Raw genomic sequence first — 72,089 nt, forward strand, 5'->3', positions numbered from 1 at the left:
TCTCAGACCAGAAATTCACTTTTAATTGTATATGTTACAAAAAGGCATGTTTTGGTACACTAGAATGCCCAAATGTGATAGCATCCTTATTCATAATAGCCAAAAGCTGTGAGCAATCCAATATTTATCAGCAATAGAATGGAAAAGTAAATTAAGGTGTATTTATACAGGGGATTACTCACCAGTAATTAAAATGAAGGAACTACAGTTATCTCTAGCAACATGGACAAATCTTAAAAACATAACATTGAATGGAAGAAGTCACACAAAAGAAATATATACTATATTATTACATTCAAATAAAGTTCAAAACAAGTAAAACTAAATTATGTAATTTAATGATACATTTTCACATAATAATACTATAATGAAAAGCAAGGAAAATATTACTGTAAATGTCCAAACAATAGTATCTCAGAGTGGGAGAAAAGGTGTTAAAATTGGGTAGAGCTGTTGGCAAAATTCCATTTTGTGAATTACATGGATGTTTGCTTTATTGTAATCCATTAAGTTGTGCATTTATGTTTTTTATGTCTTTATTTGCATTTGTGTATTTTACAATAAAAGGATGGGACCATAGTCATATTAGTCCATTCTCACACTGCTATAAAGAAATACCTGAGACTGGGTAATTTATAAAGAAAAGAGGTTTAATTGGCTCACAGGTGTGAGGAGAGGTCCTGGAGAGGCCTCAGGAAACTTACTATCATGGTGAAGGCAAAGGGGAAGCAGGCTCATTCTACATGGCAGGAGCAGGAGAAAGAGAAAGAAGAGGAAGGTGCTAAACACTTTTTGTTGTTGTTGTTGTTAATCTTTGACTTTTTATTGTACACTTAACTTCACAGAAAATAATTTTAACTGAAATACTACCCTAGAATCTCTTCTGATCTTGTCTGATATATAAACATATTTTATTATTTATTTACATATTTATTTAGAGACAGGATCTTGCTCTGTTGCCCAGGCTGGAGTGCAGTGGCAATCACAGCTCACGGCAGCCTTAAATACCTGGGCTGAAGTGATCCTCATCTCAGCCTCCCGAGTAGCTGGAACTACAGGTGAGTGCCATCATGCCCAGCTTATTTCTTTTTTTTTTTTGTTTTTAATTTTTTTTTTATTATACTTTAAGTTCTAGGGTACATGTGCATAACATGTAGGTTTGTTACATATGTATACTTGTGCCATGTTGGTGTGCTGCACCCATCAACTCATCAGCACCCATCAATTCATCATTTATATCAGGTATAACTCCCAATGCAATCCCTCCCCCCTCCCCCCTCCCCATGATAGGCCCCGATGTGTGATGTTCCCCTTCCCGAGTACGAGTGATGTCATTGTTCAGTTCCCACCTATGAGTGAGAACATGCGGTGTTTGGTTTTCTGTTCTTGTGATAGTTTGCTAAGAATGATGGTTTCCAGCTGCATCCATGTCCCTACAAAGGACGCAAACTCATCCTTTTTTATGGCTGCATAGTATTCCATGGTGTATATGTGCCACATTTTCTTCATGCCAGTCTGTCACAGATGGACATTTGGGTTGATTCCAAGTCTTTGCTATTGTGAATAGTGCCTGCAATAAACATACGTGTGCATGTGTCTTTATAGCAGCATGATTTGTAATCCTTTGGGTATATACCCAGTAGTGGGATGGCTGGGTCATATGGTACATGTAGTTCTAGATCCTTGAGGAATCGCCATACTGTTTTCCATAATGGTTGAACTAGTTTACAATCCCACCAACAGTGTAAAAGTGTTCCTATTTCTCCACATCCTCTCCAACACCTGTTGTTTCCTGACTTTTTAATGATTGCCACTCTAACTGGTGTGAGATGGTATCTCATTGTGGTTTTGATTTGCATTTCTCTGATGGTGAGTGATGATGAGCATTTTTTCATGTGTCTGCTGGCTGTATGAATGTCTTCTTTTGAGAAATGTCTGTTCATATCCTTTGCCCACTTTTTGATGGGGTTGTTTGTTTTTATCTTGTATATTTGTTTGAGTTCTAACAACCAGATCTCATAAGAACTCACTCACTGTCACCAGGACAGCAAGGGGGAAATCTGCCCACGTGACCCAATTGCCCCCCACCAGACCCCTTCTCCAAAACTGGGGATTATAATTTGACATGAGATTTGGGCAGGGACACAAAACCAAACGACATCAACAGTAAAATTCATTCCTATTTAAGTCCAGAGTGTTACTGAAATATGAACTAGACTTACTAATTTATTAATCAGCATATTAGTCCATACTCACTGCTCAGGGAGGAAATGACCTTATTGAGGAAAAAATATATAGTTTGTTTTGGTTGAAGAAGAGTCAACCTTTTTCCTTAGCAGGATGCATAAAATACTAGTTTTCCATTTATGGTGGGGTCAAGCTGGTCAAAAAAGTTTTTTCCCCATGAATAGTGGTCCCTTTTGCACTGAAACTAAGGCTGTAAAATATAGCTTTGTTTAATACAAAGCTAACCTGACTAGTCATTTTAATACCTGATATTCCTTGTATTATTACCATATTCTACTTAAATATATAATTCTATCAGACATAGGACAGTTGTAACATTCTTATTTTATTATCCATTCAGTATATAGAATAAATTATAACTATCTTATTCATGTATGAATTACTTGGTTGAAAATCTTGTAAGGCTTTTCACTTTTTTGTAGTATTGAAGAACAAACACACTAATTTATTGATAAATATCAATTGACCAGCAACTCTGTTATAGTTCATGATGCTGGGAACTAGGAGTATTAATATTAAAATGATGTGCTTTCTGTTCTTAACTTGATTAAAATATTTGTTTCTTATGAGTTAGACTTTTGAAATTTAGCATTTTAGGTGTAGTTCACTCAACTGTTTCAACTTAATTAAAAGGGGCATAATTTTTAGTTCATTTAAATTTAATTTTTTGCTATTCACCTGGATTATATATTTCATACTCAATTACAGATGTCTTAAGTGATTAGGTTTCTTTTTTTACATTAGTAAATGCAACATTATTCTAGTCAAATTCTAGTCATTTACTAGAATACCATTATTAGAAAAGAAGTTCATGGATTTGAGAGTATTTAGGAAAGTTGGCTGGAAGAAGGAGAGAAGGAGATGGTACATCCAGTTTTGGACCTGTGGCCTTTCAATGGCTGTGTGAAAGGGCACGGTTTCAAAGCCGGATGCATCATCTTCTCCAAGAGTAGAAATTGAGTAATTATTTAAACATATAGGACTGACTAAAACTCATCAAAAAGACATTAGTTGAGGATTTATTCCTTGGATCACATTTTCCCACATGTAAATGATAAATGACGGTATAGGTGTGTAAATTATGATTAAAGATATAAATGATATTCATCAGGAAGAATGTATTGAAAGATAAGCATTAAAGACCTAAGTGATATCCCTGAAGACACAAATATTTAGGGAAATGGCAGTGGGCAAGAAGTCTGCCAAGCAAATGAGAGAGAGTGGTGTAATTACACCAAGGAAACCATGTTTAAAAAGGAGAGGTTAGTTAGCAATATCAAGTCCTACAAGTAAAGTAAAGTGAGAATACCTATGAGAGACTTGGAAACAAGGCATTCTTTGATGACCTTAACAAAAACAGTTTCAGAGAACTCCTGGCAGTGTTTTCCAGTTTGCAATGGGTTGAAGAATGCATTGAAAATGAAGGAAGCATAGAACAATGACTCTAGGCCACTTTTTCAAGATGTTTGCTGATGCTAGAGGTAGATAGGGCAGTAGCAAAAGAGTGACTTGAGGAAAGGGGTGTTGTTTTGCTTTTGTGATTGGAAGGGCCTAAGTATATGTAGAAACTATTCTTGAGAAAGAGCTAGTAAATATGTAAGAATCTAAAAAAAAAAAAAAAAAAAAAGGGAAGAAAGGTAAAAAAGGAAGGAGAATTCAAAGCACAGATAAAAGGATTGACCTCATGTTGAAGGAATAATATTTCTGCACTTGTGATTGGATGCAGTGGACACTATCTCCATTTGTTTGTAGTGCTTTGATGATAATTTCCATTCTCTTTGTGAAGAGATAATAAGCTGAGAGTCAGAAGGTAACTGGCATAGAGAGAAATGGTCATGAAAATCATTTCTTTGAATAATGGAAAAGAGAGCTAGAGAAATAAGAATGAATTGATCCAATCTTGAAGTTTTTGCAGGAATGTGTGATTTAAAAGTAAAATTAGGCAAGGAATTTGAGTCAAGAGGAGTGGCTGAAGGGGTGGGCCAGGGAGTCTAAACCAGTCATGAATTAAATAGTTTATGGTTGATAGAAACAAATAAATTGGAGGATTAAGGAATTAAAGGTTTTGGTCAGTTTGGAGAATGAGGATAACAATAAAACCTGGACAGTTAAGAAGTTGTTGCCATGGAGTGGAATTTACAATTTTAGAGGTGGATCGTCTCTAGGTGATTAACAGGCTTCAAGTTTGTAAATGACAACTGATCATCAGAATGCAAAGTTAGCAGATCTCCCAGACTGGCCTGTACATTCCTCAACCCACTATATTGGTTTTACACCTTTGTCTCTAAGTATTTGTTGATCCCATTTATCTTCACTTACAATTCTTTATCTGTGTGATCAAAATAAATATACCCAAAGTTCATGAGTCATCAGAAAACCTATTTAATTCAAGCCTGTCTCAATACCTCAGCCCAATGGGTTTGCTTCCTACCATGATGCATAATGGTAAATGTGTTCCTCCCTCACTGGTCACATGAGTTACCATAGTATGCTGCAAAAGCTGCATTTCCCACTAGCCTTGTTGTTTGTGCCACTGTATTCTTTTTTGTGCCTGTTCCTTGTCTTGGAAGCCTGTCACATTTTCCTCCCACATCTAAGTCAACTACTTTTCTGAGCTAGGTGCTCTCTCCTCTGTTCTTATCATTCCCTATGTATACATCTATTTCAGCACTTACTGCATTATATTCACATTAAACTTTTTATATTTTATTCCTTACAAGTCTCTACACTTCTTAAAAGAGATTTTTCATTTTATTTATCTCAGTGTTAAACACTATGCCTGGTATAGAACAGATGTTCAATATGTGCTTATGGAGGTAAACTGAAGTAAAATCTTGTTTAGCCATTTAGTGGCTGTGTGGCCCAGACAAATTATACCTACTCTCCCCTCTGTCATCATCTCAAACATGGGGGAAAACATCTCACAGAGTTGTTGAGGAGTTAAGTGAGACACCTAATGAGAGGAATTACCCAGTGTAGTGTCTGGCAGGTAGAAGACTAGTGAATCTTTTCCAATTTTAAATCCAATTTGTGCCATCCTTGTATTTTTTAATTGATATTGAATATATGTATTGCTATTTGACATTTTTGTAAGAATGATTTACCTACTCAACTAGATATTAAAGTTTCTTGAGACTAGGGATTGTATATTGTATTGGGTTACATATCTCACATTACCTAGCATATATTATGAATATGGATAAGTACCCACTTAACGGATGAATATTAAACATTACCAATCAAATGAACTACATTCACAGATTCTGTTTGATGCCCTAGCTCTGAAACAAATAAGGCAAGTTAATTAAATTTTTTTTCTTTAAAGAGGAGCAGAGTTACATATAAATATATTTGTATTCAGTGACACAATTCAACCATAACCAACCACTAACTGAAAGGAGTTGAAAGCACGAATTGAAATTTCTATACCATAAACAAAATGCTTTTTTCATTCAATGACTGCAAGTTAAACTGCATAGAGTTTGGTTGGTACAGGAAAATTCTGATCTGGGCTCCTTACTACATAAGCAGACAAGAGCAGCCACATAAATTAAATGATATCTGATATGCAGATGCAGATTAAATGCTTGAATCATTAAATCTCTTTTCTCTCTGTTCACAAGAATGTTCCAGCATCATGCAGGCATAGCATTCAGCTGCACATTGTGTTGAAAATTAAAATGGACAAAAGCCTTGAAATTGATGACCTATCCCAATTAGTGTCGCTTTCTCACATAAATGTATATGATTTTCAGTAAAAAGTATATTCTCAATTTATTTCGTGATTTCTTGATGATGATAGCAAAGTCTATTTCCTAAACTGTATGGTAGAAAGATTTATAAACATCTTCTTATACAGAAATTGAAGCAAGAAAGGATCTTCACAGAATAACTGAATAGTGGGTACATAGAAATATACCTGCTCCTCAGATCTAGCCATTCAGAAAGAAGGCAGGCACAACCCTCACTCATCAAGTCCATTCCTTAATTCTGGCAATTTAATATGGTACTGATCAGAAAGTTTTGAATAATATGCATGTCACAACCCCAGAGTGGAGAGCTGATTTGACTTGTCTATTTGTTTGTACATATTTTGAATTTTTTAAAATGACACAATACAACTTGAAAAGGAAACATTTGATTGCAGGAGTTCATATGTACTCTTTATATGTTTTCATAAACCTTCTTCATCTATATTTTCGGCAATTTTTCTTGGACGTCTAACAAATACTGAAATCAGTTTGCCTCTCCACTTACCCTTTCATAATGTTCGTGACACAATCCTGTGTAATTTGACACCTTGGAACTTTAAACAGACTCAGAATCTTTTGGACCTTCTAGCCATCATCAATTCACATAGTGTGCAGTAAATCCAGCTCAAAATAAACAACACAGATGGAATCGAAGCTTATAGTACAATGTCAGCAGTATCCACAGATTGACAGAGCTAGTTAGGCTGCCAGATGCACAGAATGTTGTTCTATCTACTTGTTCTTTATAACTGGACTTGATGGAGTACATCAGTGTCAAACTCCTTGCTGGTTTCCACACGCACACGCACAGAAACGCACCCGCATAAACACGCACATTCCTGCGCTCTATATCAACGGCACCATCTGCTCTCAGCTTTACATGTGGTAGCTAACTAACTATCCTACTGTGCCTGGTCTCACCGACTGCTTTCCCTGGAAACAAATGACAACAGTTTTTATCTTGTGCCCTCCTTGGCATTATAAAATAAGGCTCTTAACATTTCCATACGCATATATTTTACATGCATTTTAAAAAAATTCTGCTCTCCATTTTATTTACTGATTCCCTAGAGAATGGCAATATCTCTTTTTATATCTTCCCCAAATTGAGATTTTCCTATGGAACTTCTATACCATGATTGTTTCTTCTAAGGTTTACATCAAAGCAATATATATAAAAGCAATGGGCCCTGGGATCATTTTCCTCTCTATATACTATTTTGTGGGGTGCTACATACTACTTGCAAAATGGGGGTGTGAAAAATGTGAGGATGCAATAGATGCAAAAGCATTCATTCCTTTTCACTATTCTTCTGTATATTCTATTGGCAATAATGACCATTCTGGAACTGTTGAGATGGAGGTTGGCGGGGGGTAGAAGGGGGCTGTATAAACATGAAATACTTTTATATGCAAGTGTCTTGCCTGTAGGAGGAAGCCCGTGTGTTATTCTTTTCCCAAATGTAGAATTTTTGCCTTGACCTCTTTGCCATCTCATGTGAGATCTAAATGTTTAGTAAGATACAAAGGGGATAATAACTTTTTTAACCGACACAAATTAAATTGTAATGTCTTTTCAAAGCAATACATTCACTTGAACTAGGAGTGTGAAATGTCATAAGGAGGATAGATGGAATGAAATTATTGAAAGATGACCCAGGTATGGGCTGTACCAAATATCCCTTCCTAACCCTTTTCAATGTCTAGCACCTGTCTTTATGACAATCTCTCCAGAAGATCTACAGAAATTATACTTACCTTCTGGTAACTAGGTAACGTAATCTCCTGGAGGCTAGCTAATTGCAGCCCACGATAACCTCACATACAGTAACTGTTAAATTTTTCATTTCTTTCAAATTATTATGGATCAGTGGAGAGGGTATTGATTTGATTTATTAACAGATTCCCAGTCTGTTCCAAGGTTAATGATTACATGTATCTCAATTACATCCTTAACAGGTTATACTGTATGATTTGTTTTAACTGCTTTGTACATTGTGTATCTTTCTCAGCTGAAAGGCTTCTTAACACTTCACGATTTAACAAATCTTTCTGCTCCTCTTCCTAAGACAATGAACCTGCTCTGATGGAACACATAAAAGTAGGACAAAAATGAACTGCAAAAGCATTCTGCAGAATCTTCCAAGAACCATAGCAAACAGTTTATTTTAGTGAGGTAAATACTTGGCAATTCATTCATATTTGAAATATTAATAAGCATGGAGCAGAGGGTTGATCCTTCCTCTTGGTATTTTATACCACCTTCCTTATGTAGGAGGCACTTTATTTTTTAGCTTTGATCTTCTGAATATACACATAATGAAATTCTTCTTAGAAAAGCAGGAGCAAAATATATATTTTTAAGTCACTGTAATTCTTCCAGCAGAAACCAGATACATCTTAACTGCTCTGTAGAACCAAAAACTATGAAATAATTAAAAAATATAATAACTATGTGATACTGTTTAGAATGATAGCAAGTCAAACTCAAATGATTTATAGGTACGCTTTTCATATCTATAATGGATAGCCAGGCAGGAGGAGAGAGAGAGATCCATTGCTGGGATTCTCTAGCAAAGGCCCCATCTACCAATTCGAAGATGACATATTGATTTTGACAAGAAAGAAGACAATTATGTATTCTAGTACCTCTATTTTCTTTTTTCCTTTTACTACTGCCGCCAAGCCTACTTGCCTCTGTACATTTAGGCAAATAATTTTTTTACTGTATCCTGAACTAGAATTGTTGAATCTAGGGACTGTCTAAACATGCTTTCTTTGATGAAAAAGCTTTGCTTCTTGCTCATAGAACTATAGATTCCATAGCAGAAAATACATTTTAAAGAATGTTATTGCTTTTACTATCCACTTGTATTTTGAACAAGCAAAACACCAGACTCCCCTCCTTCTGGAACCCCCAAGATTCTGACAGAGTTTGGGGACTCAGAAGCCAAATGGGAATCATCAGGAGGAGAGACTTCAGTTATACAATCCATTAAATAAAACAATAGAGCCTGCAGCTGAGCTATTAAAAAGAGTAGAGCAATTTTTATTTCAATGGCTACATTTTATTTCCTCTTCTGAGTGACTGTTAACAAAGGGCCGCTGAAAGGACTGGATAAAAAGCAGGCGTCAGATGCAGGATCCATGAGTTAAACAACATTATTAGATACAATTTCATAAAATCTAGTTGCTTTTTTGCTACTAGAAATCATGTCCTTTTGTCAACTTGTGGTCACATCAGCACTTCTGCTGATATAATTTGCTCCAGCTGCAGAGCATAGCTGGCCTGCAAATCAAGAACCAGAATGAGGACAGGCAGGAATAACTCAATGGCTTGGATAATGTGCAAATCACTACACTTCTTGCTATTAGTCTACTTTTTTTTTTCAGAATATTTGGAAGAGGAAAGATTTATCTTTAGCAAAACAGCCAATCAGCCACCCTCTTAAGAACTGGTTTGTCTGGTTATCTTCTGAAGCCTAACCCTCCCTGAAGTAATGCTTTATAATCATGACATTATGTATTTTTTTAAAAACTTCTATTGCCCACCATAGAGTAGCAATTTGAACACCTAATGTTAAATAGCTACTGCTTTTATTCACTGCTCCCCTAAAAAAAAGTCCCTTAGATTTAAAAATATTCCTGAGCATTCCTGTTTATTATTCTTGCATTTCAAGTGCTTCTATGTGGCCTGGAATGTACAGGTTTACAAAATAATACATATCACTCTGTCAACAAACTGCTATATAGCCTCAATTCTGGATGCAATATAGTTCCAATCAAATATGAAATATAATACTGCCTATTGATTTAGGCATAAGTTAAAATGGTAGATGCTTAACTAGTCATTCAGCATTGAGCTTCACCCTGATTAGAAACTCTATTGATTTACATTGAAATCAATTAGAACTGGATCACAATCATTTAAAATTCAGCCATAATTGAATACTCAACAATCACTTCATGTACAGAGAAAAGAGTTTCTAAATAAAAGCAAAGCTCAAGTACTCTTGCATATCTGAGAAAATCATTATATATGGTGAGCAAATAAGAGGGAACAAACAATAGCATATACAGCTGGAACAGCTGAATCAATGCTCCTATAACAAGAACAGCTTATCAAGTGTGCAAAAGCAGCACTAGCCTGTTGTTCACCAGTGCAAGTGAGCTGATACTCTCTTTTCACGGCATGGCAACCTTCCAGGGCCAGGTGCTATCATAACTGCAAACTCATTATGTAACCTGTTATCTTCTAAAATTCATTGCTGCAGTTAAGTACCTAAACCCAAAGCTAGGGTTGGAATATTTCCCTTTTTTTTTTCTTTGTAAACTGACCTGGAAAATTTTGTGACTACAAAACATGTTTTTAGATACCATTGTTTTAGAAAAGACAAAGCAGAAGAATGTGCCACGTACTTGTGGCACCAACTTTGTTTTATTTTTCACAGAATTGCACAGTGAGATGGAGATTAGTCCCATACCTCTTTCCATTTCTCTTTTGTTTACATGCTGCAGAGGTGAATTTGCCAAAACCCAGAATTCTGTTTACTCCCCAGATCAGAATGGGAGTTATAACACTTTATGAAATGTATGTGGGTAATTTTCACCAATCCGAAAAGCTTTAGAAGTTTGCTCCTGCTAGATGTAGACTAGTGAATCTCATGGGCTTTAGCCTAAAGAAACAAATTTTAACTTCTGAATGGCATGAGAGCTGAGCTTTCACGTGTTTTATATATATAATATACACAGTTTTATTATTGTTCACTTGTGGGTGGGTGGAAAAATTGTGGTTTATTTAAAATAGAATCAAAGTTTATGTGATATTGACTAACAAATCTACAATGTTTAATTGTTACATCAAGCAACTCTCTTTGTTCAAATAAACGAGAAACAAATTGAATGACTTGCAAGAGGTTTTTACCTCTCTGAGAAAGAAATATATCATGTTGCAAAAGAAATGGGTTTGAAAGATGAATGTTAGCATCTCTGATCACACTCTTCTAATTCTACCCTTACCTGGCCTACTTACAAATAAGGCTAGGAAAAGGTAGGTGAAAGGAGTGAGGCTTAAAATTGGTGAAGTCACTCTTGAATATGAACCAGTTATTTTATGTGTCTATGTTCATATCTTAGAGTAAGCCATTCTCTTATCATCATTAAGTCAGAAATGGTTGCAGCAGTGAGCAAAATGTGTGAGATACTTTTAAAATGACAGTACACATAGACAAGCTTTAAGGCTACCAAATTGCTATTTCTTTGTCGAACCTTAGATGCTCCTCTGGTATCTTGAATTTGTGTCTAGACAGAAGAGTAACACAAAAAAAAAAAAAAAAAAAAAAGCAACTAAAAAAGTGCTTCTAACATTTTCTTTCATTTTTCAGAAGGTAAGGTATAATTTACTCTGTCCACATTGAAGTTCGAAATAAACTGTTCTTTATAGAACTTCTCAACTCATAGATTGCTTGTGGGTAGTAGTCAAAATCAAGCAGAAAAATATAGGTGGCATTGAGTCTACTGTATCAATCTAATAGTTTGCTTCACAATATGGTTTCAAGAATATTGTACTTGGAAGTTGCATTACCCCAGAAATATATAAAGAATATTTTTGAGCACTAAGTATACTGTTACTCGGGTCTGTTTCATGAAGTGTTAATATAGCATGGGGAAGATAAAGTATTTCCATCCCATCAGATTCAAAGAATCATTGTTCAAATATAAATATCCAACAATTTCTCAGCTTGTATGCTATTTTGCCAGTTGCTTTTGCTGTCAGTTGTCTTTTCTTGTAAAAGATAAAGCTTTCTACAATAGCAAAAGTTATCTGCATAAAGTTTAATCTTACTGCATTTTCTTCCCTGTCCTGTGTGCTACATACTAATACACATGTCTATGGAACACAAGATGACGATGAGAGAGAAAAGTTTACATTGGGATATTCTCTAATATTTTGAGTTATTTAAGAGTTAACCTTAATAGATCACAAGACTGTTGAGACAAATTCAATTGCAGAAGGAAATCTGAAAGGACATAAAAAAAGGAAGAAGAGGAGAAGAAGAAGAAGAAGAAGAAGAAGAAGAAGAAGAAGAAGAAGAAGAAGAAGAAGAAGAAGAAGAAGAAGAAGAAGGAGGAGGAGGAGGAGGAGGAGGAGGAGGAGGAGGAGGAGGAGGAGGAGGAGGAGGAGGAGGAGGAAGAAGGAGGAGGAGAGTGGAGGAGGAAGGAAGGAAGGAAGGAAGGAAGAAAGACAGAAAGGAAGGAAGGAAGGAAGGAAGGAAGGAAGGAAGGAAGGAAGGAAGAAAGAAAGAAAGAAAGAAAGAAAGAAGAAAGAGCAAGCAAGCAGGCAACAACAAAACCCTTGGAACAATTTCTGTTACTTTATCAAATGTTTTGTCTGTTTTAAAAGATTAGTGAGTCACTGTCTTTTTGTTTTGTTTTTATAAAGAAGTTCTGTTGACTTAAAACACTACTGCCAACATAGGCAGAAATACCACAAGTACAGTTGTATAACGACAGTACTTAAAGCAAAGAAAAACGATATTTTAGAGCTGTTCCTGCTATTGAAGTCTCCTGAGTTTTCACAAAACATTTCCAAGGACTCAGTTAGGGTCCAGAGGTTCTCCATGAGTTCTAGTCAGCCCAATGCAGCTCTACCGTGAAATGCAGGGAGGTGAAGGCTTGGCTTATACAGTGGTAAATGAAATAAATGATTGTGATTATTTGAATATCTTTCTCTTGGGTTTTTCTTAGAACAATGTGCATTTGTAAAGCTGTGGAAAATTCACACACAAAAAGAATTTATGAGTATTATGTTGTGTTTTCATTTCTTTGACCCTGAATCAAGCAATTGTGTTTAATGCTTGTGCCTTTTGTTGTTGATGATGTTTGCTTTCAAGTTTGGATGCAGACTTCATAAAATAGAGAATAACTGAATTAATACCCAACTTAGTATGTGCTCTATGAGGCAAGTATTTAAGGAAAACTCTCATTCCCCTGCTGGATTGTGAGACTGACTAAGTCACAGATTGTGTCCTGCTAAGATATGCATGTCCTGGTGAACAGCAGAGTTCCTTGCACATAGCAGAATGATTGAACATTTGCAGAGTTAAAGTGGAATCCAATTGAATTAAAATGGCAGTAACACAGCATTTATTTGACAATTCTCTAAAACAGACAGCTGATAAATGGACAATTTGTGGCATCAAATGGTACCATTTATGAATTAAGATCTTGATGCGATTAAAGAAGTATGAATTTATATCTTCATGTTAGAAGATTCTAATTTTGTTGACTTAAATGTGTAGATACCTGTATAGTTTCAACATAATTGACTTAATTCATCAGAGCTTTTCTGGAAACAACAATAATTATCATTCATTGGCTCTCAAACCTGTCAGGGTACTATATTAGATGTGTTACACTTTTTTTTACATTTTATTTATTTATTATAATTGATACATTTTTAATTGCACACGTGTTTATGGGGTACAAGTTTATAGTTCAATACGTATCTATGTTGGATAATGATCCAACAAGGGTAGTGCATCCATTAGCTCATGCATTTGTTACTTGTTTATGGTAAGAATATTCAAAAGCCTCTCTTCTAGCTATTTTGTATTATGCAATATTTTATTGTTCACTATACTCACCTTAATGTGCAATAGAACACCAAACTTTATACCTCTTATCTAATTATAGCTTTGTTTCCATTGACCAACCTCTCCCTATTCTCCCCTCATGCTGTTCTACTCTCTGTTTTCATGATAGATACTTTTTAAAAATTCCACATAGAAGTGAGATCAGGCAGTATTTACCTTCCTGTCTGTGTCTGGCTTATTTCACTTGACATGATACCTTTCATGTCCATCCATGTTGTCCTAAATGACAGGATTTCATTCTGTTTGTTTGTTTGTTTGTTTGTTTTTGGCTAAATAGTATTCTATGGTATACATATACTACATTTTCTTTGCCCATGTATCTGGAGAGGAACATTTAGGTTGATTCCATAATGTAGCTATTGTGAATAGTGCTGCCATAAACATGGAAGTACAGATATGTCTTCAACATACTGATTTAATTTCTTCTGGGTATATAGCCAGTAATGGGATTGCTGGATCATATGGTTGTTCTATTTTTAATTTTTTGAGGAAGCTCTATACTGTTTTTCATAACGGCTGTAGTAATTTACATTCCCACCAACAGTGCATAATACCTTCCTTTTTTCCACATCGTTGCCACCATCCCTTATTTTTTGTGTTTTTGATAACAGCCATTCTAATGGGAGTGAGCGGTTATCTCACTGTGGTTTGAATTTGCATTTTCCTAATGATTAGTGACGTTGAGCATTTATTTTATACACATGTTGGCCATTTATATATCTTCTTTTAAGAAATATCTACTAAGATATTTTGCCCATTTTGTAATCAAATTGGTTTAATTTTTTTGCTGTTGAGTTGCTTAAGTTCTTTATATATTCTGGATATCAACCGCTTGTTAGATGTATAGTTTGCAAACATTTTTTTCCATTCTCTAGGTTATCTCCTTACTATGAATAGTCCTCTTTGCTATGTAAAAGATTTTCAGTTTGATGTGATCTCAATTGTCTATTTTTACTTTGTTGCCTGTACTTCTGAGGTATTATTTCAAAAATATTTGCCCAGCTAATGTTGTGAAGCATTTCCCCTACATTTTCTTCTAGTAGTTTTATAGTTTCTTTGGGACTTTACATTTAAGTCTTTAATTCATTTTGAGTTGGCTTTTATATATGATGAGAGACTGGTGTCTAGTCTCATTTTTCTGCATGTGAATATCCAGTTTTCCTAGCACCATATATTAAATAGACTGTCTTTTCCCAATGAATGTTACTGACATCTTCGTTGAAAATCGGTTGGCCATAGGTGTGTGATTTTTTTTCTGGGCTCTCAATTCTTTTCTATTGATCTATGTGTCTGTTTTTATACAACTATCATGCTGTTTGGTTGCTATAGGTTTGTAGTATATTTTGAAGTGAAGTAGTATAATGCCTCCAGCTCTGTTCTTTTTGCTCATAATTATTTTGGCTATTCAGGTCCTCTGTGGTTCCATATGAATTTTAGAATTATTTTTTCTATTTCTGTGAAGAATGCCACTGGTATTTTGATAGGGATTGCATGAAATCTGTAGATTGCCTTGAGTAGCCTAGCCATTTTAACAATATTGATTCTTCCCATCTCCTCTTCAATTTTCTGGGATAGTTTGAGGAGAATTGGTATTACTTCTTTAAATATTTGATGGAAATCAAGAGTGAAGTCATTAGGTTCTGGAATTTTCTTTGATGAAAGACTTTTTTGTTATTGATTCCATTTCCTCACTCATTATTAGCCTGTTCAAATTTTCTAATTCTTCAGAGTTTAACCTTGGTAGGTTATATATATCCAAGAATTATTTCTTCTTTGTTATCAAGTTTGTTGGCATATAGTTTATACAATAGTCTCATGATCCTTTGTATTTCTGTGGTATCACTTATAATGATTCCTTTTTCATGTCTCATTTTATTTGAGTCTTCTCATTTTTTCCTAACCTAGCTAAAGATTTAATTTTATTTATAATTTCAAAAAAATTAGTTTGTTGTTTTAGTGATCTTTTTCATTCTTTTTAGTCTATTTCTGCTCTAAGTTTAATTATTTTCTTACTTCTACCAATTTTGGCTTTAGATTTTTCTTCTTTTTCTAGAGTTTGAGGTACATTACTAGGTTATTAGAAATATTTCTCCTTTATTGAGGTAGGTGTTTATCATTATAAAATTGTCTCTTGAAACTGCTTTTGCTGTATCTTATAGATTTTGGCATGATGTGTTTTTCATTCTCATTTTTCTTAAGGAAATTTTAAATTTTCCTTTAAATGTCTTTATTGACACATTGATTGCTTAATAGCATGTTGTTTAATGTCCATGTACTGGTAAAGTTTCTAAAGTTTTTCTTGTTGATTTCCAGTTTTATATTATTGTGGTCAGATACTTGATAAGACTTTTGTCTTCTTATATTTGCTAAGACTTGTTTTGTGACCTAACATGTAATCTATCCTGGAGAATGTTCTATGTGCATGTTAGAAGAATGTGTACTCTTTAGCTATTGGATGGAATATTCTACAAAAGTTTGTTGGGTTCAGTTTGTCTATGGCTCAGTTTAAGTCTATTGTTTTTTTGTTGATTTTTCATCTGTAAGATCTGTTCACTGTTGAAAGTAGAGTGTTGACATTCCCTAACATTACTGTATTGTAGTCTGTCTCTTCTCTTAGTCTAATAAGATTTGCTTTACATATCTGGGTGCTCTGCTGTTGGATGACTGCTCACAATGTGTGGTGGGATGAAAAATGTCCCTCCAAAAGATACCCAATGGTCAAAATCACAGGAATCCATGCATGTTACTTTATATGAAAAAAAGAAAAGAAAAGAAAAAGGATCTTTGCAGATGTGATTCAATTAAGGATCTTGAAAGGGCGAGATTAGCCTGAATTATCTAGATGGGCCCTAATTGCAATAAGCATCCTTATAAGATGGAGGCAGAAGGAAATTTTACATATAGAGAGGGAGAAAAAGAGAAATAGCAGGAGGGTGAACGAGAGAGAAAAGAAGAAAGCATTGTGAAGACAGAGGAATATGAAAGTGATAAGGTTACAAGCCAAAGAATTCCAACAGCCAATAGAAGATGTAAAAAGTGATAAATGAAATATTTCCTGGAGCTTCTGGAGGGAATACGGAGGGAGTGTGCTTGATTTTGGACAAGCAATACAGATTTCAAAATTTGGGCCTCTAAAATTACGAAAAAATAAATTGCTGTTGTTTTAAGCCACCAAGTTTGTGGCAATTTGTTACAGAATCCTTGGGAAACTAAAGCACAGTTATAGCACTTTGGTAGTAATAATGTTAGAATTTGAACATACTATATTAGGATTCTACTGCTGTGTAACAAATTACCACATATTTGACAGCTTAAAAAATACCCATTTATCATCTCATAGCTCTGTAGATCAGACATTTAGGTGAAATTGACTGGAATATTTTTTGCTTAGGGCTGCACAAGGCTGCATTTGATGTGTTAGCATGGATGAGATCTTATCTGAAGGCTCTGGGAGAAATCCACCTAGGTAGGTTTGGCCCACCTCAATAATCTCCATATCTGAAACTCAACTCATTAGTAAACTTACTTAAATCTGAGAAATTCCTTTTATCACATGACGTAACTGCCGAGGAGTAACAACAGGATGTATTAATAGATTAGGAGTGCCATCTTAGATTCTGCCAACTGTATTTGGTCTCATGACTCCAAAGTCCATGCTATATTATCTGTCATACCACACTGTCTCCCAAAGTACTTTGTCCAGAGTTCCTTAAAACAGGGGTTCCCAACTCCTGGGCCATGGACTGGTACCAGTTTGTGGACTGTTAGGAAATGGGCCATGCATCATTACCAACTAAGCTCTACCTCCTATCAGATCAGCGGTGGCATTAGATTATCCTAGAAATGTGAAACGTATTGTGAACTGCACATGCGAGGGATCTAGGTTGTGTACTCCTGATGAGAATCTAATGCCTGATGATCTGAAGTGGACCAGTTTCATCCCCAAACCAGCCCCCACTGCCCTGTCCATGAAAAAATTGTCTTCCAGAAAACTGGTCCCTAGTGCCAAAAAGGTTGGGGACTGCTGCCTTAAAGAACACCCACAACATCTCATTAATTATCATGTTTCTGTGCAGTGTTTGTCTTTGTAGCAAAATGTCTTTATACCTGTTTCTATTTAAACTAGCAGAGATAACTTGTGGCATTGTAGCACCACTTCTTGTCTTAAAATCCATCAATTATTTTGCACTTTCCTACCTAAACATCCATAAAAGCAACAGAATGACTCTCAGAGGAACAACAAAGAGAGTCATAGAAGTGGGAGATAAGGTTGTAGCAGACATTTGAACATTTTCCCAGAGACTTACAGCAACAAGATACATAATTGTCCCCAGTTGATATTCTGGCTGGATCCCTGAATTGCCTTTACCCATAAGATGTTCTCTACCTTTAGTTTGCCTTGCTTCTGATTACTCCCAGAAAGATTGCCCTGGGGTTACTGGAACCACTCTGCTCTTGTGGGAATCTACCTGGAATTGCCTAGGAGCTTATGTTTCTCTGGGGTGACCCCAGAGTCTCCCTGGGGTGGCTGGTAAAGAAACACAAAGCCAGTTTATTTGCCTTGAAACATGGCAAACTGACTTGTAGTTTACGCTCCACTGCTTTCTCTGGAAACGGGCTGAAGTCGGGATTTCACCTCCCCCCACACACTTTTTTTTTTTTTTTTTTTTTTTTTTTTGATTCTGCTCCTTACCCATTTTCTATTGCACAATCAATTTCTCCTGGGAACCTGGCCTTCATAAATCATTTACACTTGAATCTTTGGCTGAGGGTTTCCTTCTGGGATGACCTAACCTCAGACATTAAATACACTTTGGGCACTTTTCTAGAGCCAGAAGCATTAAGGGCTAACAACTCTAAAAATCTCTACTTGGTAAGATTTTTTCCAGGCTGTTTTGTGTAGATAGTAGCCAGGTCACTATCTGGCAGCCAAGTTCTATGCTGTCAAACAGATACCTCTCCTAAGAGTGAGAGTGTGTGTTGGCCAAACAGGCTGCTTGGTCTTTGTGCTTTTGGAAATATTCCTTAGAATAGCACAACTCAAAGACTTTTCTAGCACTTCTGGAGATAAACCTGTCTTTGGCCACTATGTGAAACCCATTGCCTAAAAGTGTGCATATAGTTTTTACTGGCTCCGATTAGCTATCTCTCTTATGTGTATACATGTAGTAACTGATTAATTTTAAGTACCCGTAGAAACTACATGGGTGAGTACATAAATTCAAGGCCAGATGAGTTTTAAAAGGACATTTTAAACATTATATTAGTTATTTCAAGTCTGTAGTTGATTTATGAGTGTGAATACAGAATACAAAATAATGATCCATGGATGGATCCACTAAGCCTCTTAACTGCATATTCAGGTGCACATGAATGGTGCTACAAGAAGAATCAGGATTCAAGATGGGAACTCGCATAAAATAAGGGAGTAGGAGGTTTAAAATAAGGTGCCAGGGTTGCTCAGCAGAGACTGTTGAGATACAGTCTGTCCAAGGATGAGGCAGTACTCAAAAGCTATGTATAGTGAGAATTTTAAGAAATCCACCGGACTGGGAAGTCGCCGAAGACAGAGCGATGGCAGTTTTGGAGGCCTCGCTCTGGGACCGACCCGAGGCCACAGTGCCCCCGCGGTAGACCGGACTTGGGTGACGGGCTCCGGGCTCCCGAGGGATGGAAGGGTCTAAGACGTCCAACAACAGCACCATGCAGGTGAGCTTCGTGTGCCAGCGCTGCAGCCAGCCCCTGAAACTGGACACGAGTTTCAAGATCCTGGACCGTGTCACCATCCAGGAACTCACAGCTCCATTACTTACCACAGCCCAGGCGAAACCAGGAGGAAGAGACTAACTCAGGAGAGGAGCCATTTATTGAAACTCCTCGCCAGTATGGTGTCTCTTGCAGATTCATCCCCCCAGCCAGGATAATGTCCACAGAAAGTGCCAACAGCTTCACTCTGACTGGAGAGGCAACTGATGGCAGCACCATGGAGAACCTCAGCCGAAGACTGAAGGTCACTGGAGACCTTTTTGACATCATGTCAGGCCAGACAGATGTGGATCACCCACTCTGTGAGGAATGCACAGATACTCTTTTAGACCAGCTGGACACTCAGCTCAACGCCACTGAAAATGAGTGTCAGAACTACTAACGCTGTTTGGAGATCTTAGAGCAAATGAATGAGGATGACAGTGAACAGCTACAGATGGAGCTAAAGGAGCTAGCACTAGAGGAGGAGAGGCTGATCCAGGAGCTGGAAGATGTGGAAAAGAACCGCAAGATGGTGGCAGAAAATCTCGAGAAGGCCCAGGATGAGGCTGAGAGACTGGATCAGGAGGAAACTCAGTATCAGAGAGAATACAGTGAATTTAAACGGCAACAGCTGGAGCTGGATGATAAGCTGAAGAATGTGGAAAACCAGATGCGTTATGCACAGATTCAGCTGGATAAGCTGAAGAAAACCAGTGTCTTTAATGCAACCTTCCACATCTGGCACAGTGGACAGTTTGGCACAATCAATAACCTCAGGCTGGGTCGCCTGCCCAGTGTTCCCGTAGAACGGAATGAGATTAATGCTGCTTGGGGCCGGACTGTGTTGCTGCTCCATGCTCTGGCCAATAAGATGGGTCTGAAATTTCAGAGATATCGACTTGTTCCTTACGGAAACCATTCATATCTGGAGTCTCTGACAGACAAATCTAAGGAGCTGCCGTTATACTGTTCTGGGGGGTTGCGGTTTTTCTGGGACAACAAGTTTGACCATGCAATGGTGGCTTTCCTGGACTGTGTGCAGCAGTTCAAAGAAGAGGTTGAGAAAGGCGAGACACGTTTTTGTCTTCCCTACAGGATGGATGTGGAGAAAGGCAAAATCGAAGACACAGGAGGCAGCGGCGGCTCCTATTCCATCAAAACCCAGTTTAACTCTGAGGAGCAGTGGACAAAAGCTCTCAAGTTCATGCTGACGAATCTTAAGTGGGGTCTTGCCTGGGTATCCTCACAATTTTATAACAAATGACTTTTTTCCTTAGGGGGAGGTTTGCCTTAAAGGCTTTTAATTTTGTTTTGTTTGCAAACATGTTTTAAATTAAATTCAGGTAATATTAAACAGTACATGTTTGCAATACCAAAAAAAAAAAAAAAAAAAGAAAAAAAAAGAAAAAGAAAGAAATCCGCCTTGGTGCCCTAATGTCTCTTATATTAAAAATAAAAACAAAAAAGAAAAACCTTTTACATGGCAAAATGGATTATGCAGATGAAATTAAGGTTACTAAATTAGTTGACTTTAATTTAGGTTAATTATTCTAGTGAAACTCATCTAATCACGTGATCCCTTTTTAAAAAGTTTCAGGTATCTGGTGACACTTTGCCGGGACCCACCATCAAATTGCAATTCTTGAACACAAGGAAGCTATGATGGCTGGTCTAGAGCTTTTAAGTTCACTCATTACGACAAGCTCAGTTCCATGGAATAAATTCGTTACCTGAGCAATAATATTTTATATAATCAACTGCTGTCTTGGCCAGAGTAGATTATCATTTTATATTCGCTGAATGAAGGAGCTCCATATCCAACCAAATTTCTAAGAACTATTTTATCAAAACCTCATCCCTTTGAGGCAGACTAAGCAGAAAAGAATAGAGAAAGGGGACTAAGAATTCAACGTGGATAAGCAAAAGGAAAAGGTAACTCTATTTAGTAAACATCTAAAAATACCATCTTCTAGTGTCAATTGATGAGTACATTAGCACAGAGTTTACTCTCAGGGTGCCATAGTAAAACCTTTAATGGGCACTTCTTGGGAGGAGGTAAAAAGGAACACGAGAGTACTGGTATCATTTCGTTTTCCAGAAACCTTAGGGAAGTCCTGAAATGTACCCCTTTGTGGTTTGTTTAGTGTTTACCAATTTTTGATGTTATACTCTCCAGTAAAATGCATGAATGTGCAAAAAAAAAAAAAAATAAAAATGATAAAGAGAAAATCATTTTTTTGAAACAAATGAAGTAAATCAGAGCAAAATGTTGGAATCATAACTTGTTGATTAGTGTTGAATAACTCCTTTTTGCTACATTTTCCAGCCATTTATCATTATAAGATTCACATTTTTTGTGCTATGTCATCAATTGAATACTAAACAACTCTAGGTTAAGGAAACTCTCAGTTTGAAGTTTACAGTTTGGTTTTTATTAACAGGTCAATGTAATTTGGTGGGAAGTTCTTTGGACCAAAAGTCAATAGACTTGTATGGGCCAGTCACTCAGCCTTAATAATTTTGTTCTAAGTTCTTCATATTAAAATGAGAATAGCTAGTATATTAGCTTACTTTTAAGATATCTTGATTCTACTTAAGTTTGGACTTCTATTTTAGAGGAAATACCTTGCAGTGAATCATAGACGCAAACAAACTAGAAAAACCATTTATGTTATAGCTAAAATTACATTGGTGTAATTTTATTTCCTTACCTCTTGTGCTATTTACTCATTTTGTTAATTATGCCATTAGTTTTTTCCTTTGTCCCCATTCCCTTATGTAGATTTGTTTGTTTTGTGTGACCACTTAAAATGCCTATTAATTTTTATATTCCCAAATTGTTAACTTACAAAAATGAAATTGTTGCATTTCACTTTTTCTCTCTGTGTTTGTGCTTAACCTAAAAATATACCTTTAAGATTCATGCACTTTGCAAATTGTTCATTTAGTAGGCTATTATAACAGCTGCATAGTACTCTGAAGTATGTGTGTATCCATCACATTTTTTCCATATCCACTTCCTTGTGATGTACTACCAGATGTCTCCAACTCTAAAACAAAAACAATGCTGTCATCAAAATCCTCATATATATTCCTGAAAGAATTTACTTAGGGTATAATCCCAGAATCACGCTTGCAGGCTCACATTATATTTTTATATTTAATTTGAGTAAGTACTGTCAAATTACACTCAAAAATGACTGTGCCGGTGTAAAGGACTACGTGCTCGCAAACGAGACGTTCCGGATAAGTCCTGCTCTTGTAAACAAAGCAGGGCGTTCCCCATAGGAGCCAGTTGCAAACAGCAGACCCTGGGGGCTTGTTTATGTGTAAACATCTTGAAAATCCAGAAAGTCGGGGAAAGGTCAGAAAAACAACAATGTGTCTTGTGACTTGGTAACATTCCACAAATGACTGTATAAAATAAAGCAGAGCGTGTGGTTCGGGGCGGCCGCCATGTTTGTCTTGTCTTGTGTTGTCTTGTGTGTTCATTCCTTTGTTTAGGAAACACGCGGACCCCAACATGCCGGTCTACAGACCAAGGGGTCCTGGATGCCTATATTCTTATCAACATTTGGCATTATCCAGCTTTCTAATTTTTGCCAAAGAGACATATTTACCTTCCATTTCTCTGACAATAAGATGAGTATGATTTACATAATTTTACCCTTTTGGGTTTTTTCTTTAGTAAGTTGTCTTTTTATTTCTTGTACCCACTTCTTTTGAGACATCTTTTTCATGATTTTTAGAGGTCCTTGTATAAATTTCTAGATAGTAGTTCTTTTACTCTTTTAAATAGTGCAATTATTTGGGCCTTTTGTAATACATTATTAATTTTGTTCAAGGTGTTTTTTTATTGAAGAAAACTTTATTTTGATAGATGTAATTATTATAACCAATTTTTGCCTTAAGGTATGTGGTTTTAAAGTTTTATTTAAGAAGTCTTTTCATGTTTCTACGAAAGAAAGTTGTTCCTCAATAATTCTTCTATTAACTATACAGTTTTACCTCTAATATTAACAACTTGAATCCATCTCTGTACTGTTGTTATCTACAGAATCTACATTAAATGTAAAATAGGATTTATTTTATATATGTTTGTACTGACACTTTGTGATATTTTAACTGTTGCAAGTAAAAGTCAAATTACACTTATTTTACTCGTAGAAAGTTTTTGAACAATTCTACAACAGTGTCATAACTTATCCCATGCTGTTTTGCAATTGTAACTTTTCACTTATAATCTCTTTTACTCCACACCAGCACCATTCCCATTCCCTGAGAGTCAGTCAGTCCTATGAGTATGTACCCATCCTTATATGATGCTCTAGTTATAGCCTTAACTGCCTTGTTCCTAAAATATTGCAAAAGATTCTTACCTAGCCATAAAGCTCGATTTTAAGGACGTGCTCCAGAAGAACCCCCTTCAATTCTGCTCAGCTTTCCCTTCACCTCTGTTTTCCCGCAGCCCCAGCATATGGTCTTCAAATTGCCATTAATACAGGTGAGGTCTATTAGGGTTACATTTTCCCACACCTAGCCATTCTGTTAAGTCTTTTATTTTTGGTATAAACTTTGTGTCTTACATGTACAAGGGTTAGGCTTTTGAAATTCAATTAAGTCCAAGATCTTACAATTTTAACTGTGTTTTTCTGAAACCCAAAACGTTAAATAAAGTTTAACTTTTTGTTGTTTTTTTTTTTGTTGTTGTTCTTGTTCTTTTTTTTTTTTTTTTTTTTTTTCAGGTAGCAACTATCGCTTGGTTAAAAATCACTGTCTCTGACTAAATGGTGAAGAGCTAGGTTCAAAAAGAATACCAGGAACAAAATTCAGTTTGCTGAGTACATTAAAATGTGTACTGCTAAATGCTGGTCTCAAGGAGAGGGCTGAAGGTGGGTTAATTGAGATAGAGGGCAATACGTTTCAGGCCCAGGTTAGTCACCAGGGTAAAGAACACAGGAATCCAAATAGAACTAGGAATCCTTGAAATGGAATCAAGATAAGAAGCTTCAGATAGGATAACAAGGAGGAAGGAAGCTAAATGATGAAGTATACAAGGATTCAAAAGAAGCCTGGAAAACTGCTAGCACATTTAAGTGAACCCCAGAACCTTAGAGACAGAAGAGCCATAAAGATTATGTATGCAAGGGGTCTTTAATATTATTTGATTTAGTATCCTGCCTTCAGATTGATAGTTTCCTTATCCATACTATAAGCAAAGTGACAGAGACCCAGAGAAATGCACCTTTATTCTTAGCACGTGGGTGAGTGGAGGTAAGAAATGAGGTCTCCTTTGCTCCCAGATCAATCCTCTCAAGTATCATGATTTCCCTTCTAAGTCATAGTCACCTTCCCCTCAGCAAGTCAGCTTTTGAGTCAAGTCCTGGCAGGGAAACTAAATTGCATCTTAAGACTACTAAAATTTCTAACAAAAGGGTTAATACTAATTAACCATGATTATTCTCCCCACACTTTAACTTTTCTCATCCCCTACTAAATTCTAAGTGTTGTGCCTTGCTCTAGCCAGACAGCTAACGTGCTTTCTTTTCATGAGTTTTTAAAATTTTTTCCTGAATCCTTTATACTTTCCAACTTTTCTTTCTCTTGCTATCTTCTTTTTTTTTCCTTCCCTCGTTTAATGAGCATCAGTTGCAGTTTTGTACTGCAATTTAATGAGTTACATATGAAAAATAGAGAAACAAACGATAGGTTTTTCCTTTCCCAAGGAATTTGTGTCTAATAATATTTTAATCGGAATTTATTCATAGTTTAAATTAGCACTACCAACCCTTTTCTGTAAAGAGTCAAATAACAAATATTTTAGGCTTTCTGGGCCAGACAATCTCTGTTGCAACTACTCAATTCTACCACTGTAGCACAAAAGCATGAATAGGAAACAAACAAATGGGCATGACTGTATCTCAATAAAACATATTTACAAAAACAAGTGTGAGGCTAAATTGACCAGTGGGACATGTTTGCTAACATCTAGTTTAAATAAATATTTAAACAATATAAGTAGTATTATAAGAGAGATGTAAATAAAGGGATATAAGAGCCAAGGAGTCTCACCTCCTTTCTATCAATTCATGTTCTATTGCTAAATTGATCACCTTTGCAATATTTACTTTAGATAAAATATCTTAATAGTATAATTCTCTTTCTTTCTTGATATTTTATAATGCTAATTACTTGCTACATATAATTAGTAAAACGTCCCCCTGCTAGATTATTCAATTGTGAACAATCTTGATGACATTTAATGAATATTATACTGGCCATGAATCTTTCTTGGCATAGTCTTTTTTTAAAGAAAGATTTGCTACTATATCATCATTATTCTTGAAGAATTAGCAATAATATTTTATATGGCTAATAAATATCGTGAATCTAAAAACAAATACTGTGAACAATTTATGGTATTCAGCCATCATTATAGAAGAAAATGTTGAAAGAACATAAAAATAAATTAACCAATATGCTAAGATATGAAGAGTAATGCAAAGATATACTCAAAAGGACAAATGTACTTATCGTTCTTTTCTCTATATGAGTTTAATGTATCTTTAAATTATGTTATGTAAAAAATGTATTAGGGAAAGTACTCCATAATATTAATACTAAGGTAAAAGATCAATAGCAATACTAACACAGTAGTTTTCTACCAGGATGATTCTACCCCTCACAGTACATGTCTAGAAGTGTTTTTGGTTGTCATACAACCATGTCATACATGAGGGGACTATCACCAGCATCTAATGACTGGAGGCCAGGGAAGCCACTGGACAGCTGGCGAAGCACAGGACAATCCCCCACAACAAAGAATTATTCAACTAAAAGGTCAGACTCAAGGTTAGGAAACCCAGTCAGCATTTTTGGTCATGTACTTTTCTTTTTTATAATATTAAACTTTCAATTTTGAGATAATTGTATATTCACATACAAGAAATAATACAGTGAGGTACAGTGTACCCTTTACATGGTGACCCATAATGATAATATTTTGCAAAACTATAGTACAAAACCACAACCAGGCTATTAACATTGTCACAATTAGCACATAAAACATATCACAACAAGAATCCTTCATATTGGTCTTTTATAGCCACACCTACTTCCTTCCAAATCCAAGACCATTAATTGTATGCTTCCACTTATATGAAGTGTCCAGAATATTCACCTCTATAGCTACACAAAGTAGAGTAGTTGGTTATGAGGGCTGGGAGAAGAGAGAAATGGGGAGTAATCACAAAAGGCAATGGGGGTTCTTTCCGAGATGGTGAATATATTCTAAAATTAGATTTAAGTGATGGCTACATAACTTTGTGAATACACCAAAACCATCAAACTGTGTACTTTATATGAGTGAATATTAAGATATATCAATATATCTCAATAAAGTTGTTAAAAACTAAAAAATAATCAATTATCCATATATGCGTATTTCTATTTCTAAACTATTTTGTTATTTGCTTAATGTGTACATCCCCTCACAATGACTATAGTCTTCATTGTTGTATTTTTTGGGTGTATTAAAATTAAGTAGTAATTCCTCCAACGTTATTCTTTTTCTTTAATTGCCTTAACTCTTCTGGTTCCCATGCATTTCTTATACATTTTTAAATCATTTTGTCAGTATCTACAAAGCTTCTGCAGGGGAATGATTATGCTAAATATATAAATTGTTTGAGGGGAAAACGTAGACGTTTTCTTCTTTCAAGACTTCTAATCCATGGAAATGGAATCTCTGCATTTCTTTAGGTCTTCTTTGGTCACTATCATCAGCATGTGTAGTTTTTAGCATACAAATCTTGTACATGTTTTGTTAGATTTATACCTAAGTATGTATATAAAGTTGGAAAAGAATTATTATAAATGGTAAAAATTATTTTTCCAGTTGTTCAATAGTACGTAGAAATGCAATAAATTTTCATGTGTTGACTTTGTATTTGTACCTTGAATCTCATTTACTATTTCTAGAAGGTTTTTTACAGATTTTTTAAAATTTTCCATGTCAACAATCACGTCATCCGTGAACAGGAACAGTTATTTCTTCCTCTCAATTCTGTGTATCTTTCATTTCTGTTTCTGGCTTTATTGCCTTGAGTTGAATCTTAATATAATGTTAAATAGAAGTCGTAAACACGGACATACTTTCTTGTTCCCAAACTTAGGGAGAAAGTGTTAAATCTTTCACTATTAAGTATGATGTCACCTTTAGGATTCTTGTTAATGTCACTTATTAGGTTGAGAAAGTTTCCTTCTATTTCTAGGTTGCCCAGAGTTTGGTTGGTGGGTTGGTGGGTTGGTTGGCTGGTTCTTATCATGAATGAAGTTGAATTTTGTCAAATGCATTTTTTTCATTAATTGATAAAATCATGTGGTTTTTCTTCTTTAGACTATTAAATGGTGGGTTATGGTGATTTTTGAGTGATGAATTAACCTTGTATTCTCACAATAACCCCCAATTTGGTCATGATATATATAATTTATTGACATATGTAGAGGCTGTTTGCTTCTTTGTTCACAAAACATTATGTATCTGTACTTTTTCTCCCTTTGTTCTTTCTGAATCTGGTTTTGTTATTGGGGTAATTTTCTCATCATAAAATCAGTTGGGAAATGTTTCCTTCCTTTTATTTTAGAAAAGAATTTCATAAAATTGGCATTATTTCTCTTTTAAATGTGTGCTAGATTTTGCCAGTAAAACCATCTGGGCCTAGAAAGTTCTTTTTCAGAAAAGTTTAGCCATGAATTCAATTTTTTAAAAGTAGCTATGTGAGTACTTATATCAGTTTGAGTGAATTTTGAATATACAAATCCATTCCGATAATAAGAGAAATGCTTTGCAAGCAATTGCTTCACTTAATCTAGATTAGCTAACTTATATACAGACAGCTGTTTGTATATATCCTTATTCTTTTAATAGAATAATAGAATTGTTATTATTGATACAGTAATACAGGGTCTGTAGTGATAGCCAACTTTTTATTTCTAATAGTCACAACATTTGTCGTATTGAGTTTTATTTGATCGGTTTGGTGAATCGTTTGTTACTTTTATTATTCTTTTTAAAAAATAAGCTTAGAGTGTCATTAATTCTCTCAATTTTTTTATGTTCTCAGATTTGTTCCTGCTCTTATCTTTATTATTAACCCTTCCTTATTCTTGTTTTGAGTTAACTTTTTTCTAATTTCTTTAGATGGAAATCTTGATTGTTGATTTGAGACATGTATTTTATTCTGACATAAGCACTTAATGATATAAATATGCCCCTAAGCACTGCTTTTGCTACAGAGTTCAATTTTTGATATGTAGTATTTTAATTTTTATTAGGGCTAAAATAGTTCCATATTTGCTTTGAGAGCTTATCTTTGACTCATCTCCAAGTGTTTGAAGATGTTCCTTTCCTTTTTCTTCCATTGATTTCTAATTTAACGCCATTAAAGTTAGAGAACATACTCTGCATGATTTAAATTCTTTTAATGTGTTAAAGTTTATTTTATAATACATGGTATGATATATTTTGGTGAATATTCCGCATACATGTAAAAGGATTATGTACTCTGTCAAGGTGCAGTGAATTACAGCTGTAATCCCAGTGTTTTGAGCAGGCTGGGCAATAAAACAAGACCCCATCTCTACAAATAATAATAATAATAATAATAATAATAATAATAATAAATTTTAAATTAGCTGGTCATGGTGGTGGGCACCATAGCTACTTGGAAGGCTGAGGAAAGAGGATTATTTGAGCCCAAGATTTCGAGGCTCCAGGGAGCTATAATCAGGCCACTGAACTTCAGGCTGAGTGATAAAGCAAGATTCTTTAAAAAAAATAAAAGTGTATTCTTTTGTTGTTAGAGTGTTGTATAAGTATTTATCAGATTTAACTGGTTTATGGTACTATTCAGTTACCCCAAATTCTCACTGATACTCTGTCTGATAGTTTTATTGATTACCAAAAAGAAGGAATATTGAAGTGTCCAACTGTCATAGTGAACTTACCTGTTTCTCAGTTCAGTTTTGTCAGTTTTTGCTTCCTGAATTTCGAACTCTTGTGAGTGCCTATACATTTTGAATTAGTACATCTTCTTGGAGAATTAACTGTCTTTTTTTTATTATTATGCAATGCTTATATTTATCCTTGGTAATTATATTTGTTCTGAATTTTATTATCTGTGATGTTAATATAATCACTCTATCTAGTTTTCTTTTGATTGACATCTATATGGTATGTTTTATCCGTTCTTTTTTTTTTTTTTAAGATGAAGTCTCAGGCTGGAGTGCAATGGCACAGTCTTGGCTCACTGCAACCTCCTCCACCTCCTGGATTCAAGCGATTCTCCTGCCTCAGCCTCCCAAGTAGCTGGGATTACAGGCACCCACCACCATGCCTGGCTAATTTTTGTATTTTTAGTAGAGACAGGTTTTCACCATGTCGGCCATGCTGGTCTTGAACTACTGACCTCATGATCCACCAGCTTCGGCCTACCAAAGTGCTGGGAATACAGGTGTGAGCCACCGTGCCCTGCTCTTTTCCGCTCTTTTACTTTAAATCTAAATATATCCTTATATTTGAAGTAAGTTTCTTGTGAAAAACACATCCAGAACAAACAAGATGTATTTATCTTCTATGGAGACAAGTCCAGGATCTACAGTCAGGAAGCTGGAGACCCTCAAGAGCTATTGGTGTAGTCCCAGTCCAAATTCAAAGGTCTGATAAACAGGAAAACTGATTTTTATGGACTGGACTGAGTTGCATCTCCCCAAATTCAGGTGTTCAATCCCTAACCCTCAATGTCATGATATTTGGAAATGGGGCCTTTGGAAAGTAATTAGGCTTAGATAAGGTCATGAGGATGGGCCCTTATGATGGCATTAGTATTGTTATAAGAGGAAAGATCATCGAACTTGCTTCTTTTCTCTTTTTCTCTCTCTACCATGTGAGAACACAAGAAGACAGCCTCCATCTAAAAGCCAGGAAGGGAGCTCCGACTGGGGAACAAAATCAACTGGCACCTTGATCTTGGACAATTCTGCCTCCAGAACTGTGAGAAATAAATTACTATTGTTTAAGCCACACAGTCTATGGTATTTTTGTTATAGTAGCTTGAGCTGATTAATAAACTAATGGTGTAGTTCTAGTTCAAGTCTTGATGTCTGAGGACTAGAAGAAACAATGGTGCACTTCCATTTAGAAAGCTGACAAGCTCTAGAGGTAGGAAGAGCCAGTGTTTCCGTGTTTTTTTTTACTCAGTATATATATTTGTATTTTTTGTAGACACGGGATTTCACCATGTTGGCCAAGCTGGTTCCAAACTCTTAACTTCAAGTGATCCACCTGCCTCAGCCTCCCAAAGTGCTGGGATTACAGGCATGAGCCACCACGTCCACCTATGTTATATTGACTTATATATTATACCTACAAACGTTGAGGACCTTTTCTAAAATGTTTTAATTTTTCTTTTAACTGTGAAAAGTATTTTAAAACTGAAGAGGAGAGGTATACGTAGTCTATTATTTTATTCATATATTTATCATTTCTGTTTCTTTACTTTGTTTCCAGTTGTTTTGAGCTTCTGATCAAATCCGCTTTGTGAAGAATTTATTTTCACAATTATTTTAGAGCAGGCCTTCAGATAATGAATTATCTTAGTTTCCCTCCACTTCAGATGTCTTTATTTCATCTTAATTCTTGAAGAATATTTTCACGGGATACAGAATTCTAGGGTAATAGTTCTTTTCTTTTTAGCATTTACACTTCCCCTAGCCACCGTGGATTCAGATGAGATTTTCACAATCATTCAAATCATCATTCTTCTCCAGGTAGTACAATATTTTTCTTTAGCTGATTTCAAAAACTTTTCTTTGTGCTTGTTTTTCAACTATTTGATTATGATCTGTCTGGTCCTGGATTTATTTATATTTATCCTGTTTGGCAGTTACTGAGTGCATTAAAGCTATTGATTTTTAAAAATTATTATTTGAGACGGAGCGTAACTCTGTCTCCCAGGCGGGAGTGCAGTGGTGTGATCTCTTCTGACTACAAGCTCCGCCTCCCGGGTTCACGCCTTTCTCCTGCCTCAGCCTCCCAAGTAGCTGAGACTACACGTGCCCGGCACCACGCCCAGCTAATTTTTGTATTTTCAGTAGAGACGGGGTTTCACTGTGTTAGCCAGGATGGTCTCGATCACCTGACCTTGTGATCTGCCTGCCTCAGCCTCCCAAAGTACTGGGATTACAGGCGTGAGCCGCGGCGCCTGAACTAAAGCTATTGGTTTTTATGTTTTACCAAACTTAAGATGCCTTTGGCCATTATATTTTTCAAATATTTCTTCACACCACACTCTTTTGCTTCTCCTTCTAGAACTCCAATGACATGAATGTTAAAACTTTTGGCATTGTCCCACAGGTCCATGGGATTAGGTTCATTTATTTTCCAATTAATTTTCTCTTTACTGTTTGAAATGGATAATTTCTAATTATCTATCTTCAGATTCACTTATCTTCTACTTTGTCATCTCTATTCTGCTATTGGACTTTTTCAACAATAATGAGGTTTTTCTTATTCCCATTTGTTAATTTTTAGTTGTAAAGTATGTTTTGCTATTGTTTTGATCTATGACTTTGTTGAGATTTTCTATCATCCTATTCATTTCAAAGAGTGTTTGCCTTTACTTCTTGTATCATTTTTATAATAGCTATTTTAAAGTTCTTGTCAGATAATTCTGATTTCTATGTCATCTGGCTGTTGGTACATGCTAATTATCTTCTCCCATGACATTAAGTATTTTCCTGGTTCTTCCTATGCTGAGAAATTTTGAATTCTGTTCTAGACATTTTAAATATTATGTTATGATTGTCTTAGGTCTTGGTTAAGTCCTAAGAAGAATGTTGACATTTAGTTTAGCAGGCAGTCAACTTAGTGAACTCAGTCCCCAAGTTCTGCCTAGCCTTTTGAGGGTTGTGGTTTTAGTGTCATTTCCATTTTCAAAGTCTTTGAAATGAAGTTTATATCTTTCTATGTTTGCTACACCCAGTGGCCAGTCTGAGATTTTGGTGTTGCTCTATGTGTTATTTCTGTTTCCAGAGTTCTTAGTATAATATTTAGTGTCAGATTCATGTGCACAAATTTCGGGGGTGAGACCAAGAGTTTGTTAGCAACTTAATTTGTTGTCTTCCCAAATTTCTCTCTCTCCATTGATGTCCCCAGTAATTTCTGTCCAGAAAGCTGGAGATTTCATGATCCTTCTCCACTGTGCACATTCTATTACTGCAGCTTCATCCAGGGCCAAGCAGCAGGAGGACAGAGAGATAAAAAAGAAACAGGGATTTGCCCTTCCCCCTTGAAGCTACAGCTCCTATGGCTGGAGAGGAAGGTTATCCTCCCTCAGAGCAGTAAAGCATGTCTCTTGTTGTGACACCGTTGCTAACAGGACACTCCTATCCCACAAGTCTGAACCAGAGAGTTTCTTTTGGAGCTTTCTCTATCTATCCTAATGCCCACTTCCAAGTTTCAGGATGCGTCGGGTCCAGGTCAGGGAGGGAAAAAACATGCATGGTAAACTCAACACTAGTGGTTGATTCCAAATTCTAGTATTCTCCAATTTGTCTGCTATTTACTTTTCATAGTCCTTAGACAACTACCCAGTGCATTCTCTCGAAAATTAATACCTGTATTCAATGATAGATAAGGATGAAGTATGCTTACTGTGTGTTGCTCAGAATCAAAAACCATGGTTAAGTTTTGAAACCAACCTTACGACCTGTTATATATGGAACTATGCAATACTAAAATGTGCCAAACTGGAATTTTCTTTAAGCTGTGGTAAGTTTACTCTTTGTTTTAATATAAGATCCTTAATATAAGATTCTTTACTATAAATACAAGCTATTTATAAAAACCCAGATCCAATTTAGTTATGTAGTTCAAGAAATATTTATAGAACAGCTACTTTAAGCAAGGCAATTTACTAGGCACTACAAGGTATAATGCTATTTCACCTGGAGTCAGGGGCAAAACCAGTTGTGTGGCAGTATAGAAGTCAATATATAATAGATTCCCCATCGTTAGTATGACAATTCTTTCACTTGGGAAGATACAGCCATATTTGTTATCTTACTAATTTTAGCCTTGTGTCCTTAACTCAGCAGGCAGTCATGTTTATAATACTAAGAAAAATATTATTTTGACAGATTCATAAGCAATTTCTTCAAAACTCTGTGTTAGGCCTATTTTTCATCAAATTGTTGAAAAGTGTTCATATTTTACCTCCCTGATCCATGACTCTATTTTGGTATTCAATTATACAATTCAGCTGCTTCCTTCTTAAGGAGTGGGAAGCTGAGTCATCTTTTGCCGTATCATTAAAGATTATTTTCCTGAACTATTGTGAATATTATTAATTGGTTTATTTACTAGTTTTGTGAAAAATATTAGCAAATTCAACATGTGAGCAGTCTTTATTAACCAAGACTTCAAAAACCAGACAAAATAAACAAAATCCTTAGGAAGATTTCTTGATGAAAGCAACATAGATTTTTCTTCTTATCAGAATATTTAGAACTACTTTTTGGCTTAAAGACGAAAAAGGCTATTATCAGGAATCAATAACTGGAAAATAACTGATGAATTAGAGAATGACAGTAATATTCAATATGCTGGTGTTGTTGCCAAGTCTAAGTTCTGCCCAGAGGAAGTATAACAGTATGTTAAACAAAAGTCTCTGAATGCTTTAGAAATAAAATATGGGCATCTGTAACTAAGGAGTTTGTTAAGGCAATAGATGTCTTTCACTATAAATTGAGAAGGTTAAACTTTCCCCAAACTCTGTCCCTTGGGAATGAGAAGACTTTAAAATCAAATAGATCAGAATAAAAATCTGTCTGTAATTAATTCTGGTTTTGAAATATTGGCCAAGATTCTTGGTTTCTCTAAGTCTTGGTGTATTCATCTATAAAATGGGGATAATAATAAAATTTAATTCATAGTGTTGCTATGAGGATCAAATAATATAAGAAGAAAGCTTAATGCCTGGCACATAATACCCAATAAATGGTCATTATTATTGCTAATAATGATAGAGCTCAGTATGTTTTCCACACAGAGAGATTAAATCTTTAAGAGTCATGGATATCTCTGGGGAAATATCTCTGTGAATCGTGTATGTGGCAATGTGATTTATTTCTTTATTTTAAAAATCTTTTTATCATCTTTATGGAGCAAGGTATGGTATGTATGAATTCTGAGGTTTCCAGAATTCCTTAATTAGAAGGGACACCAGTCCAGTGAAGTTGTGTTTCTGTCCATTCATCCTATTCCCTGCAATGCCTGCTAATTAAGTTTTTCTTCACTCATTTATTCAATTGACCAATAATACCCCAAATGCCACGTATCATATTAGGCACTTTAAATAAATAAATGATGAATACACAGCCCTTATCTTTGAAGGATACCCAATCTGTGGCAGGAAGATATGCACTGACAAAAAAGTTTCAGTGGTAAACTGAAGACATTTTGTATCTGCTCATGAGAACCAACTACTAACAATCCAGGAATCCTGCAAGCTGGTTGTTGAACACTGACATAACTAAAAAATTAAATTGTGTAAACTTAAAATTAAATAATTTATATTAAAAATACAAGTAATAAATATCAACATTCATCACTTGAACATTATTTTACTACAGCATTCATTGTTATTTTACTACTATCTATGCTTTTGAGTTTATTTACATTTATTATTTCTATATCCTGAAAATCCTATGTAATGTTTTCCTACTGCACATCTCATTCCACTTCTACATTTTGTTATATCATGGTGGTTGCTTGAAATCAACCATGTTAGATTACTTGCACCATGGAATTTGGCAAACATGGCAAACTAGGGCTTTTTTCCCCTCAAGCTATGTATGTTAGACAGTTACCCAGCATAATATTGAAACTAACTATAGCACACTGCTATATGTGTCATCAGAAAGTAATGACTTGCTGTAGGAATACGAATTACGTGAGCAATGAACCCCTGATTGTAGAAATCAAGAAAGGCTTCATGGAGAAGTAAATGTTTAAATTAACTTTAGAAAAAAAATTGGCACTTTAACAACTCCAAGGAACAGAAAGGATCTTAGAAAACAGTGACAGACTATATTACTGTTCTAAGGTATTCACTCCCCCTTCTTGTTTTAGATCACTTTCATTGCTTTTTGACTTACTACATATTTACTATGAACAACGCTGTTAAGTTCTTCATATATATAAATGCATTTAATTCTTACCAAAAATAAAAAGAAAAAACAACTATGAGGTAACTATTACAATATTTAATTTTAACAAATAGAAATCTTAAGCACAAGTAAGTTAACTTACCCCTGATCACACAGCTGCAAAGTGTGGTTAAGATTTCACAGCTTTACTCCTTATCACTAGGTCACCCTCCCTCATTCATACTATTAATACTCTATGAAAGGGCCAAGACATTCAAACTGTGAATAGAGCGCTCTTTTCTTTCTAAGGGCCAACATGTCCTTCTTTTTTAAAAGGACCACAGTGTTGCTTTAATCTGGGGAAATTTCTCTTTCATTTTAAGAGATGCATCACTTTTCAAATCACTGCTAGCTCTAATAAAAACCACCTACTTACAAGAACTCTTTTCGGGGGGAATATGGTGCTATTTTGATTGTTTTGTCTTATTACTTTGACTTAAAATGTTCTCTTCAAGAATGTTGGAGATTAAACATTATTAATTTGCTAAAGATCCATACTGTTAATACGATTATAATACTTGCCAGGGGAAGAATCAATTTTTTGAAAGAGAGCTACCATCTTCGTGTTCATTTCAACAAATTAGAATCTAAGGTGCTTTCTTATCAAGAGTGTGTACCATCTTGTTGAACATTTCCTTCACTTTAGTTTAGCTTTTCTTAGCATCTCCTTCACTTCTTCACCCTCCAAACGTTCTTATCCCTCACATTATCTAAATTGATACAGGGTAAAATGGTGTTTACTAAGGTGAAGCATGAACAAGAACAGAGTTTTCCAGAAATTTTTTTTCTTTTAAGAGCAAAATTATTTTTATATAGGAGTTATTTCTGTCTTTGAGAATTGCCACCTGATGATGAATGGAAGTTTGTTGAGAGTTTACATATATCCATACTAGATTTCACTCACTGAGCTTTCTTTAATATAAACAAGCATAGAATTTAGGAATTATGCTAAAGAAAAAATACCATAAATGATGGAATAACTTGTCCTGATGATTAAATTTAGTTCTAAGTATTCGGTTTAGAAAACTATTTTTAATATCTCTGTTTTCAAAATTGGTCTAGTAGAAGACACTAACCTCTTTTATTTCTTTATAAGCTCACATCTTTTTCAGTCATATTTTATGTATACATACACACACAGACACACACACACACATGAAAGTGCACTTTATTTTTTATTCAATTGTTACTTTAGCAGTGTCTGCAATTAAGAACCAGCTTACTAAATGAACTGTAATTATTGCAAATTGTGGTAAGCACCAGTAATTAAAATGTTGCAGTAGTGCTAGCCAGCTTTGCAACATGCCCTTTGAGAGAAGCATAAAATGATATTATGTCTTTAACTGGTATTTGTATTACAGATGAGAAAACCTGGAAATTCAGACCTTTAGAATCCTTTGGCTGAGACTTTAAAGCACAATGTGAAGTGGGGATTAACAGTTATCCAGTGAATTCAAACTGGGAAGATAGTCAATTTGGTTAATTCCACAGTGAAAGTGGCTTATTCTTTCAAATGTGCAATCTTTAGGGCATAAACATACATGGCTTCCCCATGGGGGAAAAATTGAACAATAAACTCTAATCTCTTCTTTGTGTTTTCAGGATGCTAATAGTGAGCCTTCTGGGTACAAAAGCAGGAGGGAACTCCTTCAGTACACACCCATCTTTTGAAGATCCTCACCCAGCTGCTATCCCCAGTGAACCCTCCAGCTGTGTAGTCATTTGGCAGGGTGCACTGTTACGCATAACTTAAAGCTATGTGTGTGTGACTCTAAAACAAGTGGTGAATACAGATTGTCCACATGAAAACCCCCAAATGATCTGCAAGTGAAAAAAAAAATGTAACCAATGATTTGATGACCATGAAAATGGCCCAAATTTCAAATTTAGCTTTGGCTGACCCTATCCATCACCAACATATTTATTTGTTTCTTTTCTGCCTTTGCTCTAGGTAATCCAAAAATGCTCTCTGGTTAACCAAAAAGTTGTGACTTAGAGAAATATATGCTAATATGGATTATCATATATTAACTAATATAAATAACATCAACAGCTATGTAAAAACAGAGCTAATGAATAAGTACTGTGTTTTATAAGATCTAAGTATAAAGTTCTACATAAGGTTCTCAGAGACTATAGAGGCCTGGGGTAAGGAAAAAGTAAAGTCAGGAAGTAAGGTGAAGAGCAGACTTTTGCCATACTATGATGCTGAAACTATTTGGGTCAACAAAAACATTCCAAGAGCAGATACCAATGGATAGGACTTCTGGTCTTGGCTAGGACAGATTATTGGATATGGGAATAATCTTCCCACCATAAACATTTGTGAATCTAAACAAAATATAAAAATCAACTGATTTGAGACATCGTACAACAGAAAATACCAAGGATTTGATTGTTTTTTAACTTTTAAGTTCAGGAGTACATGTGCAGGATGTGCAGGTTTGTAACATAGGTAAACTCATGTCATGGGGGTTGGTTGTACAGATTATTTCATCACCCAGGTATTAAGGCTAGTATCCATTAGTTATTTTTCCTGATCCTCTCCCTCCTCCCACTCCCCACCCTCTGATAGGTCCCAGTGTATGTTGTTCCCCATGTGTCCATGTGTTCTCATCATTTAGTTCCCACTTATAAGTGAAAATATGTGGTATTTGGCTTTTTTGTTCCTGTGTTAATTTGCTAAGGATGATTGCCTCCAGCTCTATCCACGTCTCTGCAAAGGACATGATTACATTATTTGTTATGGCTGCATAGTATTCCATGGTGTATATCTACCACATTTTCTTTATCCAGTCTATCATTGATGGGCATTTGAGTTGATTCCATGTCTTTGCTGTTGTGAATAGTGCTGCAATGAACATACATGTGCATGGGATTAATGGGTTGAATGGTATTTCTGTCTTTAGGTCTTTGAGGAATTGCGGCACTGTCTTCCACAATGGTTGAACTAGTTTACACTCCCACAAGCAGTGGATAAGTGTTCCTTTTTCTCCACAACCCCACCAGCATCTGTTACTTTTTGAATTTTTAATGATAGCCATAATAAAAGGGAAACACCCCTAATTAGCTTTACATTCATCCCAGAATTCAACCTGAGGATATTTTCCACATTACAGCACGGGGAACTAGAGTTCAAACAGACAGCACTGGTCTTTCCAGGCAGAAAAAAAAAAAAAAAAAAAAAAAAAAAGGCAATGGGCGTTCGGGAATACTGAAGTGGCCAAAATTTGTAAAGTACTAGAAAGCAGAGAACAACATAGAGAAGGCGCCTCAGACATTGGCAAGAAGGTCCCCTTCAGTCATTGGCCAAATAATAAGCTGTACATACACAAAGCCTGAGAAACCAGTTACTGAGGGACTGTGAGATGAATTGCAGAGGGTACTCAGTGCTAAACAGGTTGGAGTGAGACTACTTACCAAAAAACCCAATTATTCTATTGAGATACTAGAAAGGTCTTAATGGTAGGTCAAGTCTACTCCTAAAGTAAGGGATCTAGATCAGTTGTAACAAAGCCTGAAAGTAAGCCTCAACAGGATCAAGTTGAGCTGCCAACAAATTGATTGCCTGCTAGAGCAAATCTCAACATTTTGAAAGAAGACAGTATAATTTATATTGTAAACAATATAGTATCCACAATATGCAAAATTCATTAAAAATTTACTAGATACACAAAGAACAATTTTAAACTGTAACTCATAGCCAGGAGAATTTGAGTGAATAAAAACAAACTCATGCATAAACCAAATATTGGAATAAGCACACAGTGACTTTAAAATAGCTATTATAGGCTGGGTGCAGTGGCTCATGCCTGTAATTCCAACACTTTGGGAGGCCAAGGCGAGTGGATCACAAGGTCAGGGGATCGAGACCATCCTAGCTAACACGGTGAAACCCTGTCTCTACTAAAAATACAAAAAATTAACCGAGAATGGTGGTGGGCACCTGTAGTCCCAGCTACTCGGGAGGCTAAGACAGGAGAATGGTGTGAACCCGGGAGGCGGAGATTGCAGTGAACTGAGATTGCACCACTGCACTACAGCCTGGGAGACAGAGTGAGACTCTGTCTCAAAAAAAAAAATATTGTAAATATATTCAAGGACTTACAATAAAAAGATAACATGTGAAATGATGGGAAATCTCAACAGAGAAATACAAAGTAGGAAGAGAAAACAACAAGTAGAAATTTTAAAACTGAAAAATAATATAATTGTAGTAAACATCTCAAACGCATGGGCTTAACAGCAGAGTGGACATTGTATAGGATCAGCTAATCAAAACTGTCCAAAGCACACAGAGGAAACCACTGAAACAGTGAATTAGGGCACAGTGTCAAGTGGTCCAATACACATGTGATAGGATAGGAGACAGGAAATGACAAAAATAATCATGGTGAAAAAACTCTGAGCACTACTCAGCTTTGTGTGGGAGGAATTGACTAGAAAGGAACATGAAAGAACTTTGGGGAAAGACAGAAGTATTTCATACACAATTGTATATATTTGCCAAATTTCATTGAACTATATACTCTTACAGTCTGTTCTTTTTATTGATTGTAAATTATGTCTCAATAAAAAAGAGAAAAAAATCTGAGGGATAATGGCCATCAGTTAGTATCATTACCTGATCTAAGCACCAAAATACTGGCAATTACCTTGTCATTCATGAAATCTTGTATAACTTTAGCTCTCACTTTAATCAACTGTTAGTTTCATCTCCTCCCTTTCTGCTTTTTTACAGCCTCTTTCAGTGATCCTTTTCTTTATCCCACTGTTAAACATTCATGTTTCTAAGTTTTTGTCCTTTTCCATATTTTATCCCTACTTTATGTATTCTTTCAAGGTCTAGGATATGCACAATGCAGGTGTTTAGCATTTGAGAGATTGATGAATAAATGGACATACAAATGAAGAGATTGGTGAGTGGATGGATGGATGGATGGATGGATGGATGGCTAGCTAAATAATGATAGGATACGAGTCATTCAGTTGGCTCCTGGCTATCCAATCATTCAATTTATGTGTCAAGTACTCTTCTGGGTACTGAATATACAATTTTGAACAAAGCAAAAAAAAAAAAAAAATCTGTTTTCTAATGTTTACATCATAATGTTTGTAGTAAAATCTTAGTTCAACTGTTAAACTCAGACTCACACAATTTCTCAAATAAGGGCATACCTACCTTCAATTTGTACCCTCTAAGTCAATGCCAGAGTAAAATTACTAAGATTTATGTATGATTTGTTACTTCTATATCAAATCTTTTTGATATTTAATGTCCATGTGTTTATGCACACTTTTTGGCGTGTTCAACCACATCCTACCTTTACATTCTATGTCCTAGTCATATAACATTTTTGCTGTTCACCACTCTCACTGTGTGTTTTCACATAAGATGGTCATTCAGTCTAGAATGTCTTCTCTCCAACTGCCACCCTCAATGTCACCTATCACAATTCTCATTCATTTTCCAAGACTGCTTAAGAGGTCTCATTCACATTTTCTTGACCTTCCAGATAGCGTCAAGGTTTTCTTCTTAAGGGTTCTTTTCAGTCCTCCCTAGTTCTCTGTGTATAGGTTTGTGTCTGTAAGTTGGGTGTTGGTACAGGTTACCCTGCCATAAACAAAGCATGCAACGGGCATGTAAGAAAGAATGTAGTAGAAAAAGTAGGGGTATTTGGTATGATTACCAAATAAGGCACTGGGTATCTAAAAAATCAAATTCATGAGGGAGCAGAGGGTAGAGTAGAATGTAAGGAAACAGAAGTAGGATCCAGTGTTCCTAAGCAAAGATCTCCGAGGACAGTATGCAAGCCAGCTACCAGGTATAACAGGCTGGGCTCCTCATCCATACCCAGGTCCAAGGGATAGATGAAGGAGCACCCATACCTTTCAGTGTGGAGTACAAAATGCCTACAAACCAATAACTGGCTGACCAAAATTTTTACAAAGATCATTAATGACCAGGAACACCGGGAATGAGGAATACTTTTTGCCTCAAACACAGAAAACTCATGACAAATTTTGACTTCTACTGAATCCTCAGCAGGCCACAAGAATAGTGTTACCATTGAATTGGCTATGTAATATAGGCTGCTGATATGGGCTAGTTTGGGAACATAGGCTGATACCTTCTCTCAAAAGGAGTTTGTTTTATTCATTGTAGTAAGCCTGTTTCTCCATTTAGGCAATGAGGCCCTCAAAGGCCATGTTAAGTTCTACTCTACATCTACTACCATGGATGGCTTATTGTAGGCACTAAAAATTGTCTTTTAATAATAAATTAACAGTTTCCTGCAAGTAGAACAGTATTCACAAAAAGCTTTCTTTAGTCCTTACACATTCATTCTTTGTTTGGAATTATGATAAGTTTTGTTGCCATGATAACACATTGCCAATTAAAATTTTGTTGAGAAAATAAGGATGTCACATTCAAATACCAAATAAATAGGTCACCTCAAACTCAATTAATAAGCTTTATAGTGCATAGACAAATAATCTTTCTTTATTCTATTTTTTCATATCACAAATGATTATTTTAATATCATTTATAATTATTATCTAAATGTACAAAGTCAGTTTTTCACCCATGATAAGTGGAATGGACTTCCTAGACATTTCAAAGCAGTTCCCATGTCATTCAGTAGCACACAGATTCAAGGAGGTATTAACAGATTCATCACATGAAAATAAATTAGCCATCCGGATCTCTCTCAAAGATTCTCAATGCATCCTTCCTTACTAAAGGCTCCAAGAAGTCTATGTGGGGAGAGGTTGAATTTTAACTCACAGATCTCCAAACAGTTTATCACAAAACACTTTTTTTATGACAAATTATCAACCTTTGGAGCACTGCTTTCTGAGGATAACAGTTTAAGGGATTTCTTCTGAAAAGTAATAATTGTTTTCTTCTAGGAAGACATGGAAACATATATAGTGAAATTATAATAGACTTTGGAGTTAGAAGTCATAGGTTCAAATCATCCAAACTAGTTATGACTCTGTCATTCTGGAAAAGTTATTTAACTTATCTGAAGATTATAAAGACTGTCTCACAGGTATAAACTGCTCAATAAATACTGGTTTTATTTTTCTCACTTTATAACACCTCCCATATTCTGATATTGGACCAAATACCGGGCTGCGGGCCCAGCTGGGGTTAGCATCCTTTAAACAATTGGTGAGTCTAGCTCGTAGCACCTGTTCTTCTCGTGAGCCAGGTGGGGCATAGTGATATTGAGACTAGCAAAAGATAAGTGGGGAAGTGGTTATTCCACCCACACATTCTCACATGTTGCAAAATGCAGCTGGTGATTATTCTCTCAAGAGAAGTCTACTAGCATGAATGCCAATGAAAATAAGTCCTTGGGTCCTGTTTGGCACGTGCACCTTAATTACTGACCCCCTGCTCTAGGGAGGTCAACAAGAAAGAAGGTCTCTTCTTTTCTTTGAAACGGTATGAAAATGAAACAATCATAAAATCTGGCAGAAGAGTTAAGGTCAATAATTTTCAAAGAGAATACCTGGAGGGTTCATTATACTATAAGCACTATATAATCAAAAGTTTTCTTTTTCTGTATTAAGCTATTCAATGTTAGTTATAGATCAAAATGTTAAGTGTGTACTAAAACTTTTACATTTTATAGTCATGAATAGATATGTTTTCCACAAATTTTAAACAGATGAAGCTTTAACCTAAGAACCTTTTTGTTTGTTTGTTTGTTTTGTTTTGTTTTGTTTTGTTTTGTTTTGTTTTGTTTTTGAGACAGAGTCTCGCTCTGTCACCCAGGCTGGAGTGCAGTGGCGAGATCTCAGGCTCACTGTAAGCTCCACCTCCTGGCTTCACGCCATTCTCCTGCCTCAGCCTCCCGAGTAGCTGGGACTACAGGCGCCCACGAGCACGACCGGCTAATTTTTTGTATTTTCGGTAGAGACGGGATTTCACCGTGTTAGCCAGGATGGTCTCGATCTCCTGACCTCGTGATCTGCCCGCCTCAGCCTCCCAAAGTGCTGGGATTACAGGCGTGAGCCACCACGCCCGGCCCTAAGAACATTTTTTTATTAGTTTCTTCATTTTAGTTTATCCTAAGAAATGACTAACTAGTATTTCTACCAGAGCACCAACAAATATTTTGGTGAAAGGGGTATCCCTGATTAAAATAGAGCTTCATCTCTCTACGGACACACTGTTCACCCTCTCCCTATCCCACCCCCACCCCACCTACACTCCATCCCAACCCATTGTAAACTAAAAGTCAAAGCACATACCATGTAAGCTGTTTCTCCTTTAGAACAAACTTCCTTGGTCAGATTTCCTCACAAATTGCATCTATCTTTATAAGAATTACAGCAAATTGAGGAATATAGATTAAACCCCACAAAAGACTGAAAATTAAATGTTTAAAAATAAAACTACTTTTTTTTTTTTCTTGGAAATCTAGAGGAATGTCACAAGATTCAGAACTCACATATTTCTAGGGACTAATTCTGTGGTTGAACCTAATGTCAGATATATTATGGCTGGTTGGGTGACTCCAGGAGGAACGAACATCTGAGTCAGGAAGACACCCAGCAAACTCTGCAAATGAAAGGCAACACAGCAGCATCATGCATTCTTTTTCTTTCCTTTTCTTTTTCTTTCTTTCTTTCTTCTTCTTTCTTTCTTTTTTTTTTTTTTTTTTTTTTTTGTAATAAGAATGTGAAGTAGTTCCAGATGGTGTGCAAGTGGCCAGACTCAAACAAGTTGCTAAGCTTGTTGGCATGAAAGAAGCTGCTTAGTGGTGACATACAAGTACAGAATCCCCACAGTCCTGCTTCCTGGTGAAACTGGAGAGAACAAACCAACAATAGAGAAATGAGTACTGTAATTTATCTTGGAGGCCAGTTAGGTTGTTTATCCCAAACTACATTTTGATTCCAGTTACAGTTTAATTATGAGTATTTGTTCTCTAACAGAGACTAAACAAAGGGTAACTATTTTCTTTTATCTTTTTCTTTGTTATGAAAATTTCAGTTTCATGTTTGCCTATGCTGTCTCTTTAAATAGTATCTTATACTATGTGAATGCATTCAGCCCAATTTCTTCCCATTCGCATGAAGTTTCCAAAATAAACAATAAGAAAGATCAGAAGTTTTTACATATAAGAAATGCATGACTTAATAATGCCTTGTGTATTTCTGTAAGCTTTTATTGCATGTATTTAACAAGTCCCTTTGGGTATAAAGGAGACACTACCATGTATCTCTGCCATCAGACTATTGACATTAATTGTCAGAGTTGGGGAAACCCACCAAGTCAAGTTACCCACTCCAGTAGCTACTGTCAAGATGTTTTTGGTTTTGACCATGAAATGGGAAGTTATAAATATATGAAAGGCATGTGGGTGATGTTCATTCTCTTCTGTGTGCCTCATACAGCTCTTCTCCCAGGGCAGTAGCAACTGGGATTTGCCTTCTTGGTTTCAGAGCACATGTGCTCTTTACAAAAGATAATCAGTATTTGCTTTTGCAACTGTTCAAAAGTTACTTTAAGTACATAATTTTTATCAAATATATTGCCAGGAGGCTTTTTCCTTCTATCTAAAACACCCTGCACTACGCTCGCTTCTACTTTTTATGGTGGGAAATTATGTTTTCCCTCCGTAGCTGTAGATGGACTCCCTGAAACTTGTTAAACTATCCCTGGGTTCTGCCTAAATTGTATTGATGAGGAGTGTTTGTAACACTTCTATTTTTGCAGAAAAAGACACTTCCAGATTGGGTTGGAGCAGAAAACAAATCCTATATTGCTAAAATTAATAATGATACTGGGTTAATTTAAAATGTTTAAATGTATAAATCATTGTGTTTAATAATTTAGGAAACAAACTTCCACTATAAAGGTCCCAAAAGTTTTATATTTAAGTCATATTTACTACCATGAGAGTAATACATTTTAATTATTTTCATCTAACTTTTGCATTATCCATCAGTTTTTTTAAATGAACTTTCCTTTATCTACATTTTGGACCAATTCATTGTTTTTTGACCATTCTCCTAAAATATCTTGTTTTCATTTCAGTCTGTGTTTTATTTGGTCTAGCTTTTTATTTTCTCATGAAGCTTTTCTTATTTCAGTTCAGATCAACTAGGATTGCCACATGGTTTTAACAAAAGCTATCAGGGACAGACAGTTGTAAAAAAAAAAATTGAACAAAAAAGAAATTAGCACAATATTAGTTTATCAGTGATAATCTGTGTGTCCTTCTATATGTAACAGTAAACATACATTGTATTAAGTTGATTTTGTTTTACAAAAATCCATCTTGGTCTTTGAACAGTTAAAGGTATTTTAAAATTTTTACTCAATGTTCAGTTCTTACTGATCCAAATTCAAACTTTTCTGTCCATAGTCCATATGTTTTACATTATACCACAAATTATTAAGCAAGAGGGGTTGAGGACATTCACTTTTGAAAAAAATAAAATAATAAAATCAGTCTCAATTTTGTTATTTACAACCTGAAAGATGTTGAAGTCACTTAAATATCTGAGTATCAGTTTTCCAACATTAAAATAGAAATAATAATATTTACCCTATAGGTAAATTCATAAACATTTAATTTATAAATTATATATAGAAAATATGCAGATCATGATAATTTTGCTTTTTAAATATTTTTATTTCCATGCAATAATTTGATACAGAAATTGAATGAAAATATTTAATGAATTGGAATTTTTTAAACAGGATATAGTCTACTGAAAATGGTTTGTAAATGAGCAAAAGTTATTATCTTTGCAAGAAAATGAACATCAAACATAGGCACTGACTTCTCGAAAAAAATATTACTTAAAGGGACTTTTTGTTCCATGGTGACAGCTATAAGATTTTAATATAATTATTGAAAGAAGGAGTTGTCTCATAATTTCTCAACTTGAAACATTAAAGTACTAAAATTCAAAACTTTGAAAGGAAGTCATCTTTCCAGATATCTGAGGCTTCTTGTCCACATTTTGGGCTTCATAGATATTGACCATATGACACAAAGGTAATTTCTTCTACAAAGTAATGTGACACTTTATTTGAAATGTATTTCCTAAGAAATTTCAGAATAAAAATAAATCTACTTTGAGATTATAAGAAAGGTGAAAAGTAATATCGAACAACTCCTTCTCAAAGCTTATTTTTAAATAAATTACTCTGCATTTACTCAGTGTAGCCATATGTCACCAAACTATTGTGAGCTCATAAGCATTCAGCACTCTGCTGTCTGGCTTACCATTGGGTACTCACAAGGGCACCTTCACTATTGCAAGAGCAAGACTCTCACTGTTATAGTCAATAAGTAAGTTAATATAGTAGGTCAAATGCAGACCTAGAGCTGGAAAGTGCATCTCAAAACATGATTATAATACAACTTACTTAATTAGACTCTATTACTTGATGGAAATACATTCTCTAGAAAAGAGAGCTTACTCTCTGGACCATCTGGTTCAATTGTGGTATTTGGTGATTCTTAATTGCAACAACCATTTATCAAGTGCTGATCAGGAACCAGGCAAGGCATTGGAGACCTGCATTGAATAGAATACAGTTGCCTGTTCTTAAGGCTATCACTGCCTCTGATGACAGATTCATAGCAAACAATTGTAATGTGCTGTGTTATTATGGAAAATGTGCATGTTCCATGGAGACACAGTGGAGATTATCTATCCCAATCTCTCCTACAATATATTACGCAACAAAGTACAGAGGAGATGACATGGTCAGAAGGGACATATGAACAATAAAGGGACAAAGCAAAAGCTTCATAACTTTGAGGGACAAAGTTTGCTTCAATTGTAAGCTTTTGTTTAGCCAGCAACAGGGATCAATATCTAAGCAGGATTGACTTGAACATGGCAGGTAACTGACTGAGCATCTTTGGACTTGGATAAAATGGAAAGGAAAATGTCAAGTGTAAACAAGCTTGCCTTTTGTTTTCCAGAGAGTAGTTTTACTGCTCCCCTACCAATAGTTTGAAAACAGATTTTTGAAGCACCATGTCTGTTCAGCATCTCTTGGTTAATCCTTCTCTTTGAACTAAGAGTTATTATAAAGAGTTAATATGTTTCTCCTGATTCTAATTCCTTGTCCCTGTTCACTACATGTAGATTATCTCTTCTTTCTTTTTAAATGTATGAAATGAAATATATTTCACATTTATGGATAAAACTATTCCTGATGGACTTTATGTATTCTAAAACGTGTCTTAATGGGGATGCATTTGAAGTGTATTCTTACCCTACAAAGAACTGTAATGGTAGTAATTTGGCTACATACAGAACTCATTTTATGTTGCCAGATCTTTACAGCCTCAAATTGTCAACAGGAAATGAGAGTTCCTTGACCACAAAACCATTGGAATTAATAGTATTTTGAAAGTACAGTGAATATGATTTCCTAATGTCTCTTCTCAGACTTTGGCAACTGCAGTGGTGACTAGAATTCTTGATGCTTAGCCCTCAGGCCTGTAACATGTTTCTTGTTCATTATCCAGGAGCCTGAATTGGTAGTTTCTAAGTTACAATGCAAGAAACATCTGCTTACAACATTTTTTAGCAATTGGAAGGAATTTCTCACTGCCTGTAATGGTGAGGTCCATTAATGAGATAAAGTTAATTTTTGTTGTTCTTTGAATCATGAAAATTTGTTCTTGATGTTTGCTTTATATACTCAGAAACAGTTATTTTTGAATGAATACAAAATAATAAATGCAATCTATTAAATAGTATTGGCCATACACCTCAACAAATAGACCACTGTAATCATGAACAACCATTTAAGCTCATAAAAACTGTATCAGTTTGGGTCTTCTAGAAGCAGATACCAAGACAGAATAAGAAGCATAAGTAGTTCATCAGGGGAATTTTCTGTGAAAGATAAAGGGGAGAGTGAATAGGAAAGCAGGGAAGGCTTTCAGACCAGGACGCGGGTCTAACTCCTATGATGAAAGATTGGGAAGACAAAGCAGCTTAAGTAACAGGAACCACAGACTGCTGTACAACTCTAGGAGATGCTTGACCAGGCAATGGGGAGCTACAGAGCAAAAGTTGAGCATTAGTTGGGTGCTTCATTGGCCAAGGAAACCTGGATGCTAGCTTCACCACAGTGCTATGTCATTAACTGATAGAGATTCAGTTATAGTAGGGACTTTATGAATGCTGCAGTGGATCCTAAAGATGTGGCAGCTGGAGGCTTTCCAGTAAGTCCTCACAGCAGGTTCTCTATTATGGGCAATCCTGAACACTGCACAGCCAGGGCTGCCACACTGGTCTTTCACAATATTTTGCTTCTTATCATGGAAGTCACACTTGCCAGAAAAAAACAATTGGGGGGATTTCAAAAATTACAAATTTCATTACACCATTATTAATTATTGCCATATTTTCAGTAATTTTGACAAAATTCAGTTCATTGAAAGAAACGAACTTCAAAGTCTCAATAAAAGTCATAACTTTAAAGTTGATAACTTTGACCTTAAAATGTCTTGGAGACATTTAGTTTTTTCAACACTAACATGAAGTTTGCAAAGATAATTAGACACATTTTGTATGAGCAGACTTGAGGATCTCATTTTCATTGTGTTAAAAAGAATGTAAGTAAGTATCATAATCAAGATGGCCGAATAGGAACAGCTCCAGTCTCCAACTCCCAGCGCGAGCAACACAGAAGACCGGTGATTTCTGCATTTTCAACTGAGGTACTGGGGTCATCTCACTAGGGAGTGCCTGGACAATCGGTGCTGGTCAGCTGCTGCAGCCTGACCAGCGAGAGCTGAAGCAGGGAGAGGCATCGCCTCACCTGGGAAGCGCAAGGGGGAAGGGAATCCCTTTTCCTAGCCAGGGGAACTGAGACACACAACACCTGGAAAATCAGGTAACTCCCACCCCAATACCGTGCTTTAAGCAAACGGGCACACCAGAAGAATATATCCCTCACCTGGCCGGGAGGGTCCCATGCCCACGGAGCCTCCCTCATTGCTAACACAGCAGTCTGTGGCGATCTAACCACAAGGCAGCAGTGAGGCTGGGGGAGGGGCGCCTGCCATTGCTGAGGCTTAAGTAGGTAAACAAAGCTGCTGGGAAGCTCGAACTGGGTGGAGCTCACAGCAGCTCAAGGAAACCTGCCTGTCTCTATAGACTCCACCTCTGGGGGCAGGGCACAGCTAAAAAAACAACAGGGGAAGCAGCAGAGGCCTGAGCAGACGCGAACGACTTTGTCTGACAGCATTGAAGAGAGCAGTGGATCTCCCAACACGGAGGTTGAGATCTGAGAACGGACAGACTGCCTGCTCAAGTGGGTCCCTGACCCCTGAGTAGCCTAACTGGGAGACATCCCCCACTAGGGGCAGTCTGACACCCCACACCTCACAGGGTGGCGTACACCCCTGAGAGGAAGCTTCCAAAGGAAGAATCAGACAGGTACACTCACTGTTCAGCAATATTCTATCTTCTGCAAACTCTGCTGCTGATACCCAGGCAAACAGGGTCTGGAGTTGACCTCAAGCAATCTCCAACAGACCTATAGCTGAGGGTCCTGACTATCAGAAGGAAAACTATCAAACAGGAAGGACACCTATACCAAAACCCCATCAGTACGTCACCATCATCAAAGACCAGAGACAGATAAAACCACAAAGATGGGGAAAAAGCAGGGCAGAAAAGCTGGAAATTCAAAAAATAAGAGCACATCTCCCCCTGCAAAGGAGCGCAGCCCATCGCCAGCAACAGATCAAAGCTGGTCAGAGAATGACTTTGACGAGATGAGAGAAGAAGGCTTCAGTCCATCAAACTTCTCAGAGCTAAAGGAGGAATTACGTACCCAGCGCAAAGAAACTAAAAGTCTTGAAAAAAGAGTGGAAGAATTGATAGCTAGACTAATTAATGCAGAGAAGGTCATAAACGAAATGACAGAGATGAAAACCATGACATGAGAAATACGTGACAAATGCACAAGCTTCAGTAACCGACTCGATCAACTGGAAGAAAGAGTATCAGTGATTGAGGATCAAATGAATGAAATGAAGCGAGAAGAGAAACCAAAAGAAAAAAGAAGAAAAAGAAATGAACAAAGCCTGCAAGAAGTATGGGATTATGTAAAAAGACCAAATCTACGTCTGATTGGGGTGCCTGAAAGTGAGGGGGAAAATGGAACCAAGTTGGAAAACACTCTTCAGGATATCATCCAGGAGAACTTCCCCAACCTAGTAGGGCAGGCCAACATTCAAATTCAGGAAATACAGAGAATGCCACAAAGATACTCCTCCAGAAGAGCAACTCCAAGACACATAATTGCCAGATTCACCAAAGTTGAAATGAAGGAAAAAATCTTAAGGGCAGCCAGAGAGAAAGGTCGGGTTACCCACAAAGGGAAGCCCATCAGACTAACAGCAGATCTCTCAGCAGAAACTCTACAAGCCAGAAGAGAGTGGGGGCCAATATTCAACGTTCTTAAAGAAAAGAATTTTCAACCCAGAATTTCATATCCAGCCAAACTAAGTGTCATAAGTGAAGGAGAAATAAAATCCTTTACAGATAAGCAAATGCTTAGAGATTTTGTCACCACCAGGCCTGCCTTACAAGAGACCCTGAAGGAAGCCCTAAACATGGAAAGGAACAACAGGTACCAGCCATTGCAAAAACATGCCAAAATGTAAAGACCATCGAGGCTAGGAAGAAACTGCATCAACTAACGAGCAAAATAACCAGTTAATATCATAATGGCAGGATCAAGTTCACACATAACAATATTAACCTTAAATGGAAATGGACTAAATGCTCCAATTAAAAGACACACACTGGCGAACTGGATAAAGAGTCAAGACCCATCAGTCTGCTGTATTCAGGAGACCCATCTCATATGCAGAGACATACATAGGCTCAAAATAAAGGGATAGAGGAAGATCTACCAAGCAAATGGAGAACAAAAAAAAGCAGGGGTTGCAATCCTAGTCTCTGATAAAACAGACTTTAAACCATCAAAGATCAAAAGAGACAAAGAAGGCCATTACATAATGGTAAAGGGATCAATTCAAGAGGAAGAGCTACCTATCCTAAATATATATGCACCCAATACAGGAGCACCCAGATTCATAAAGCAAGTCCTTAGAGACTTACAAAGAGACTTAGACTCCCATACAATAATAATGGGAGACTTCAACACTCCACTGTCAACATTAGACAGATCAACGAGACAGAAAGTTAACAAGGATATCCAGGAATTGAACTCATCTCTGCACCAAGCGGACCTAATAGACATCTATAGAACTCTCCACCCCAAATCAACAGAATATACATTCTTCTCAGCACCACATCGCACTTATTCCAAAATTAACCACATAATTGGAAGTAAAGCACTCCTCAGCAAATGTAAAAGAACAGAAATTATAACAAACTGTCTCTCAGACCACAGTGCAATCAAACTAGAACTCAGGACTAAGAAACTCAATCAAAACCGCTCAACTACATGGAAACTGAACAACCTGCTCCTGAATGACTACTGGGTACATAACGAAATGAAAGCGGAAATAAAGATGTTCTTTGAAACCAATGAGAACAAAGATACAACATACCAGAATCTCTGGGACACATCTAAAGCAGTGTGTAGAGGGAAATTTATAGCACTAAATGCCCACAAGAGAAAGCTGGAAAGATCTAAAATTGACACTCTAACATCACAATTAAAAGAACTAGAGAGGCAAGAGCAAACACATTCAAAAGCTAGCAGAAGGCAAGAAATAACTAAGATCAGAGCCGAACTGAAGGAGATAGAGACACAAAAAACCCTCCAAAAAATCAATGAATCCAGGAGTTGGTTTTTTGAAAAGATCAACAAAATTGACAGACCGCTAGCAAGGCTAATAAAGAAGAAAAGAGAGAGGAATCAAATAGATGCAATAAAAAATGATAAAGGGGATATCACCACTGACCCCACAGAAATACAAACTACCATCAGAGAATACTATAAACGCCTCTACGCAAATCAACTAGAAAATCTAGAAGAAATGGATAATTTCCTGGACACTTACACTCTTCCAAGGCTAAACCAGGAAGAAGTTGAATCCCTGAATAGACCAATAGCAGGCTCTGAAATTGAGGCAACAATTAATAGCCTACCCACCAAAAAAAGTCCAGGACCAGATGGATTCACAGCTGAATTCTACCAGAGGTACAAGGAGGAGCTGGTACCATTCCTTCTGAAACTATTCCAATCAATAGAAAAAGAGGGAATCCTCCCTAACTCATTTGATGAGGCCAACATCATCCTGATACCAAAGCCTGGCAGAGACACAACAAAAAAAGAGAATTTTAGACCAATATCCCTGATGAACATCGATGCAAAAATCCTCAATAAAATACTGGCAAACCAAATTCAGCAGCACATCAAAAAGCTTATCCACCATGATCAAGTGGGCTTCATCCCTGGGATGCAAAGCTGGTTCAACATTCGCAAATCAATAAACATAATCCAGCATATAAACAGAACCAAAGTCAAGAACTACATGATTATCTCAATAGATGCAGAAAAGGCTTTTGACAAAATTCCACAGCCCTTCATGCTAAAAACGCTCAATAAATTCGGTATTGATGGAACGTACCTCAAAATAATAAGAGGTATTTATGACAAACCCACTGCCAATATCATACTGAATGGGCAAAAACTGGAAAAATTCCCTTTGAAAACTGGCACAAGACAGGCATGCCCTCTCTCACCACTCCTATTCAACATAGTGTTGGAAGTTCTGGCTAGGGCAATCAGACAAGAGAAAGAAATAAATGGTATTCAGTTAGGAAAAGAAGAAGTCAAATTGTCCCTGTTTGCAGATGACATGATTGTATATTTAGAAAACCCCATTGTCTCAGCCCAAAATCTCCTTAAGCTGATAAGCAACTTCAGCAAAGTCTCAGGATACAAAATCAATGTGCAAAAATCACAAGCATTCTTATACACCAGTAACAGACAAGCAGAGAGCCAAATCAGGAATGAACTTCCATTCACAATTGCTTCAAAGAGAATAAAATACCTAGGAATCCAACTTACAAGGGATATAAAGGACCTCTTGAAGGAGAACTACAAACCACTGCTCAGTGTCAGTGAAATCAAAGAGGACACAAACAAATGGAAGAACATACCATGCTCATGGATAGGAAGAATCAATATCATGAAAATGGACATACTGCCCAAGGTTATTTATAGATTCAATGCCATCCCCATCAAGCTACCAATGAGTTTCTTCACAGAATTGGAAAAAAACTGCTTTAAAGTTCATATGGAACCAAAAAAGAGCCCGCATTGCCAAGACAATCCTAAGTCAAAAGGACAAAGCTGGAGGCGTCACACTACCTGACTTCAAACTATACTACAAGGCTACAGTAACCAAAACAGCATGGTACTGGTACCAAAACAGAGATATAGACCAATGGAACAGAACAGAGTCCTCAGAAATAATACCACACATCTACAGCCATCTGATCTTTGACAAACCTGAGAGAAACAAGAAATGGGGAAAGGATTCCCTATTTAATAAATGGTGCTGGGAAAATTGGCTAGCCATAAGTAGAAAGTTGAAACTGGATCCTTTCCTTACTCCTTATATGAAGATTAATTCAAGATGGATTAGAGACTTAAATGTTAGACCTAATACCATAAAAACCCTAGAAGAAAATCTAGGTAGTACCATTCAGGACATAGGCATGGGCAAGGACTTCATGTCTAAAACACCAAAAGCAACGGCAGCAAAAGCCAAAATTGACAAATGGGATCTCATTAAACTAAAGAGCTTCTGCACAGCAAAAGAAACTACCATCAGAGTGAACAGGCAACCTACAGAATGGGAGAAAATTTTTGCAATCTACTCATCTGACAAAGGGCTAATATCCAGAATCTACAAGGAACTCAAACAAATATACAAGAAAAAACCAAACAACCCCATCAAAAAATGGGCAAAGGATATGAACAGACATTTCTCAAAGGAAGACATTCATACAGCCAACAGACACATGAAAAAATGCTCATCATCACTCGCCATCAGAGAAATGCAAATCAAAACCACAATGAGATACCATCTCACACCAGTTAGAACGGTAATCATTAAAAAATCAGGAAACAACAGTTGTTGGAGAGGATGTGGAGAAATAGGAACACTTTTACACTGTTGGTGGGATTGTAAACTAGTTCAACCATTATGGAAAACAGTATGGCAATTCCTCAAGGATCTAGAACTAGATGTACCATATGACCCAGCCATCCCACTACTGGGTATATACCCAAAGGATTATAAATTATTCTACTACAAAGACACATGCACACGTATGTTTATTGCGGCACTATTCACAATAGCAAAGACTTGGAATCAACCCAAATGTCCATCTGTGACAGACTGGATGAAGAAAATGTGGCACATATACACCATGGAATACTATGCAGCCATAAAAAAGGATGAGTTTGCGTCCTTTGTAGGGACATGGATGCAGCTGGAAACCATCATTCTTAGCAAACTATCACAAGAACAGAAAACCAAACACCGCATGTTCTCACTCATAGGTGGGAACTGAACAATGAGATCACTTGGACTCGGGAAAGGGAACATCACACACTGGGGCATATCATGGGGAGGGGGGAAGAGGGAGGGATTGCATCGGGGAGTTATTCATGATATAAATGATGAATTGATGGGTGCTGACGAGTTGATGGGTGCAGCACACCAACATGGCACAAATATACATATGTTACAAACCTGCACGGTATGCACGTGTACCCTAGAACTTAAAGTATAATAAAAATAAAAAATAATAAAAAATAATAAAAAAAAGAGTATCATAATCATTAAAACAATTTTGGATGATATTGAATAACTTGTATTAGGCAGTATGGAAATTATATAAAGGAAACTAGACATGGAGTTTTTTATACCCTATCCTAATTGGAGTCTTCAATTGTACCCTGTGGTACCAGAATGTCTTAATAGAGAAGGAAAAAGAAAAGAAAAACATGATCCATCATACATGGTATACAAAGTACATAACAAAACAGTTTAGAAAAAAACGTTAATGACAGGAGCAAATACTTAATGGTATTACTAAAGATAATAAAATAGTGAAAAACAGTCTTAAAACATCCTTCTCACTGCCAGATCTATACACAAATATTTTAACAACCTTATCCCTGAGTATTAGAATTATATTTTTCTTTCTTTGGGTTTTATATTTGCAAATGATCTACAATAAAGATGTCATTTTTAAATTTCAACTTTTATTTTAGATTCAAGTGGTACATATTCAGGTTTATGACATGTGTATATTGCATGATGCCAAGGTGTGGAGTAGGTATGGTCTAGTCACCCAAGTAGTGGGTCTACTCATCAATTTTTTTTTTGTTGCAATTGCTCTTGTGGACTTAGACATAAATTCTTTGCAACGGCTGATGTCAAGAAGGGTATTTTCTAGGATTTTTTCTAGAATTTTTATAGTTTGAGGAGTTGCATTTATATGCTTTAGCGATCTTGAGTTAATTTTTGTATATGGTGAATGATAAGGGTCCAGTTTCATTCTTCTGCATACAGCTAGCCAGTTATTCCAGTAACATTTATTGAGCAAGAAGTTCTTTCCCCATTGCTTATTTTTGTCATCTTTCTTAAAGATGGAATGGTTGTAGGTGTGTGGCTTTATTTCTGAGTTCTCTATTCTGGGTTCCATTGATCTGTGTCTGTTTTAGTACCAGTACCATGCTGTGTTGTTTACTAAAGCCTTATAGTATAGTTTGAAGTCAGGTAATGTAATACCTCAGACTTTGTTCTTTTTGGTTAAGATTGCTTTAGCTATTCAGGCTCACTTTAGGTTCCATATAAATTTAGAAAAGTTTTTTCTAATTCTGTGAAAAATGACATTGGTAGTTCGACAGGAATAGCATTGAAACTGCAGATTCCTTTGGGCAGTATAACCATTTTAGCAATATTTATTTTTTTTCGACCCATGAGCATAGAATGTTTTTCCATTTGTTTATGTCAAGACATATTATTCTTGTAATTCTGAGCAATAATACAATATAAATTTTTAGATTTCAAGGTAATAACTAGTAGACAAGTTTATGAACATGAATGCACATACATACACATAAAGAATCACTAATGCTTGCAACACATCAGCAAAAAGTCAAGAGAAGAAAGATATTTGGCATAGAGATTCATTGTGCACCATCTAATTTTCATTGCCCAAACTAAAAGACTGAAATATATATCTGTGCATCCAGTTTTATTTCAGTGAAGCTTGCATCTAAAACTGTAAAGATCCTCAAACTTCCAAACTATGATCCTGAGCAAAAGTACCTAACTCTATCTAATTCAAACAAATGGCATTGGCTTTCATGTAGGGACAAGTAGTGTCTTACATCATTTTTTTCTTTCATCTACATTGCACTTCCTGTCTTGGTGCTTATTTCTGACTTTTGACTTACCTGTATGTTTAATATGTGCAAAGAAGTAGGTTGAAAATGCTAATAAAAGGACATACAGAAAATGTGGTTACCATGGAGAAAATGCAGAAATCTTTTTAAGTTATAGTGAGTAGAAGATCACAAATTTGTATAGGATACATTTTTCCAGGGAAGATATACTAATAAAGGACAAAAGCTAAAGGACTGTGTCTTTGTGATTGAATACAACTTGCAAGAAGCAATTAAGTGAAATCTATAAAAAATATATATATTTGAGAGATTGTACGTTCAACGTGTTTTACTCTTAATATTAATTTAGGGAATTACCTAGGAGTTGACTCAAGAGGTAAAGGCTAGACTTGGAGAATGTGCCACTGATGATACTTTAGATATAACTCTTAATAGAATTTGTTTGTGCTTTGGAATCTGAGTATCAGTTCAGATTCAGCAGCCAGGCCCAGAGTAGGGGGCCCATTAAATGTTAAGCTAAGATCAAGAAGTGGGAGTACCTGCTTCACCAGATTATGAAAGTAGGTGACAGTAATTTATTCTGGAAAATTATGTGCAACAGAATTTCTGTCACTAATAAGAAAAGAAATATACTTGGTAGAAAGTGTATCCACAGACCACAAGCCTGTACCTCTGCCAGTCACCAATGACTCGGGAACAAATGGAATCATGGGTAGAATCTTTTCTTTAGTAGATAAAGTTATCTCTATATTAGGTAATCATTTTTTCAATGTTGAATTTGGGAAACTCCTTGAGAGACAAAAGCAAAAGAAAGTTTAGTAATACAACAGTATTTAATAAGTTTCATTTGTCTTGTCTCTTGTTATAACACAGATCCCCGTTATTAATGTAAATGTACCCAAAGCAATAAATAAAAGCAGCAATGAAATTCTCTTTGGAAATTCTACATGGATTGCCATCTCAAAGTAGAGTATTAAAGTGATAGCTCCTTAAGATGAGTTGACCCAAACCAAACACAAACATTAAAAATATGAATTTTATAAAAATACAAAAATGCAAATTTTATGAAATATGAAATATCCTGAACTTTTTTCCAATACAATCTTTCTAATTAAAAATAACTTATATAAGCATATCAGTCTTAAAGCTAAGTTAAAAACATAGAACGTACCAGGAATAATTAGGTGCCTGAGTTTTTCTGAGTGGAAGTTTTAATCATGTAGAGTAAAAAAAAAGTTAGATTTTGGATTAGAAAATCTTAATAAGAAGTGTCTCATCTAAGAAATTCTTTCTAGGTCAGTAAATGGTCAAACTGCTGTAATTCTTTCCATGTTGCCTGAAGTCATTACTACTTCATCCACAAGAGAAAACCTGCTCCTAAGAGCCTTGTATCAAAAAGTTACATAACCTTTTCCTTCCTCTATCTTTGGTCTCTAATTTTACCAAGTCCTCAAAGTTTTCTCTTCATTCATTGAATATTTTAAAATATTTCAGCATTTGTCTTTATCACACCTCCTGTCATCCTCCAGGTAATTTTTGAGTTCACCTGGACATTGCAGCTGTTACACCAGTTTCTCTTTTTTGTTAACCTCCTGAAGATCAAATCCCTTAATCACACAGCCACCATTACCATAACCACATATTTTGACATGATCATCTTCTGAACTGCTCTACTTTTGAAGTCTCCAGGTTTTTTTTTTGTTGTTGTTGTTACTTTCTCAGGAACTCTCCAGGATTAAAAATTGTTTAAAGCTTATGAAAAAATCAGAATGTATGTCTTAACAATCTTAAAAGCTATGTGAAAGAATAGATAAATTACTTACAAAGAAATGACAGTTATACTGACAGCATCAATAGACACTAGAAACAAATGGAATAGTGTTTTCAAAGTGCTAGGGGAAAATGATTGTCAATTAAACTTCCATGCTCAGAAGTAATGATTGAATGGGAAATAATGATACTTTTACACATACAGTGTCTGGGAGTTGTTCTGCTCATAGACCTTACTAAGTGAACTACCATATTTCACTGGATATAAGATGTCATAAATTATATGTTACACCAATAAAAATGCTCTTAATTAGATTATTATAGGCTGTGAATTGTATAAGTTTCATCTAAGCTACAGATGGCAAAATATAAAAACCTTTATTTTAGAATGGATTGTTTTTTTATCCATGGAGAATTAAATCTCCTCCTTCTTGATGAAGTGGAGAAAATACTTCATCAAGAAAGAATGAATCCAGAAGGTAGGAATAAGATGTAAGAAACAATAACCTGACGATAGCTAATGATAATGTCTATATGGCTTAAAAACAAAATTGAGCTAAAATACCAGTGAACGAAAACATGGAACAGAGGGAAAAGATCACGTTAGTGATATATTCTATGAACCTTCTGTTGTTTGAGGGAAAGGTTAGCAATACCTTGGGCATTGTTAAATGTATTAAACTTTTGAATGGCAAACTAGACAAGAATAGCAAAAAACATACCATATTCAAGTAGGTTGAGTAAAAATATAGAAATTGTTAACATAACAGAAAATAGAACATCTAGAATGATCTAGATCTACACTACAACTATATGCAAATCTCAAAAATATGATAAAAAAGAAACGTCAGTGTAATAATGATAACATAAATACAAATTTTTAGAAATGATATTTAGGGTTAGAGTTAGGGTCCGGATTAGGGTTAGGGTTAGGGGTTAATATTAAAAAATTATATTTATATTATTAGTATTATAGTGCAGTTTGATTTTTTCATTTTCTAATATTAAATTATATAATCTATACTATTAGAAATTTAATACATAGATAGTATACATAAAATCTATATTAATTTTAAAATAATATATCTCTCATATATATAAAGAGAGAGAGCTTTGTGTGTGTGTGTGTAGAAAACATATAAAGACACTGAATGAAAAGATATTCATCAAATTCATGACAGTGATAGCCACTGAAGAGAGGAGAGGGAAAACTCTAAGTTGAGAATAAAGGAGACTCAGGTCTATCTGTAATGTTCTATGTTTTTTAGTTTGAAAATTTAATGAGATCCTCACAGGACAGTGGTGTTAAATTTTATATGCTGAGACCACAGAGCTTTGTAAACAATTTTTCTATATTCTTCCATATTTTGAGCTTTTAACCACAACAATGACAATTATCTTCATCCCTAGACCTCATCCTCTGATTTTCTTGCACATTTCAGGAAAATGAAAAACATTCTTTCTCCATCCCAAACTATTCTTTCTTCATCCCACTCTAGCCCTCTTGATTTTTAATTGATTTGATTTTTCTCTGCCTATAGTCTTGCTCATCCCTCCAGCAACAAAACTATTTTCCAAATTGTGGCAAGGATATGACCTTTTTAAAGGGAAAACTATCTGATATGTAAGTCCCCAACTTAAATTTCTTTGATGCTCCTCAAGTTCTTTGGCAAAGCATGCAAGACCTTCAGTAATCTATCCTGGAGAAACTATTAAGAACACTTCTCCTCCCTTTGTACTCCAGACTTCAGCCAATCCGGACGACTTGTATGTTCTTAGAAAGGTATAGATGCAAGTCTTTGCTGTTGTGAATAGTGCCACAATAAACATACATGTGCATGTATCTTTATAGTAGAATGATTTATAATCCTTTGGATATATTTTCAGTAATGGGATTGCTGGGTCAAGCAGTATTTCTAGTTATAGATCCTTGAGGAATCACCACACTGTCTTCCACGATGGTTGAACTAATTTACACTCCCACCAAAAGTGTAAAAGTGTTCCTATTTCTCCACATCCTCTCTGGCATCTGTTGTTTCCTGACTTTTTAATGATCACCATTCAAACTGGCGTGAGATGGTATCTCATTGTGGTTTTGATTTGCATTTCTCTGATGACCAGTGATGATGAGCATTTTTTCATATGTCTGTTGGCTGCATAAATGTCTTCTTTTGAGAAGTGTCTGCTCATATCCTTTGCCTACTTTTTGATGTGGTTGGTGTTTTCTTTTTCTTGTAAATTTGTTTAAGTTATTTGTAGATTCTGGATATTAATCCTTTGTCATATGGATAGATTTCAAAACTTTTCTCCTATTCTTTAGGTTGCCTGTTCACTCTGGTGATAGTTTCTTTTGCTGTGCAGAAGCTCTTTAGTTTAATTAGATCCCCTTTGTCAATTTTGGCTTTTTTGCCATTGCTTTTGATGTCTTAGAAATGAAGTCTTCGCCCATGCCTATGTCCTGAATGGTATCGCCCAGGTTTTCTTCTAGGATTTTTATGGTTCTAGGTCTTACACTTAAGTCTTTGATCCCTCAGTAATAGACTGGATAAAGAAAATGTGGCACATATACACCATGGAATACAATACAGCCATAAAAAATGGATGAGTTCACATCCTTTGCAGGGACATGGATGAAACTGGAAACCATCATCCTCAGCAAACTATTACTACAAGAACAGAAAACCAAACACTGCATCTTTTCACTCATAAGTGGGAGTTGAACAATGAGAGCACATGGACATAGGGAGGGGAACATCACACACTAGGGCCTGTTGGGAGGTGAGGGGCTAGGGGAGGTATAGTATTAGGAAAAATACCTAATGTAGTTGACGGGTTAATGGGTGCAGCAAGCCACCATGGCACGTGTATACCTATGTAACAAAACTGCACGTTCTGCACATGTATCCCAAAACTGAAAGTATGGTAGTAGTAATAATAGTAATAATAATAATAACAATAAAAACACACAGTGAATCTGCCACCTACTTAAAAAAAAGAAAAAGTAAGAAAGATATAGCTGCTTCACCTCACCCTGGAGTCATACTCTGTCCTCCTTCTGGTCCCTTCCAGACTGGCAGACACCACTAATCTTTCAGGACCCCATTCAAATGTCACCTCCCCAGAAAAGGATTATTGCCCTCCTTCAAGGTTGTTTTAGTTGCACTTCTTATGTGTCTCCTCTTCCTTGTACTTTGAGCTGTAGCACAGTATGTCAATAGTGCATGATAAAATTGCATTATTTTCTAACTTCTCTGGACTTTGTAGTTCTCGATAGAATGCACTCGATAATAATGATAGGTAGCAAAACAGCTATCGTTTATTGATTGTCTATTATCAGTCACGCCCTGTGCTAAATGATTTGCCTGAATGTTCTTATTGAACATACTCAGCAACATTCAGAAGAAGCCCCACTTTCCATGTGAGAACATAAATGCTCAGAGGTCAGCTGTACAGTACAAATGTTACTCCATGCTCTTTGATTAACATAAGTGATGGAGCTCAGCTTCAAATCCAGGTGTTCTAACTCCAGAAAAGAGTATGTGTCTTTTACTACTATCTCCTACCACTATTTCCCAAATCCTTGTACAATAGTACCTCATACATAGCAGGCACTCAATGGACTTATTTTAAAGGAGTAAAATAAGGGAGCAGAGGAGAGGAAAAAGATGAAGGGGCAGAGAGGGAGATGCTGGGATGTAGGGAGGTAAAGAAAGGGGAAGAATGCCAATCAGGACACCAAAACCAACTACATTTACAAATCTTATTGCAGTTATGAGGTTCTGGGAAGATTTTATGGGTACATTTCCTTAATAAAATAAATAGAATGAAATTTACAATAAAGAAAGGTTGATCTATAAGTGTGTAAAGAGTCAAGGAATATATCATACTTGCACTCCTTGAAAAAATATACCAAGGACCTGCTAAGATATTTGCCATCTATAATCAATCAGTTTGATGAATGTCATTTATATAATTCTGGTAAGAAGATATCTTGATAGTTATTCTGCAGTTTCATCTGCTGAGAATATCTGAGGTTCTCTAAATGGTTTTAGTCTTATAAAAATGAGCAAGGTGGATGAGTAAGAGGGGAATAGAGTAGGTTGATCACTTATGTAAGATTATGAGGATCCAAATATAAATTTCTAGTGGTTTCCCATTATGGAAATAATAATTTCATTGAAATATGAGTCAATGACTTAACCTAGAATATTATATATAACTTACTCGACTGGTGTGAGTCTTCATACTTGTAGGATCCGACTGTTTGCTGAGTCAGGGGAGAAAACAGATTTTTTTTTTTTTACTATTTTTAAGATTAGATAATCAGTGACAAACTCAAAGTACATAGCGGCTTTTATGCTCAGTGGAATATTTGATATTAGTATTTGATTTTTAAATACAGTACATGCCTCTCTTTTAGAATAATGTAACAATGGGATCACTTGGGAATGGATTAAAAAAAAAATCTCTCATCCCAACTATTTCCCAAATCTTCAGCACATCAAGGATTTCATGTTCCTTAATATGGGCTTTCAAATAAGGATGGCATGATATACAGACAAAAGAATAAGTAGGGAAACTCCTAGAAAGAAATCGGAAAAGATAAACGCTGGAATTTTTCTTGCCTTTATTACCAGTGTGGGAGCCATAATCTTTCTGGGTTGTAACAAAAACTCAACATTTGAATGTGTTTCATTTGTAGCCCACTGACTATTTACAGACTTGTTTTTTGTGGGGGAAGGTTTTAAAATAAAAATGTGGTCTAAATACACAGTACTCATGGAATCAGTGCTACCATTCTGCTTCACTGGGAAACACCTAAATTGTACTATTTTGTATATCAGCAAATGAAACAATATGTATCTTATTTGGGGTTGAAGAGTTAGTTTAATGCAGATAAGCACAAATATTTCTCAAAATATACATAGTTATCATTGTTGATCCTAGGAATAAAGCCACATTATTAAAAAATTAACTTTTAAAAATTACCTTTCCAGCTCCCACTTTTTCTCTTTTAACAAAATGAGAGGAGGCCTGAGAGTCAAAACCTGTGGCAGGTATTAGTATCTAACTAGAATCAAATAATATTATTCTGCTTTGACAGTATTTACTTCCATTTATTTCAGTGATTCTAGTTTTTCTCTTAGATTGGTAGCATGTATTTTTTTACAAACAAATGTATTCAAGTAAAAAAAAAAAAAAAGCAATTCAATTTAACGAAAATATTGGATAACTGCACAAGTTTTTCTGGTAAAATGAAAGTCACAAATTTGGTAGAAGAATGTCTGAAATCTGGTGCAATATTGTGGATGGCGTTAAGAAAGTGATTGAAACATTAATTGAAGTAAGGATAATGCAGAATAAATTCCTTCTATATCAGCAAACTTGATTTGGCTTGGATCTGTGCCTCTGCCCAAATCTCATGTCAAATTATAATTCCCAATGTTGAAAGGGTGGCCTGGTGGGAGGTGATTGGATCATGGAGGGGGTTTCTCATTAATGTTTAGCACCATCCCTATAGTACTGTTCTCCTGATAGAGTTCACATGAGATCCGGTTGTATAAAACTGTGTAGCCCCTCCTCTCTCTCTCTCTTCCTCCTGCTTTGGCCATGTAAGACGTGCCTGCTTCTCCTACACCTTCCGCCATGATTGTAGTTTCCTGAGTCCTCCCTGAAACTGATGCTGCCAAGTTTCCTATACAACCTGCAGAACCATCAATCAATTAAACCTCTTTTCTTTATAAATTACTCAGTCTCAGGTGTTTCTTTATAGCAATGTGAGAATAAACTAATACAAAACTGAAGAGTTGTGACTTATTCTCCAAATGATACCTTGAATACTCAATATTCTATTTATTTTTGTGCAGTTGTGTGTGTGTGTGTGTGTGTGTGTGTGTGTATGCATTAGCTCCTAGTACTGGGCAGTTGCCTCATTTCCCCAGTTTCTTTGTGACCCATGGTGTCCTCTGCCTTATAGTAACTAAGTAGTAGAAAGTGTAAGCTAGTATATTTTACTGGGGAGATGAGCACAAACACCTTCAGAGCACATATGTAAAACCCATGAGCAGAGTCAGAGTGAGTGTGAATAAAGTGCATGAAGGAGCCATTTGCAATGTAAGGAAGAATCCCCTATTTTCCTATTTTAGAAAGGACTTTGGTTCGGAGTGTAAGCTTTCATTGCGTGCTGGTTCCATCTAAAGGACCCACATGTTTTTGGAATCTGAAACTCAGAGTAAGGTCAAACGACATGTCATAATTAGGATGCTCATCTTTAGGAATGAAGAAGGATTTGTGTAAGTTTTGAAAAGCATTATAAATGATGAAACAATCACAAGTCTGTTAAGTTGGTTGTTACTGTAACGTTTGGACCAAGCAATTCATAACAGTCCTAGTTCAGAACTATAGCAAAATTCAGAATTATTCAAGTTCTCTATGTAACAGTTACTTAGCTTGCTCCAATGATAGACAGACACACATGAAGGAAAATTCCACTGACCCTGTATTCACCTCCTCCTCAGAGACCTAATTGCTTAAGAATTAGTGTCAAAACAGAACACATACCTTCAGTCTCTGCAGTTTGGAAGAGCAAGGAGGTGAATGTTTTGCTTTTAATTAAACCAGAGTATGGTTAAGGTTAAAATGTTGCAGAATGATGAGTCAAATATTGTAATGATTTACAAATATGAATTAATTTTCTTCTATATGCAGAAAACTTAAACGTAAGTTGGGGGGTGGGCAACAAATATTGTTGTCTTTGTTTATCCTTAACAGTGGTTAAAAGAATCACTTCAATGGTAGTGAGACTGTGATATTGATATAAACAGAGAGAATGATTAGATAGATAAATATAGATTGTGATATAGATAGTGATATATAGGGACCAGATAGAAGATAGATAGATAGATAGATAGATAGATAGATAGATAGATAGATAGATAGATAAATGGTGGAAATGTAGAAAAACAAACTCTTACACTTTTTAAAGGAGATTTAACAAGATACATCAAAACTTAAATTACGGATGTTTTATAACCCAGTTATCTCACTTGTAGAAATGTATTTTGTGGTACTTAATCAAGTGTAGAACAATGATGTTCATTAGAGTATTGTTTATAATAACAAAAAGTAAATTGGAACAACTGAATATCTATTAATATCAAGACTGGAAAAACAACTATTGTATAGCCATGTTCTTGAATAGTATTTAATTCTAAAAACAAACAAAAAACATTAAAGTAAATATGTATGCAAGACATGGGAAAAGCCCATAATCCATATTGCCAACCAAGTTACAGCTATGTTTAATAAATAAGCAAATAAAATGTGCATTTACACATATACATATCTATATGTCTATGTATTTATTACTATGTAATGTTTATATTTTATAAATATCATTTGAAATCACTTGAAGTATTATTTTCCAAACAATTAGTATCATTGAGGGGCCACTCTCCAGTGACTTCCTGAGAACTGCAGTCTACAGGAATGCAATAGAATTATTTGTAGCTCCTGGGAGATACCTCTGTGAACTCCTAAACATAACTGGATGAGACTTTGACAGAGGTTAGAAATTCTACATTTGCAAAGGAGCGGGGGAAATACTCATGATTGGGGATTGCTCCAATGTAACTATATACATTGTATAAATCCAAGCAAATGCGGGTTTCAATTTCATTTTTAAAATTTTTCATTTGTTTTTTTGATACCAGAGACAGATGAAAGAAGTATATGAACAGCCCTATGCAAAAGTGAAATTTGAAGGGATACATTTACCCACAGGACACTCAAATGTTAAGATTCATGCTGATAACTGGCATTTGCATCAAGCATGATGATTTTCAAAATATGTTCACATAATAGCATCTTACAGTCAAATGTCTTGACATTAAATAATGCATCCACTTTGCTAGTGTTATACCATGTTAATGCATCAATTATGAATGAAAAATATATACAAAGGAAGAAATAAATATATATTTAATAATGTTGTCTTTGTAGTATATTAAAACAAGTTAACCAAAACACTCTACTGCATTGTGGGTTAAGATCAGAAAGGAATGCTTTCATCATATGTTAAGATTTTAAAGAGAACTAAATGAAGCAGTGTGAGGTTTCTGACAAATGTGACTCTGAAAAATGCATAGTGACACAAAAGCCCTCTGAGAAAAAACACATTTTTATCTTTCAAATGTCCATAGGTCTGAATCAATACTATGTTTTCAAGAATGAAAACAAGCGTCTAAAGTGTCTATAAGTAGGAGCTAAAATGTAAGTGCACATGGATGTAAAGATGGAAATAATAGATACTGGGGACTCCAAAAGTGGGGAGGGATGGAGGCGAGTGAGGGTTGAAAAATTAATTATCAGGTACAATGTTCACTATTTGGATAACGGGTACACTAATAACTCAGTCCCCACCAGTATGCAGTACACCCATGTAACAAATATGCACTTGTACTCTCTCGATCTAAAATCAAATTAGGTCAGGCATGATGGTTCATGCCTGTAATCCCAGCACTTTGGGAGATCGAGACAGGTGGGTCACCTGAGGTCAGGAATTTGAGACCAGCCAGGCCAACATGTTGAAACCCCATCGCTACCAAAAATACAAAAAAAAAAAAAAAAAAAAAAAAAAAAACTGGACGTGGTTGCGAGCACCTATAGTCCCAGCTACTCAGGAGGCTGTGACAGGAGAATCACTTGAACCCAAGAGGCGGAGGTTACAGTGAGCCAAGATTACACCACTGCACTCCAGTCTGGATGACAGAGTTTGACTCTGTCTCAAATAATAATAATAATAATTTTATAAAAAGGAGTAAAAGCAAGTGTCATTCCAAACATGAGCCAAGAATTTTTCTGGATTAATGGGGTTAACTCTACCTTATAGAGTATGACCTTTATGCTTAGAAAATGGTAAATGAAGATCCAATAGTGTTTTTGAATTAATTTTTCATGTTTGAGTCAGATATCTGAAAACAGAAGACCTGGTAAAGGAGGAAGTGGAAGGAAAGAGGAAGAGGAAAATAGGTGGGAGGTTGTTTTCAAGAATATCAAAGAACCATTTCAATGCCTATTGCAAATGTTTATTTCAAATTGAAAGTGACATAGAGAGGAAGTTTTTAAAGAATTCAGGGGAAAGAAGTGATTCAACCCATGAGTTTCTTTTGTCTACCAAATAGAATATTTTTTCTTATTGTTTTGCATACAATGTTATTTTAGGAATTCTATTTCCTTTTTTAAAAACAGGATTGAAAGCAATACAATTTAGAAACTACTGACTTCTTAGTCCATAGATATTCTCTTTAGGGGAAAGAATGTTCTGTAACCAATATCCATTAAATATTTGTTACTTAAGGAAAAGAGCAGTAATAACAAAAAAAAAAAAAAAGGAAAAATGATTGTCAATTTTAGTAGAATCCTTTCAGCGAAATGATCTTTTTCACCAAAACAGCTGATGATTTAAGTATATTCTAGTAACAAAGTGAAGTATTCGTTCTACCCAATAATCAGAATTGAAGAAAGAAAATAAAATTAATAGAAATTTTACTCAACCAATTGGCACAATAGTTTTATTTATATGACCTGGTGATCTTGGTTCACCCTAATAAGAACATGCTATACTCTAGATAGAATTAGAGAGTGGACGGTAAAAATAAATCCTCAGAGGCAGGTGTGGTTTGAAGTGGTTGAGTCTTATAGTAATTTTCTGGAGGGTGTATAATTTATTTTACAGAATAGTAGTGAAACAGTGTATTAAATTTTATTCCTAATAGCCCCTTGGTGCTTAGAAATAGTTTCTCTAAATAGAAAATTTCTGATAATTTCCTTGTAAAAGAACTTGATCTAGCTCTCTATGATTCTATAATATATTGCTAATGTGACTTTATTTTCAAATATGAAAACAGAGTGAGGGATATCCTTACAGCCACTTGCATTGAAAAACAAACAATATATGATCTCACTGATATGAAATCTAAAAATGTCAATCTCATAGAAACGGAGAGTTGAAGGGTAGTTACCAGAGGCTGATTGGGAGAGGGAAGGATGGAAAAAAAGAGATGTTGATCAAAGAGCACAAAGTCTCAGTTAGACTGAATATACAAATTTTAATGGTCTATTGCACCTCAGGGTATCACAGTTAAGAATAATGTATTATACATTTCAAAATTGCTGAAAGAATAGATTTTTAACACTCATTACAAAAAAAAGTTAAGTTGCTAAAATAATGGATATGTTAAGTAGCTTAATGGAATCTTTCTATAATGTATACATAGATTACGATATTACATTGTACCCCACAAACATATACAATTATTATTTGTCCATTAAAAATAAATTATTTTTTAAAATTTGATTTTTAATTTTTGATCATTGATATTTTATTGATTCACTGATGGTCTGCTACATAATCCAAAATGCAAATGCCATGCCTTCTAAGAATTTGTACTGAGGGGATCATTTTTGTTTCAATCTCCTTCAACGTCTTTCATTTAAATACGGAGTAATAACAGAATCTTTTTCTTTCTGTCTTTTTTGTTTGTTTGTTTCAGATAAAATAGGGAATTATTCAAGTTGGCAAATATGATGACTGGCTTGTAAAGTGAATACACAGTTTGTCTAGAGTGCCTGGGACTTCAAACTCTCTAGTATACCTTTTCAATACCACTAATGAATGAAGAAAATGTTTCACAGATTTGCCTACATCTAAGAAAAATGCTCACAAGGCTTATAAATATCACCATACATTTCTATCCTAACTTTATCAACTAATTCTCTTGAGCAAGGTCTCAAAGAGTAGCTATTAGCTTTTATAAAAAGGCTAGGTGTAAGGAAGATGGAGATAAAAGATATAGTCTATGCTTTCAAGGATCACACAGACCAGACTGATCTGTAGCATATAATACAATATAGTGAGATGCAATATAGTACAATAAGTAGTCTGATAGAGACATGACTGAGATATAATCAGTGCCCACGACAAGAGCCCTTAACCCTAATATTAGAAATAGAAAATTTTATTTTTATTTTATTTTATTTTATATTTTTTTGAGACAGGGTCTCACTCTGTCACCCAGGCTGGAATGCAGTGGTGCAACTTGGCTCACTGCAACCTCTGTCCCCCAGGCTCAAGCGATTCCCCTGCCTCAGCCTCCCAAGTATCTGGGATTACAGGCAACTGCCATCATGCTGAGCTAATTTTTGTATTTTTAGTAGAGACAGGGTTTCCCCATGTTGGTCAGGCTGGTCTTGAACTCCAGACCTCAGGTGATCCATAAGCCTCGGCCTCCTAAAGTGCTGGGATTACAGGCATGAGCCACCATGCCAGGCCAGAAGTAGAAAATCATCTAGAGAAGGTTGTATTGCTTGTTTTTCTTTCAATGAAATCTGAGCTGAATCCTGAAGATGAAACTGAGGAAAGCCAAGTAGACAACATGGAGATGATGTTCTTTAAGGCCTAGAAGTATGAAACTATAGGATATGTCCAGGGAATTACAAATAATTTTATTTTTAGAGCGAGCATATGTAGAAACTGCAACAGGTGAAACCAAATTGATAGCAAAAGTCAGATTACGAAGGGCCATGTCTGCTGAGCTAAGGACACTATTCTATCCTTAAAATCATGGAGCGTTATCAAAGGATTCTAGGGGGATAACATTCGTAGACGTGAACTTTGGAGAATGCACTAAAACAGGAGTGGGCAGTGTGGTACAAAAATGTGTGATGAACAGCAAGATAAGTAGTCAGGGGCCTTGTGGTAATAAACTAAATTTAAAATAGACTAGCAACATTGGGAGAAGAGCAGGGGATAGATCAAGATATTTATGGAGACTGTGCAACAAGACTTAATAATGAATTAGAGATTGAGGAAAAACTGAGGAAAAAGAAAGATTGTAACCAAATTTCTCTATAGGGATACTGGAAGTGAGTGCTATTGCTTTACATTGCTTAAAATCACACTATTTTTGCCTTTAAAACTACTCCTTCATCCATTTGTTCCTTTAATATCACATTCCTCTTGCCCTCCTTAATAAACGACTGGAAAGATGAAGTGCCATGAGCTACTGTACTCCATTCCAGCTAAATATATACTTATAACCAAAACTTCCCTAGTTCTTCCATTAAGGACCTTTAATTTACCTGTCATTCTTAAATATAGTAAAGAGTTTTTACTGTGAGAAAACTCCATCAGTGACCAATCAGGAATTATGGACCCATCACACTAATAAATCATCACACTAAGATTTATTAAGGCATAATAACTGATATAATAGAACATTAAAATATGAAATATGTTATGTCTTTTTTGGGGAAATTCCAAATAAACAAATATACAGTTAACTGACTAAACTTTTTTTCTTTATTCAGAAAACCTAAAATCTAGGACACGTTTCATATGAATTAGATGTGTATCTCTGACATACTTTATAAATGTTCACTATTTTACACACATATTAGTTCTTTAAGGCAATGTACCAAGAAAAATTATTCTGCTTGGTGCAAATGCAAACAGGCAATATTTTCTCAACAGAAATTCATCTATTTTTTGTATTAAATTATTGTCTCCAACAGTTTCCTACTGTGGATGTTATACTGTGCAATTATATTTTATATGTAGAATATTAGCTTAGTTTGTTAGGATATCGTTATCGTAATAGAGGTTGCTAATTTCCCACATTGTCTATTCCCTGTTATTTCCTTTCGAATATAACCTCTCTGCATGGTCATGCAGAAATATTCCCTGTTACCTAGCATTGCTTTCAGCTATCTGAATCTTATGACTAAGTCTTTTCCAGTGGAATATAAATGGAAATAAAGGTAACTTTCAGGTCTTGTTCTTAAGAATTATTTGACTGGGCCACCTCTTTTCCTCTTTTCCTTTTCCCATCGGTCAACAAAAGACAATAATACATGTCTGAAATACATGTAAAAGAAAGATGTTTTACAAAAGAACTGGTCAGAGTGAAGGGGCAGCAGAATGAGGGAACAGACAAATAAACCGTAGCAAAATTTGTCCTGGACTAAAAAAATAATGAAGATCCATACCAATGGTCCTTGTTCCCTTTCCCCTTCTGCTTCCTTCAAATTCTTACTAACTTCCAAATTTAACAAGTAGGAATGAGTATATGGAAGATAGACTATCAAAACAGTATTCTAACTGGAACTTATGACTGCCCACTACACTGATAATGACCTATAGAGTTACCATAAGGTATCTGTGCA

General features: G+C 35.7%; 1 pseudogene across 1 annotated transcript; it reads left to right on the forward strand.

Annotated features, from left to right (window-relative positions):
• Window positions 1-19,207: 19,207 nt before the first annotated feature.
• Window positions 19,208-20,788, forward strand: LOC104681634 (annotated as a pseudogene). Its single transcript, XR_004056291.1, has one exon. The product of XR_004056291.1 is annotated as a beclin-1 pseudogene (transcript).
• The last annotated feature ends 51,301 nt before the right edge of the window (window positions 20,789-72,089 follow it).

Source organism: Rhinopithecus roxellana, chromosome 3, assembly GCF_007565055.1.
Source record: "Rhinopithecus roxellana isolate Shanxi Qingling chromosome 3, ASM756505v1, whole genome shotgun sequence".
Taxonomy (NCBI): domain Eukaryota; kingdom Metazoa; phylum Chordata; class Mammalia; order Primates; family Cercopithecidae; genus Rhinopithecus; species Rhinopithecus roxellana.